This window comes from Microtus oregoni, unplaced genomic scaffold (genome assembly GCF_018167655.1).
Source record: "Microtus oregoni isolate MIOR12 unplaced genomic scaffold, Mior012 000002F_ref0000024, whole genome shotgun sequence".
Lineage (NCBI taxonomy): Eukaryota > Metazoa > Chordata > Mammalia > Rodentia > Cricetidae > Microtus > Microtus oregoni.
This window is the reverse complement of record NW_024543061.1, coordinates 62,286,639-62,352,517: the sequence shown is the minus strand read 5'-3', so window position 1 is coordinate 62,352,517 and position 65,879 is coordinate 62,286,639. Positions and strand designations below refer to the sequence as shown.

At 47.2% G+C, this 65,879-nt stretch overlaps 2 protein-coding genes across 5 annotated transcripts; both read right to left on the bottom strand.

Annotated features, from left to right (window-relative positions):
• Positions 1 to 13,112: 13,112 nt before the first annotated feature.
• Tuba8 (tubulin alpha 8) lies at positions 13,113 to 33,055 on the bottom strand. 2 transcript variants are annotated; one of them, XM_041638972.1, is made up of 5 exons: positions 32,893 to 33,055; positions 22,553 to 22,775; positions 21,537 to 21,685; positions 18,038 to 18,718; positions 13,113 to 15,971 (listed from the first exon to the last, which is right to left on the bottom strand). In XM_041638972.1, exons 1-5 carry the CDS (start codon positions 32,893 to 32,895, stop codon positions 15,678 to 15,680), a joined length of 1,350 nt encoding a protein of 449 aa, XP_041494906.1. In that variant the 5' UTR covers positions 32,896 to 33,055; the 3' UTR covers positions 13,113 to 15,677. The 2 variants fall into 2 exon arrangements, with proteins under 2 accessions (XP_041494906.1, XP_041494897.1); XM_041638963.1 differs by lacking the exon at positions 32,893 to 33,055 and adding an exon at positions 23,001 to 23,024.
• A 10,770-nt stretch (positions 33,056 to 43,825) lies between these two features.
• Pex26 (peroxisomal biogenesis factor 26) lies at positions 43,826 to 57,116 on the bottom strand. 3 transcript variants are annotated; one of them, XR_005973617.1, is made up of 6 exons: positions 56,439 to 57,116; positions 55,241 to 55,381; positions 52,961 to 53,256; positions 49,929 to 50,075; positions 46,270 to 46,504; positions 45,120 to 45,239 (listed from the first exon to the last, which is right to left on the bottom strand). XR_005973617.1 is itself a non-coding variant. In XM_041644546.1 (5 exons), the coding sequence occupies exons 1-5, from the start codon at positions 56,654 to 56,656 to the stop codon at positions 45,121 to 45,123; spliced, it is 921 nt and encodes a 306-aa protein (XP_041500480.1). In that variant the 5' UTR covers positions 56,657 to 57,116; the 3' UTR covers positions 43,826 to 45,120. The 3 variants fall into 3 exon arrangements, 2 of the variants coding, with proteins under 2 accessions (XP_041500480.1, XP_041500484.1); XM_041644546.1 differs by lacking the exon at positions 46,270 to 46,504 and having other exon boundaries at positions 43,826 to 45,239; XM_041644550.1 differs by having other exon boundaries at positions 45,104 to 46,504.
• Between the last annotated feature and the right edge of the window lie 8,763 nt (positions 57,117 to 65,879).

Here is a 65,879-nt window from a genome sequence, read left to right as displayed (position 1 = left end):
TTCCACGATGAGGAGCTGCCCTGCCTTTCTGGAACATCTTAGTTTTTCCTCTATAGCTTTCTGCTGTTGCTATGGCTGTCTCCTTCTGTGACTGGGGTTGCTGCTCTTTGACTTGCGACCATGCAGCCCAGGGTGGCCTCAAAAGTCACTAGGTAACCGAGGATGACTTTTGCCTTCTGATACTCCTGCCTCTGCCTCCTAAATCCTTAGTCCCAAGCCAGTTTGATAATTAATCCTTGAAATTAGCTAGGATAATTAATTAGCTAGGACTGGATCAACTTTAAAAAGCCAGTTTTCCCTCCTTCTTCCATCCTTCCTTGCCTCCCTCCTTCCCTCCCTCCCTCCTTCCTTCCTTCCTTCTTTCCTTCTGTCCTCTCTCTCTCTCTCTCTCTCTCTCTTTATTTATTTCTTTCTGTTTTTAACACAGGGTTTCTCTGGCTATGCAGCTCTGTAGCTGTCCTGGAACTCACTCTGTAGACTAGGATGACCTTTAACTCAGAGATCTGCGTGCTGATGCTGGGATTAAAGACACGCACCACCACACCCATCGACTAGCCAGTTTTTCTAGAGGCACAGGAGGGCGGGGAATCAAGTTATTAGGGTGAAAGAAAAGAAGAAAGAAAAAAACCTCCATATTGCAGCCTCACATACAAAACAAGAATGCCAACTCATAGGTGCAGGTTAACAGCTAAACCAACAGCCAAAATGGCACATAAACAGTCATGAGAAACCAACACTTGTTGTGAACACAGACCACAGAGTAACACAGAGCTAAAGGAACATAATACAATCACATTAACTCAGGGGGTTTGGGCCAACATGGCTATTTTTGTTGTTTTGCTTTGTTTTTTTTTAAGTTTTATATTGAGGCCCCTGTGTTCGGTTGTATATGTAGTAATATGGGCGGCGGGGCTGCGTCCCCAGCACCGCAGCTGCCTGGCTAGCTTATGCCCGAAATAACAACACACAAACTGTATTCATTTAATCACTGCTTGGCCCATTTCTATCTAGCCTCTTCTAGGCTAATTCTCACATATTAATTTAGCCCATTTCTAATCATCTGTGTAGCGCCCCTAGGTGCGCTTACCGGGAAGATTCTAGTGTATGTCCATCCTGGGTCGGAGCTTCATCGCATGTGTCTGCCTGGGAGCTGGGAGCATGGCGTCTCTCTGAGGCGTCTGCTCCCGAGAGGAGAGCTGTGGAGTCTGAGCTCACTTCCTCTTCCTCCCAGCATTCTGTTCTGTTTACTCCTCCCACCTATCTTCTAACCAATGAGGGCCAAGCAGTTTCTTTTTATTTAACCAATGACCTTCCTCCATCATGTATATCTAGAAGGAAAAAGGAAAAGAAGAACTAAGAAAAACCCTGAATTTTTCAGTGTCCCTAGAATACCCCTTTAGAGATTCGGGGAAGCTACAAGCACATTGTCTTTGGAGGGTGGTGTCCACATTTCTTGTGTATGCAATTGCAGACTTTACAAAAGGCAGTTGGTTCCTGCGGGAGAAGGAGGGGGTGAGGAATCAACTGGAAAGTCTCAGTTTCCATAGAGAGAAGATAAGAGCCTTATCAAGCAAAGAACTAGCCAGCTAAATGTGTTTTGGAACCAGAAATGTGCTGATTAAAGATATTATCTCCTTGGGTGCCATCCTAGGGCTAGTTCATCTCAGCTGTATCTTGTGTTTTTAAGACAGGGAGCAGCTAGTAAAATGGTATCTCCCCAGACAAGCCATGTTCTGTTTCGTCTGGCCCAGGACCAGGGTATGTATGAAAAAGCAATGATAGAACCCCACGGCTGCTGCTCAGGCCACTGCACCTGAAGCAGTTCTTCCCTCCCAAAGACAGACATCTGTGACTCTCTAGAGAACAAACTTCCGAGTGCTAGGACCTCTCACGTGGAAAAGTGGGTATGCATCAAAGACACATCCTGCTCCTTACCTTCTCCCTGCCCCCTGCCTGAGAACCAGGGAGCCTGGCTTGTAACTGTGAAGCCACCCTCGACCTCAGGAAAGTCTAAGAAGATGCGAGTACATTACAAGGGTGCATTTTCAAGGTGCTGTGAGCTTAAAATCCAGCCGACTTAGAGGTCAGCAAGATGCACCAAGTGCCTCTCTCTCTGAGTAGCCTAAGGTGGTCCTCTCTTAGGGACAGGTAAAGCCAGGTACTTCTGTGCCACAGAAAAGAGTTGAACAAGTCACAGGACAGCAAGGTTAATAATTTTGATTAATTAATAATTTTGGATTAAGTTGGGGGTTTTGGGTGAGGGAGGGTGGTGTTTCTCGAGACAGGGTTTCCTGTGTAACCCTGGCTCTCCTGAAACTCCCTCTGTAGACCAGGCTGGCTCCATACTCAGAAATCTGCCTGCCTCTGCCTCCTGATTAAAGGTGTGCCCCGCCACTGCAGCCACCACCACTCCCGAGCTGTTTTTGCTTGTTTTTGTTTTTGTTGGACCCTAGCGTCCAATCACCGAGGAGGAGGAGTCGCCCCAAGAGACCATCTCTCATATCACAGCTGATGTAAAAGCATGAGGATTTTATTAATTCTGTCATGACAGGGTCTTCCAGCAGTCGGGAGGCTAGAAGACCCTGAATGTCTGGTACAGGCTACTTTTAAAGGGAAAAACCACAGAAGGAAGGGGTGTCTGGGGGTTGTTCTTTAACTATTATGATTGGCTTATTCAGAAGGGCTATTACCAGTAATTGGTTGGAGAGTGGTTGCCAGATCAGGTGAGGTAAGAGGGAACATCTGAGGGTCACTTCGCCCCTTTCCCAGGGCCTGAGTCAAAACATCAGTCACTGATTCAATACCTAAGGGTTATCTCACCCCTATTCAATAACTGAGTTCTATTTGGAGAACATTCACAAGGGCTCAGGGAGATGATGGAACGTTCCCAACATTTCAGTACGTGTGTGGGCAATTGTTAGGTCCTTGGTTCCCGGGGGAAGGGGGAGCATTACTGCAGAGACTGAGAGTTGTCAGGAATGGCTTCAGAATTGTCTTAAAGCTCTACAGTTTTGTTTTGCTTTTGTTTTTTTTTTCCTGCCCCCTTCCTACCCAACTGCTTTCCACTACTCCACGGGTGAGTTTATTAAGCAGAAAAATCTCCAGTGGGAACAGATGACCCAGATGACCCAACGCTTCAGAGAACAGGTGTCACAGTTTCCTCTGTGTTCTACATCCAGAACAGCTTCAAGACTGCTGACTGAAATGATCCAGCCTCACAGAATACTCCAGGAAGGACTCGGCCATAATCTTAAATTTTCTTTGGGTCCCCATAAGATTATCAGTGCCCCCAATCAGCAGTAAGTAGCCTAAAAAAAACTATACCCACATTCCCCCCAAAAATGGATTATGGATGTTTGTTTTTGTTTAATGTGTTGGTTACAAGTTGTTATGGATAATGGTCAGGAAAAAAAGCTAAAAAAGAAAATTAGATTCAAGGTTCTTGTTTTGGGGGGGGAAAAAAGGCCAGGCGGTGGTGGTGTGTACCCTTAATCCTAGCACTCTGGAGGCAGAAGCAGATGGATCTCTAAGAGTTCAAGGTCAGCCTGGTCTACAGAAACTCTATCTTGAAAAACCAAAAAGAGAGAAAGAAATAAGGGGGAAAAGGAAGGAAAGAAAGAAGGAAGGAAGGAAGGAAGAGGAAAAAGAAAAAAAAAGAAAAAGGCAATATAAATAGGATAAGATAGAAAGGTAGATTATTGAACCTACTTTTAAAAGTACCTATTAGTTTTAAATGTTTTACATTGGATTGAACTTTTATATATTGTATAAAAACTTTGGCCAGGCGGTGGTGGCGCACGCCTTTAATCCCAGCACTCGGGAGGCAGAGGCAGGCGGATCTCTGTGAGTTCGAGACCAGCCTGGTCTACAAGAGCTAGTTCCAGGACAGGCTCCAAAACCACAGAGAAACCCTGTCTCAAAAAAAAACAAAAAAACAAAAAAAAAACTTTGTATATTGATACAAATTTGAGATTAATTTTTTTTTAGATTTTTATTTATTATATATACAGTGGGCTGCTTGCAGGTATGTCTGTAGGCCAGAAGAGAACACCAGATCTCATTACAGATGGTTGTGAGCCACCATATGGTTGCTGGGAATTGAACTCAGAACCTCTGGAAGAGCAACCAGTGCTCTTAACCTTCAAGCCATCGCTCCAGCCCTGAGATTAATTTTTTAAAACATATTGTACATACATTTCTAATCTTTTTCAAGGTACTGTACCTATAGAGCTCATTTAAGAATGCAATGTAAATTTTTAGCTCTTGAAAATTATTATTATCAACTGTTTAGGATAATAAATAAATATTGGTTAGTAGTTAATCACCTAATATAATTGAAGTTATAGTCACCTTAGGTATGTTTTCAAGGTCAAACAACGATATATTTTAGATAGACAGGTCATCTTCAAACACTTCAGAGATCTATAAAATATGACATTTAAGGTGTTTTAATAACCTAGGTTCTTCTTTTTCATGACAATGAAACATGTCTGCTCCTGGTAGCACCAATCTACTTCAGAGAAGATAATGAGCATCAAAGAAACTCCAAAAGTAAGCCACTGGGCAAGAAAATGCCCCTGCCTTGACTGCTGACATTATGCTATCCTAATTAGACAAGCAGGACACAAAATATCCTGCTTCATAGAAAAGTCTGTCAAAAACATTAGGCCTGTGTGCCGAAGATGGATGCTCTAACATTGCAGAGGACCTTTGGATGACTGTCCAGGCAGCCAGCTGTTTCTGTCATTACTCACATGTTCTGGAAGTCACTTTCTTGCACTTCCTGCTTACTCACAGTTAGTATGATTTCCCTCTTGGGTCTCTGAGGGAGTTTAAGATTAGATAGCTGTAGTTATAGCTTACCAGACACAGAAAGCAAGTTATGATAGAAAGTAAATTAAGTATAAGATTTTGATCTTACCAAGACAGGACAGATATGAAATATTTTCTATAAATTTGTCAAATGCAAATGGACTAGACATTGTTGATGTGTTTATTGCCTGTATATATTATATATAGTCATTGTACTTACTGTATATAGTTTTCTTGTATTAGTTATAGCTTTTTTATTTTTTTAGACAAAAAAGGGGAAATTCAATTGTATTTTGATAAATAAAGACTAGCTGAAGTAAAACAGTTCCCAACGATTTATCCCAGTAGCCACCCTAGTTGCCATAGAAATTAGGTGGTGCATGCCTTTAATCCCAGCCCTAGAGAGGATTATAAAACATGAGGAAACAGCTCTCAACACACTAACTCATTATGAGATTCTGGGAGGCAGGATTGCCATTTCAGGCTGAGGTCAAGGTAAGAACCAATGGCTGACTGTTTTGCTTTTCAGATCTTCAGGATGAACCCCAATTTCTCTCTCTGAGTTTTTATGAATCATGCTTCAGTACATAATCCAAGTAAGCATGAGTATTCAGAAAGATTGTTAAGAAAGGAACAGTACAGTGCAGAACCAGTCTGCCTCCATGTTAGGCCTAAAGGTCATCTTATAGTAAAGACAAACTAGGCTCATTCTTGTTTTTATGATTAAATCTGTTTCTTAAGGATTAAGCTATCTGTGACCTTAATACAAATGATTCTGTTCTGCCTGTTCCAAGAACGGCAACCGTGCCCTTGTTTCAAAAAGTTAATAGCCATCTGGCACTCCACCTTCATTTCCAGAGGCTAGAAGACCCCTAGAACTACCCTGTTATTACTACCTGCTGTTGTACCCACCTGGCGACCATGTCTTTGTTTCAGGAGGTTGTTATGCCTAACTCATTACGCCTCTGTTGTACTGATTTAGCCCCACCCACTGTGTCCATCAAATGCCCCATTTGGAAACCCGCTCCTGTGAGCTTTATAAAAACCTTTTCTTCCTCACATCCAGTGCTGCCCGTTAGGAATATTCCTTGCTTCCTGGCCAGTATTCCAAAGATGGGTGCCAGGGATTGGGGTGAGGCCTCCGACTATAATACTGACATGTAGAACCTTGCCTTAGGAGGAGGCAGTCCATGTACACAAATTTAAAAAAAAACAGCTTGCTTTAATTAATTTGGCCATGATAATTTAGGTCAGTGATTTCTCTCCTCCCATCTTTGAAATTAACATAGAGCTAGACATGGTGGTGCACTTCTTAATATTAACCCTGGAGAGATTAGGCATGAAGGCATAAAATGATCAGGAGTTCAAGATCAGCCTCAGCTGCAAAGCAAGTTCAAGGCCAGCCTGAGCTACATGAGACCCTGTCTCAAAACTGAAAGGACCCCCCCCCCAAGACCAAAGGAAATTTACTTGCCCCAACAGGGACAGAGGGCAAGGACAAGGGACAAAGGCAGGAGACAGAGGAAGAGGGGTAAGAGGGAAGAAAGGGGCAAGGGAAAGGGGGAAGGGGTATTTGTTCCAGGGGACAAAGGACTGCCTCTGAATAGAGAGGACACAGACGTGCACATAGGAAAATGGCAGTTTATAAAGGTACAAGGGGAAACCCGGTGTTAGGATGAGGTGTTTAATTTTATTTGGGCATGTTGATTAGATAAGTCAAAGGGGGATTTTGATTACTGGACTTTAATACTTTGGTAGCTGGAGGAGGAAGTTAACACATAAGGGAATAAATAGTTCTTGGTGGCTGGCTTTAGGAATGTAATCTAACGGTTTAGCAAGGAAGAGGGACTGGGGAGAAGGCCAAGGTCTGCCAGAGCCATGCCCACCATGCTCAAGCTGGTCAGAGTCCCTTCAAAAACCAAAGCAAGTTCAAGGCCACCTGGGCTATCTGAGATCCTGTCTCAAAACATGAGAAAGACGGGGCTGGAGAGATGGCTCAGAGGTTAAGAGCACTGCCTGCTCTTCCAAACGTCCTGAGTTCAATTCCCAGCAACCACATGGTGGCTCACAACCATCTGTAATGAGGTCTGGTGCCCTCCTCTGGCCTGCACCACAGATAGAATATTGTATACATAATAAATAAATAAATATTTTTAAAAAAACATGAGAAAGACAAAGGAAGGACAGAAGGGAGGGAGGAAGGGAGGGAGGGAGGGAAGGAGGGAGAGAGGGAGGGAGGGAGGAAGGAAGAGAGAAGAAATAAGAGAAATGGAAGAGAGAACACATATACCCAAGATAAGGATACAAGATTCCCAAATTCATACATGTACCCCTGCATAAACATGTGCACACACAATACATACATACCGATTTACAGTTAGGGCAAAGTGCTGGGGGAGAAATCATGCTCTCCCCTCCATGCCTATGATCTCCATCCAGTTTATAGGAAACTGCGAGACAATGGCTCCAATGGATGAACATTCAACTGTTCCGTAGGCAAACTGCTCCTTGCTTCTGAGGAAGGGGACCTTAGGTCTTAGGTTTTTCAGGCAGCTTTATACGTAAGTCCAGGAAGAAGAAAATGGAGTCCTTAAAATCCACCATTTTGAAAGCAAAGAGAATTGAGTTTTAGAGACAGACAATTCCCACCCATCCCAAGTCTGGCAGAGTTTGTAGGCCCTAGGTCCAATCCTCTAGATAATAGAAGTCTTTTGCATTTTTTTCTCTGGGGGTCAGCATCAAGGGCCAGACTTCTGCATTCCTACCAAACACTGAAACCGGCATACCTAAAGGAATGAGGAGCCTTTCTCTCTGGCTAGCTGACATCTTGAAATAAAGGACCCCAGGGAACTGAAATTTCCCCTGCCCCAGGACTCCCAGACTAGAGAAGGAAAAGGCTAGAGCCTGGTGCCAGCCAGAGAAGAGGAGGGGGATTTGCACAGTCCGACAACATGCCCGATCACCCACAGGAGAGACTGGAACTGAGCTGCAGGTCAGTGATGGAACCACATTTGACCAGGGCTACTTAAATGTGTGGTCCTCTTGGCTTCTATTTAAAATCTATCCCCCATATTAAGACGTAAAAGATGGACTTGGGATTCTTGGGGGAAATTCTGACTCTCTTTGTCCCTCTTCTCAACTGTCCCCCTTGAATAAATCTTTTTCTGTTTTTCATTATTAATTTGGCTCTGTTTTTGTTTGTTCTGTTTTGGTTTTGAGTCAGGGTCTCTCTGTGTAGCCCTGGCCTACTGGAACTCACTCTGTAGAATAGGCTGGCCTCGAACTCACAGAGATCCGCCTGCCTCTGTCTCCCAAGTGCTGGGGTTAAAGGTGTCGGCCACCACCACCCAGCTACCATCAGTCCTTTTTGTTATCCACCAAAACCAGAAGATAAGCCCCTATTGCACCAAACATCTCCTTTCCCTATGTAGAGAAAGCGGGCACAGCTGTTGTAGAGGCTACGCCACCCTCTGACTGGATCTGAGGTGCGCTCCACGAGCTGGTACTGTAGCCTGGCTAACCACCTCACCTGGGAGATCATAGGTCAAGTAGGGCGCTTACGACTGTTGTTTAACTAAAATGACACAGCAGCAATCGCCTTCTAAACCTCAGTTTATACCACAGATGAAAGCTATACTCAGTCTTAACAAGAGAAGCTTCTCTCTGCAGGGAACATTAGTGCATACAGAGATTCCTGGCTGCCCAGGGCACGAAGTGCAAGTGGAAAGGGAGGGCTCAGCTCTAAACAAGACTTTTACAACCCCCATTGAAGCCTGAGAAACACTGCAGAAGAAAGAACAGGAAGCCTAGAAGAGAACCCGAGGTGAAGGGCTATGAAAAGCACGCCTCTCGACTGCACACAACACTTACGAACCTGAACTCACAGCTCTCAGCACTGTCTGATTGGATTGGACCTGTCAACAGTCAATCATGAAATGATGGGAAGGCTCATCTGGCCCACCTCTTACAGCTAAACCACTAGCTATTAACAAATTCTGGGAGGGGAACAGTCATTAACTGTAGTTGGCTTCCCACTATTGAGCCCCCCAGGCTGTAGAGGATAGCTTCAAACCACGGGCACACAGACAACCGTGGTTAAGATCAGTGTGAGTCACTAGCAATACCACTTTTGGGTATATACCCAAAGGATGCTCAATCGTACCACAAGGACATGTGCTCAACTATGTTCATAGCAGCATTGTTGGTCATAGCCAGAACCTGGAAACAACCTAAATGCCCCTCGACTGAAAAATGGATAAGGAAAATGTGGTACATTTACACAATGGAGTACTACACAGCAGTAAAAAAAAAATAAACATCTTGAAATTTGCAGACAAATGGGTAGAGCTAGAAAACATCATATTGAGTGAGGTAACCCATACCCAGAAAGACAATTATCACATGTACTCATTCATAAGTGGCTTTTAGACATAAAGCAAAGAAAACCAGCCTACAAACCACAATCCCAGAGAACCTAGACAACAATGAGGACCCTAAGAAAGACATACACGGATCTAATCTACATGGTAAATAGAAAAAGACAAGATCTCCTGAATAAATTGGGAGCAATGGGGACCATGGGAGAGAATTGAAGGGGAGGGGAGGGGAAGGAAGAGGAAGGGAGAGGAGCAGAGAAAAATCAATCTAAAAAAAAATCAATGGGTCACAAACCAAGCATGAATGTGAGAGGGAGCAGGTTTTGTAGGTAGTAGGAAGATGGGAGAGGGCTGGGGGTGAGAGCAGCCATGCATGCATACATGAAATTGTCAAAGAGCAAATTTAATGAAATAAGTAATAATGAAATAGACCCAAGAGAGACTTCTGTACCCTTGTTTATTTCAGCATTGTTCACTGCAGCCAAGATGTAGGATAAGCCTGGGTACCCAGCAACATAGGAAGGAATAAGGAAAATGTAAAACATGTATACAGTGGCGTATTAGCCATAATGAAGAACAAATGTATCATTTACAGGAAAATGGACGGCACTGGAAAGCATCATGTTGAACAAAATAAGACATCCTCACAAAGAAAAATATCACACAGATTCTCTCATGAGTGCAATCTAGAGAAAATGATAAAGATGGCACAAAAGTCTGCTGGGAAATGGAAAGAAAACTGGGAGAAATAAGGGCAAAAATTAAGGCTGCTACATGCCTGTCTAAAATGGCCACAATTATGAAACCTAGTGGTTTTATGATTACTATACACCTGTTCGTAAGAGTTTAAAATAATGCATATACACACAGAATAGGTTGTGTTATGATTTGACTCTGAAATAGCTTCCACAAGCTCACGTTCTGAGTGCTGTGGAACCTTTAGGAAGAGGAGGCCAGCTAGTAGAAGCAGTGGGCATTTAAAACATGACCTCTGGCTGCAGATTGTTCTGTCCCCTGGTCCACTGTGACGTGTGACACACGGCCAACACACTCTACTGCTGCCATGAGCCGAAATCTTCTGGAACCAGGAACCAAAGCAGGTCTTTCTTTCTTCAAACTGTTTCTGCGGGTATTTTGGTCACAGGAACAAGACAGTAACTTAGGTGGGTGCCAAGACCTGCACAGTTTTGGATTTGACCTAGTTGAGGTAACGGAAAACGAAGACATAACAGACACACGTGCAGGGAACCGGGGTCCTGAGAGCGGTGCACTCCAATGGAGATGCGGCAGCCGGAAACTCAGGTGGTCTTCTACACAGCAGGAAGGGGGGGGGGATGAGCTAATCCTGGTAGAGGATCTCTGTAGGGGAGCAGTCTCCCATTGCAGGTACCCCAACCTGGGAGAGGAAGCCGTGGTCTGTACAGGAAGCTGTGGTCGTACTCCATGCACACACTGCCAACATCTGTACTCAAACCTGGGGAAGGCCTCGCTGTTCCCATGGGTCTGAGGTTTTGGCATCCTTGACAGGGCCATGCTCACCATCAACAGCACACATCTGCTCAGGATTTCATCTCTCCCCACAGGTGGGGGAATAATTTACCATGCAAACATCAAACACAAATAATGATCACGGGCTACATTTAATATCATAAAGGTTTCAGAGTGGCAAAAATTGAAGAAAGAAATAAAGAAAGAAAGAAAGAAAGAAAGAAAGAGAAAAGAAAAGGACATTACTCTTACCAATAGAACAGACATTTAGATTCCAAACACGTGAGGCAAAAATTTTCTACTAGAAGAAATCTCGGTGATCAACAGAACAGCTGGACAGAAAATCAGCAAGAACAACAGAATAACTCAGTGCCAATGGGATCTAACTGATTTTTTTAAAAGATTTATTTATTATGTATACAGTGTTCTACCTGCACACCAGAAGAGGGCACCAGATCTCATTACAGATGGTTGTGAGCCACCATGTGGTTGCTGGGAATTGAACTCAGGAAGCTGGGAATTGAACTCAGGACCTCAGGAGCAGTGACTGCTCTTCACCTCTGAGTCATCTACCTCCCAGCCCCAGTCTAACTGATTCTTACTGACCACCTTATTTAGCAATACATGTTCTGTCAAGTGCACGTAATATTTCCTAAGATGAAACTCATGATGAAACTTAGGGAGCACAGCTACTGCTGTGAATAACTGCATAGCACTAAGTGTTCATATTAGGGGAAAAACTAAGTCTTAGTCATTTAAGATTCCACTAACAGAAATTAAGCCAGGCATGGTGGTGCATGCCATTAAACCCAGCATGCAAGAGGCAAAGGCAGGAGGATCACCACAACTTCAAGGCCAGCCTGGTCTATACAGTGAGGTCTAAGCTAGCTAGAGATTTATAGCAATGAATGTAGGCCCATATTTCTATATGGTGTGGCAGCCAGGCTCTAAAGTCATAGGCCCCATCCGAGGTGGTCACATAGCTCTGCAGACAAGCTGTCTCTGCCTAACAAAAGGTCAGGATGTTGTTGCTCCTTTCTTTGTAATTTGGAGGATGCCTTATAGAGAAGCTGATTCAAGCCTACGTGACAGCTAGCTTACACAGCAGACAGGTAGATGCGGACGTGACAAAATGCCATTCACCTGGTTACCTAGGAGACAGGTATTTTCCCGCTCAGTTTATGTGTTGGTATAAAAGCTGTTTGGATAATAAACGCGGGGAGATCTTCAGGAGGGAATAAGCCTGAGATGCCCTTCCGTGATGACCATGTAAGCTGTGTCTGATTATTCCTTGCGGCTCCGTACCAGTCCAGTTAGGGAAAATAGTTATCTATGTTGGGGCTCACGGGCTCTAACAAACGAATGAATAAATATTAAAAAGTATGAGCACAGGTAAATAAAGTTGGAAAAACACACAACAGTGAAAAATTATAAAACAGGAAGTCTATTCTTTAAAAAGAAAATCTCCAACAGGCATGACTAACAAAGAAACAGAGAAGACATAAATTTCCAATATGGAGAATGAGAAGAAATTAATACTAAAGATATAGAGACACAAAGCATCAAACAGGAATCCATAAACAACAATATACACAAATTCCACAGCCGTTCTGATTCCCATTGATTACATAGTACTCTATCGGTTGTTCCATTATACCATCTATATAGATTATTCTCTGGTGTTTCCTTATCCAATTGTTCTAGTCAATACTTTCAGCGTGAGCCAAATCGCTGGATGTAGAAGGTCCAGGTGCCTACCATCCTGGACTTACGCTACTGTGCTGGGGCAGTTTGTTTTATGTTATTTCTTAGTGTGGAGAGTTAGGTCTTGCAACACAGAGAGAAGCAGGAAGGAGGCAGAGCGGGGGAAAGGAGGGAAGAGAGGAGAGGACAGGACAGGACAGGAGAGCGATGGCAACCCTGTTAGACTGCATGAGAGGCAAGCCAGACTATGAGAACCTAATGCCCATTCTTGTCGTCAGCTTGACTAGGTCTGTAAAACTAAAACCCACAAGGCTGGGTACAGTTGTGAGAGGTTTTATTTTTTTCTTAATTAAATCATTGAGGTGGGTAGACCCACATTTTTTAACTTGTCTGAAGTGATAGAGTAATTTTTGAATCGTTTTTATTGTTTTGATTGAGCTATATATTTTTTCTCCGCTCTCCTCCCTTCCTCCCCGCTCCCCTTCAACCCTCTCCCATAGTCCCCATGCTCCCAATTTATTCAGGAGATCTTGTCTTTTTCTACTTCCCATTTAGATTAGATCTATGTATGTTGCTCTTAGGGTTCTTTTTCTTGTCTAGGTTCTCTGGGACTGTGAATTGTAGGCTGGCTTTCTTTGCTATATGGAAAAACCCACTTTTTTTTTAAGATTTATTTATTTATTATGTATACAACATTCTGCCTCTATGTATGCCTGCAGGCCAGAGGAGGGCGCAAGATCTCAGTACAGATGGTTGTGAGCCACCATGTGGTTGCTGGGAATTGAACTCAGGACCTCTGGAGGAGCAGCCAGTGCTCTTAACCTCTGAGCCATCTCTCCAGCCCCGGAAAAACCCACTTTTAATCTGGGTCTTTTGAGGTAGGAAGATCCACCTTTAATCTAGGTCATCCCTTCTGTTGGCAGCCTATGTAAAGGACATGGAAGAAGGAAGCTTGTTCTCTTTGTCTGTTTGCTCTCTCTCTCTCTCTGGCAAAACCATTTCTTCCCTGGCCTACTTCTTCGGGATTCTGGTGTATACTGAAGACCAGCTGAGACATCTAGCCTTGTGACCAAACAGCTACTGCATTCTTGGACCTTCTACTGGTAGACAGTCATTGTTGGATTAGCTGGCCTGTAAGCCATTCTAATAAATTCCAAATACATATGTGCGTTTTGTGTTGGTGCGCATATCATGCATACAGGTGCCAAAAGAGCATGTCATCTATTCTGAGAATGAAGTTACAGACTGTGAGCTGTTGGATGTGGGTACTGGGAACCAAACTCAGGTTCTCTGGAAGAGCAGGAAGTGTTAACCACTGAGTCATCTCTCCAGCTCTCTACTTCACCTTCCTAAGAAGCCTCAAGCTGATGTGATAGGCTAGGAGCTACTGGCCCTGGGAATGGCAGGCACTTGCTTCCCTAGCCACCCTCACGTGGGGACACTAATCTCCAGTTCTAAAACAACACTCCTCCACCTCCTAAGCAAGTCCTGGACTTGCTTTCCTAGCACCATGATCTCCTGCACAGAAGGGCCAGAAAGCAGGTTGTTACACACCTTGCCTAGCCTTCCTTTTCTTGGACAAGGACATTCTACTTCTCTCAGGGCTCCCAAGCAATAGACTGGAAAGTTTCTGGGAACACTTGATACACAAGGACCCATAGCACAAGGGGCTTGACCCTGGAAGTCTTACAGGTAACTAAACAATAACAGCATTCCAATTGCCTGAAATCCTGAGTGCTGGCTGAGCGAGGCACTGCACCCCCATCCTCTCCTTGGCAAATGGCAGACTTGTTTCTGCTGTGGGCTACTTCATGAGGAACGCAGAAGCACAAGAGTCAGAAACAGTGGAGAGAGGCCTGGTGTTGGAACCTTGCGGTCTCCAGCAGTTGCTTCTGCATACCTCAGTGTCCCCTCCAGAATGACCCAAAACTTCATCCTGAGATTGTTGGGAGCACTGGAGCTCAGGACAGTGAAGCTTCTTCAAGCCTTCGAGTGCTTGTGTTTCACTTAGGAGACGTATAAGCATCCATGATGCTGAGGATGGACAGACCCGGCACCTGCCCATCTTCCCACCCTCCTAGCGAGCGTCTCTCTTGCCTTCAGACCCGCACTTGTTCCCTTCTAAGCCCAGGATCTGTGGAATCGTGCTCTCTGGGCTCCACAATGACACTCCAAATACTGTCATTGCTGTCTGAAATCTAAAGTGACCTCATTATCTAAACATGTATTCAGGAAGGCAGGAAGCTGTCACATGCATGATTCTCTAGCTCTGGGGACAGTGCCTAGGGCCGAGGACAGACTGTAGGCACCACGATTTCACTTTCTGTTCCTGTGGTTTTCTTTTCCCATAGAAGAGAATGTACAGCATCCTCAGATAAGAAAACAGGAACAAGCAGGCTCATCTGCTCTGTGTCTGTCTGTCTGAGTACAGTGGGAGAAAATGAACCCAGGGTTTCACACAGGCTAAGGACCTGCTCACCACAGAACTACACCCCAAGTCTTTGAATTATTTTTATTATGGAGTTCTGTTGTAGTTGTTGTATTTCATTGATGGCGACTGTTAATCTTTCACTGTGCTGATATGTAAATTGTATTTCATAATGTAAGTATTAAAATACACACACACACATACATATGTACAAACATACATACAGAGCCAGGACTCTTGGTGGCTGTCAACACCTAATGAGGGTCTTGGGATATCCCCCCTCCAGGGGGATCATGATGGATCCACATGAGCTCAGAGCTGTGCCACAGATCCGTTTCATGAGTTCCTGTTTGCTCTCTCCACGGCATCTTCCAAGAGTGGGAATTTTCTGGTGTTACCCCATTCCTCACCCAGCAGGCCCTGTCTTAGGGGTGAGCAGCCTACCCCACCTAGAATAAAGATTTCTCATGTACCTCCTTACCCCACCCACCCCGTGCGTGTGTGACTTGTCCACCTTAACTTCATTCTATAGGAATGAAGCTGTTCTCATTCCAGGGGAAGGAGGGGGCTCCCTGTGTGCTCGGTACCCATGTGCTGGAGTCAAGAGCCCTAATCTATGTAGGACAGGCACTGGGCTGGTACCGACAGGCCAGTCTCTCACTTTCTCTTTCTGTGGTTTCCTTTTCCCATGCAACCGTGAGTACAGCATACTAAGAAGAGAAAAGGGGGAGTGAGCAGGCACAACTGCTGCTGCCCTGTCTGTCTGTCTGTCTGTCTGTCCGTCCGTGAACAGTGCTAGGAGATGAACTCACCACAGTTAGAGTGGAGCAACACAAACAACGAGACGCAGTCATGGGGCAGGTGTATATTTAAAATTCCTCCCCCTCATTTTCTTCTTCAAATGAATCAGTCCCCACTTCTTCATAATCCTTCTCCAGCGCAGCCAGGTCCTCCCTGGCCTCGGAAAACTCTCCTTCCTCCATTCCCTCTCCAACATACCAATGTACGAAGGCCCGCTTGGCGTACATGAGATCAAACTTGTGGTCCAGGCGGGCCCAGGCCTCTGCGATGGCTGTCGTGTTGCTCAGCATGCACACGGCTCGCTGGACTTTAGCCAGGTCCCCTCCTGGCACCACAGTGGGGGGCTGGTAGTTGATGCCCACCTGGGAAACAGAGAAAGAAGACGGGCAACAGAAAGGCACGCAAGTTGGTCAAGGACAGCGTTGGGCAATCTGTCAGTAATAAGCTTTGTTGGCAAGATCTAGACATGGGTGTGGGGTGGAATGGCGTGATGGAGCAGGAGGAGGAACAAGGAAGTTGGGAACATGGGCAGAGCAAAAGGATGTGTGCTGGGGAGGAAATAAAAAAAAAAAGGGAGAGGCATGGTAGCACATGGTAACTTCAGTACCGTGGAGTCTGAGGCAGGAGGATCACAGGGGCTGGAAAAGAAACGGCCAGGCTGTTAAAAAGAGGAAATAAGTTGATGAATGTAGTTAAGTGAAATCGTGGCATGAAAAAGGGCTCTCAAGTGTTTATCTCAGGAGCAAGGGGCAGGAAATACCTTCCCTGTTAAAGGCAAATCAATTTCTAGAATTGACATTATTATCATAAAGTTTATTGTTTTCTAGATGTTTATCTGATGCTCCTTTTAATTTTTTTGCAATAAATTTAGGGAAGTTTCTCTGTCGAGGTGAAGGGCTTTTTAAGAGGTTCCAGGGAGAATCCAGAGAAATAAATTTAAAAGGTCCTTGGGGAGAGAGTTACTGCTCACAAGGCCAGATCTCTAGTAAACAGTTCTCTTAGAAGAAAGGCAGAAACAGCAAGCACAGAAGTCAAAAGTCACACACAGGCAAGCCAACCTCCCGAGATCTGCTAGTACACTGGGAAGTGGGAGTTTCGCAGTGGGGCTTCTACCCTAGAAATCTCCCCACAAAGGCCTCAAGCCAAGGCAGACGGAGAATTATAGGAAACTGGAAGGCATCGAGATGGCAAAGTGTGATATCACCAGTAGGACACTGAGAGCTATGGCAGTGCCCAGAACTAAGGCCGTTGTGTTTACGTTACCAACCTCTTAGATGCGTTGCTTAGGAATACACGTCTTCAGATAGTGCAAGTGCAAGGCACACGGCCACTAAACCAGCAGGTGGCACAGATGTGAAAGAGGTATATATTTTACCACATCTTGCATCTTGCTGCTGTGGCTCTGGCCAGCATAGGCCTCTCTTCCCTTCTCAAAAGTGACATTGTAGACCCTAGTCAAATTGGGGACTAATACCCCTGGGGAGAATGACAGCCGGTGAGGCTTAGCAATACGCATTCTGCCGGCATGTAGTTTTCTGAAAAGCAGCTACCAATGCTAACACCATCTTACTCATAATTCCATACAGCACCTCAGAAGAAGCTTAAACTAGAGGGGGTGGCATTCCCTCTGTGTTCGTCACCCCACTATCTCCACAATTCTTTCATTTTTCCTTCTTCCCACTAACTCCCTTATTAGCTTATGTTGTTGTTTCAACTAAAAAACGGAAACACAGTTTTTTTGATAACCTTGGCTACTTTGGCCAGAATAACACACAAAAATAGGTTGTGTCCAGGAAGGAAAGATGATGTGTGTCACAAGGAGTAGAGCGGTGAGCAGGAAGACTGTGTACCCTTGGCCTGCAGGAACAACACTAATAGGAGGGGAGAAGTGAGACTTCATGACAAACAGGAGTCAATCCCAAAGACGAGGCACTGCCTCGGTGTTACTCTAAGCTGAGTAAGGCTTACAGGGTGCATAGTTAACTCTTAATATATGTTGGGGAAACGCATCTTCTGTTAGAAGAAAGAACTGTGCCTCTCTAGCAATTTGAATCATTTAGTTAACTCTAAAATTGGATCATTTAGTGAACTCTAAAATTAAAGAAGGGTAAAACACTCATTGAGCTTTCTTTTCGGCAAATTGAAAGTCCTCAAGGCATTGTGATTCGGGTCCCTCAGTTTAAAAAAGGAAAAAGTCAAAGATGGTTAACCTTAAATAGCAGCAGAGATAAGCACTTGCTAAGATGGCTTAAGCAGGCCAGCCTTCAAGGGCTGAATGTCTCAGTCAAAGTTGAATGAGGTTAATGTTGCATCGGGTTACGTCATCTCCCAGAATTATCATAAAGACCACAAGTTCCCAAGGTTCATTCTCTCGAGTAATCCCCTCTGCATCCCCAGTTGTCCCCCACCCCAAGTCCTCAATTCTCACCTTGAAACCTGTGGGACACCAGTCAACAAACTGGATGGTTCTCTTGGTCTTGATGGCAGCAATGGCGACATTCACGTCCTTGGGTACCACATCCCCACGGTAGAGCATACAGCAGGCCATGTATTTGCCGTGACGCGGGTCACACTTCACCATCTGGCTGTTGGGCTCAAAGCAGGAACTAGTTATCTCTGCCACAGACAGCTGCTCATGGTAGGCTTTCTCCGCAGAAATGATGGGTGCATACGTGACCAGCGGGAAATGGATTCTGGGATAGGGTACTAGGTTGGTTTGGAACTCTGTGAGGTCCACATTGAGGGCTCCATCGAAGCGGAGAGAGGCAGTGATTGAGGACACAATCTGGCTGATGAGGCGGTTGAGGTTGGTATAGGTGGGGCGCTCGATGTCCAGGTTCCTGCGGCAGATGTCATAGATGGCTTCGTTGTCCACCATGAAAGCACAGTCTGAGTGCTCCAGGGTGGTGTGGGTCGTCAGGATGGAGTTATAGGGCTCTACCACTGCAGTGGAGACCTGTGGTGCCGGGTAGATGGCAAATTCTAGCTTGGATTTCTTGCCATAGTCAAGGGAAAGGCGTTCCATCAAGAGAGAGGTGAAGCCAGAGCCTGTGCCGCCTCCGAAGCTGTGGAAGATGAGGAAGCCCTGCAAGCCAGAGCAGGCATCTGTCTGGGGAGAGCCAGAAACACAGAGAAATCAGAAGAGTCCTGAGACCCCACGTGGAGACAAATCCAGACAAACCCCTTTTGTCTGCATGTCCTATCCTCATAAAAAATCATAATAACCTATAAGGAATAAGACACAAAAGAGGTTGTTTTGGTCTTGGGAGGAGTGGTTAATGTCTAGACTGACAAACTACACATGCGTGCATACGGCTCTGACTTGGAGCTGGACAAAGCAGGAGTAGAAAGTCTCAGAGTTGCCTTTGTGGTGGGCCTTGCCTTCTGAGAGCTCAAATCTTGCTGACTACCCTTGTCCTTGACATATGCTTCTATGAGCATGGTTGACAAGCACATTCAAATATGGAAAGGGCTCGGGGTGCCTGCCGGTCTGAGAAATGTAAAAAGAGCTATGGATTTTTTTTTCTTTTAAGATTTTGAAATTTCAAGATTAAAGTAGAACATGTTTTTAGGTTGACAAACTGTGTGTACTTATAGGATCCACTATGCTGCTGTGGATTTTGTGTGCACTGTGGAATGGCCACACCAAAATGAGCAACACATCCATGAATTCCCAACTTGTAAACACTTCAGCCAGTCATTAACCTTTCCAAAGGCCTCCTCCCCCACGGCTACATCATCATCTTGTAAGATTCAGTGATGGTTAGTGAGATGGCAGAACTACAGTAAGCACTCCATATTGACTCCTGGCAGAACTACAGTAAGCACTCCATGTTGACTCCTGGCAGAACTATAGTAAGCACTCCATGTTGACTCCTGGCAAAACTACAGTAAGCACTCCATGTTGACTCCTGGCAGAACTACAGTAAGCACTCCATGTTGACTCCTGGCAGAACTACAGTAAGCACTCCATGTTGACTCCTGGCAAAACTACAGTAAGCACTCCATGTTGACTCCTGGCAGAACTACAGTAAGCACTCCATGTTGACTCCTGGCAGAACTACAGTAAGCACTCCATGTTGACTCCTGACAGAACTACAGTAAGCACTCCATGTTGACTCCTGGCAGAACTAAGAGAATTTATAGACTCACAGAGGATGTGAGCTATTATCATCTGATCCAGTGGTTCTGAACTTTTGGGCACCACTAGTCTTGTCAATTTTTTTCCATCACATGGAAATGAGAGCTTATAAAGACAAAGTGATGTAACCTACAACGCAACTTAGTAGTCAAGCCAGCCTGATTCAAATCCTAATTCCGCAGCCTCTAGCACTCTTTTTTTTTTAATCTTTACCAAAAATTTATTGCAAACTTTTTGCCAGTGTTCATTTTATTCCATAAGGAGGAAACTTTAGCATTAGTAAAAGGTATGACAATTTTTGTTGGGTCTATTCCTGTTGGTTGACGAAGTCTCAATTTTCCTTTTAGAATCAATTCAGAAATCGTTTTTATATAGGTCTTTGATTTTTTTTGTTCTGTTTGTGTGACAGAAATATCTATTGCGGAATATTATCTTCTCTCTGCATAAGAATTCCAGTGGGGGTGAAGCTGGAGAGATGGCTCAGAGGTTAAGACCACTGCCTGCTCTTCCGGTGATCCTGAGTTCAATTCCCAGCAACCACATGGTGGCTCACAACCATCTGTACTGAGATCTGGTGCCCTCTTCTGGCATGCAGGCATACATGCAGGCAGAACACCGCATACATAATAAACAAACAAATAAGTAAATCTTATTTAAAAACCTAGCAGGCATGCCAGGCATTGGTGGCACACTCCCTTTAATACCAGCACTTGGAAGGCAGAGACAATTGGTTCTCTGTGAGTTCCAGGCCAGCATGGTTTACAGAGTGAGTTCCAGGACAGGTTCCAAAGGTCTAGAGAAACCTTGTCTCGAAAAACCAGAGAGAGAGAGAGAGAGAGAGAGAGAGAGAGAAAGGGAGGGAAGGAGGAAGGGAGGAAGGGAGGGAGGGAGAGGGAGGGGAGGGGGAGGGGGGAGAATTCCTGTAGGAGAACAGGTAGAAGGCAGAATAACTAGGACACAATCAAGCTCTGGATTCAAGTAGCCCACATGTGCATCCTGTAATTTTTTTTTCTCTTCCACAGCCAATTCTCTTTCAACTTGAGCTGATAATTTTCTTGGACTAGTTAAGTCCTTGTCACCTTGTAAGGTTTGAAATAAATGACTTAGTCCATGAGTTGTTTATCCAGTTGTGTGCCATAGCCAGTTAATGTCTCCCAGGAAAATCTGAAAGTCATTAAGGCTCCACAGTTGATCTCTCTGGATTTGTTCTTTTTGTGGTTGATTTTTTTGTAAACCTATTTTATAGTCTAAGTACTCAATAGAATCTGCCTCTAGCACTCTTGAGTAGTGTGACCCAACTTAAGACACCAACTGCCCCAGCCCAAAACTCCTGCATTTAATACAAGGGCAATGCCTCCCTTGTTTATTAGAAAGCAAATGGAGGTGTGAAATTCGCACTTATAGTGTAAACATAACTACTCAAATGTGTAATAAAATCTCTCCCTCGGTTCTTCCAAGCCAATGCTTTACTAACCTATGTTTCTAACTCTAACTCCGTCTACAGGGTAGGCCAGTATACCCAGGCAGGGGGAGGTGTACATCCCTGTGACTGTTCCTTCTGAAACATGACCAGAGGCCTAGTGGTACAGCCAGCAGTACTGCATGTGCCTGACATGATGAGGCCCTGGATCTGAACCCCAGCACCAACCAACCAACCAACCAACCAACCAATGAACCTCCCCCCAAGAACTCTAGTAGCTATTCTTGCAGCCAGCTGATGCATGCCTCTAACCCACCTGAGTCCAAGCCTGACCAGATGGTCTCTGCCCTGCCCAATTGTGCTTACCAGCTTACGGATGCGGTCCAGCACCAGGTCAATACTCTCCTTGCCCACCGTATAGTGCCCACGGGCATAATTGTTAGCCGCATCCTCCTTCCCCGTGATCAGCTGCTCGGGATGGAAGAGCTGGCGGTAGGTTCCTGCCCGCACCTCATCTGTCAAGAGACAGGACCCTCAGATCCCCATTTCCAGGAGACACGCTCTGTCCCACTCATCTGAGTATGAGACTCAGCTGGAGTGACCCGGTCTACCCTAGAACAATGACTCAGAGATCCAAAGGGACAAGGGCACACTAACCAAGCCCAGGCCCCTGAGCAGAACTAGAAAGGAGGAAGAGACTTGAAGGAGCAGACCACCAAACACCAAAACCATTTCCTCCCCTTCTCTTTTTCCCTCCACCTGGATCTGGATCTTCAGGAGCCCTGTCCTGAGAAAGCCAGACTCCACCTGTGTGTGGTTCTAACTCAGAAGGAGCAGGGTTGCAGCACCTCTACCTGTGAATGTGGCTACCCTCACCCCACCTTGACTGTCAGTGCTGCAAGGCTAGACCATACCCGAGGCCAGACTACAGCGATGGTCAGAAACCTATGCTTTAGGAAATGGACCGTTGGAGAGATTATTTAAGACAGGTTTATTTTATGTAGCCCTGATTGTCCTGAAACTCACTCTCTAGACCAGCCTGGCCTTGAACTCACAAAGATCCGCCTGTCTCTGCCACCCAAGTGCTGGAATTAAAGGTGTGCACCACCACCACCTGACTGAGAAGTTTCTAACAATTTCTAGAGCTTTTTGTGCCTTTTATCTCTGTACCATCAGTAACAATCATGGCCATTTCTTGTCTCAGCAGGTTTAAGAAGCATTTTGTTCTGCACAGCTTAGCAGGATCTGTTGACCCCTATTACAAATCCCCCAAGGACCCGAGGGAAGTCACATGGCTCACTCACACCTTTCAACTCGTTTCCCTCTCATTAGCCCAATCCCTGCACTTTGCTGTTGCAGCAGAGCCCTTGGCCGGTACTCACCTACTACCGTAGGTTCCAGGTCGACCATGACAGCCCGGGGCACATGCTTGCCATTGCCAGTCTCACTGAAGAAGGTGGTGAAGGAGTCATCATCGTTGACCTTGCTGGCCTGAGTGCCAAAGGTCCCATCTGCCTGGATGCCATGTTCCAAGCAGAAGAGCTCCCAGCAGGCATTGCCAATCTGAACTCCAGCTTGACCCACGTGGACTGATATGCATTCCCGCTGTGGAAACAGGGCACATCAAAGTCAGAGGACCCAAGTCCCCGGCCATGGGCCGAAGCCCCACATCTAAAGGCTGTCTCTTCCGCACATCCAACCATCAGGATGCTCGAGCCTACAGCTGCACCACCCCATAACCAGGGTGTGTCTGGGGTTCCAGGTGCCTGGCACCACAACATCTGGCACAGGACATCGTTCCAAACAAGTCAAAGATAGCAACAGACTAACCTTGACCTTACAACACATGGCGCCAGCATTCACATTAATTCCTAAGTACTGACCTTCTGAGATATCACACACAGGGTGTGCATACAGAGCCCAGGACTGTCACAGGGGAGCCACCATAGACACAGTCAGTATGATGGCTATAAATGTGGAAACAATAAATGAGTTATTTACCATCAAGGCCAAGTTAGGCTCTTCTTGAATGTTGAGAAATGAACATTTTTGGAGACACCACTATCTACCTTGCTGTTTAGGTCAGCCCAAGTATTAAGTAAATCTCAGCTTTTGGGTGCTCTTCTAACTTAGTTGCTCTGATTTAAAACCTCAATTGTCTAACTGATTCTAGCATTATCACCTAAGAATAAGGGCTGTGTGTGTGTGTCTGTGTGTGTGTGTGTGCACGTGCATGTGTGTGTGTCTGTGTGTATGTGTGTGTGTATGAAGAACCCTTCCAAGCAAATTTCCTGGAAAAATGGACTCATCCTCCACCTCTTGCCCATCTGTGGGGAAGCAGTGGCCCACATGGGGTAACTCTGTCCTGTGATACCTGGCAGAGCCCAGCAGGGAAGCATGTGCCTGGTCTGTAGGTTTCTATTCTTATCCATGACCTGATGTGGCACTCTCCAGCTCTGAGTGACCCAAGCCAGGAGCAGAAGCTCTGGAGAGCAGAGCTGGTTGAGGAAACAAGCAGTGTATGCATCGAAATTCAGAACCCAGAAGCCTCTCTGGGCACAGGAATGGAGCAGACGCCTTGACCGTCTCCAAGGGCCAGAGACTTCAGGACCAGTTGCTCCCTGGTTTGGTTTTGCAACTGAGTCCCTACTCTCCCCCATCACTCTGCTAGCCCTTGCCACTGGGAGGAAAAGTGTGCAGGCATTCGAAGCCACCAATACGGAGCACAGAGCTACAGACTACAGCCCAGTAGTACTTCCCAACGCCCAGTGAAAGGCTTCGCTCCCGGCTTGCCCACACCCAGGCTTCACAGCTAGCCATCTCAATTCATTTGTTGTATTGTGTGACTTTGGCTGAGACACTTAAACTCTCCTCGTCTGAAAAAAAAGCATTTAGCCGTGATTGACATTGGCTTTACCATTATCATCATATGGCATGATCTAGCTCCTCCTCCACCTGCTGGGAGCGCAGGCAGGGAGTCAGAGCTCACAGGCAGGCTCACTTTGCTCTGGGGCTGTCTTCTACTTCCATTTTAGGACTAAGAAAAGCACACCCTACACAAAGCAACAGTCCCACACATATGTTATTATTGACCCAAAGCTACAGCACACATTCAACAGGAAGCCATGGTTTCTCAGGAAGGAATTGTGGGAACACAGCGCAGGCCCATGAGGAACCTGATTCTGGATCACCTCCTTTAAATTCTGGTCTCATCTGTAGCCCCAAACTTCAGCTTTCTGAGTTTGTCCCTTCGTGTCACCATCATATGCCAACCACCCCCACTTATTGAGGGTGCTGTATGGTTTCCAGTCTCTGACTTCCTTCCAGAACACTCTAGGTCTTCCCAGGGAAGATGAAGGGTTATTGCAGGAAGAAAAAAAAACAAAAACAAAAGCAAAACATGGGAGAAAGAGCAGAGTGTCCTGCAGCCACCAACACATGACCCAGGGGTTTTGGTCTCTTTGATGCCCTCCTCAATCTTACTTGAATATCTCTCCTCCTGATACAGTCTCTCTCTCCTCCTCCTCCCTACTACAACAGCCTCTCTCTCTCCCTCCTCTCTCTCCTTTCTCTCTCTCTTCTCCCCCCACCACCCCCCGGAAAACCAGGCAAGCGATCCACTGCTGAGCCACACACTCTCTCCCAATTAACAAGAAAGAAGAGCAGCAGCAGAAACTGTGCCGTACCAAAACCACATTAGAAGCAGAATGGCTACATGGACCACGCAGAATCTGAATTATAACTTTAACAAATCAATATAGAAAAGCTCATTAATTTTAATGATAAAAATGAGGTTAAGTATGAAAATGCTTTCAGTGTCTAGAATTACGTCTGAAGCACCTAGCAATAAACTTTAATAGTATTTAAAGTACTATTTTTTGATTTTTAACAGTATCAGAGATCAAACCCAGAGCCTTCAAATGTTAGGCAAGTGAGCTACACTCCCAGCTTCTAAAACACATTAATAAACACAGGAGATAAGTAGATACAGCCAAAAATGGTAACTTTTACACCTAAGCAATAAATATATGGGTGGCTTTATACCCATCTACTCTTCTGGAAGTTTAAATTTTTCCATAGTAAAAATCAAGATGTTAATAACAAAGTAAAAGAAATAGATGAAGGGCTGGAGAGATGGCTCAGAGGTTAAGGGCAGTGACTGATCTTCCAGAGGTCCTGAGTTCAATTCCCAGCAACCACATGGTGGCTCACAAACATCTGTAATGAGATCTGGCACCCTCTTCTGGTGTGTGGGCATACATGGAAGCAGAATGCTGTACACATAATAAATAAATAAATTTAAAAAAAAAGAAATAGATGAAAAGTAGGAGTCAGAATAGAGACTCCATCCACGTTAGCCTGGTTCTTCTCATCTCACAGAGCCACCTGCCCAGCTGACTCTAAGGGCGTACCCTCAGAGAGCAAGCAGAACTTTCAAAGCTACATAAGGAGAACTTGCCTACCACAAGCCAGGTCCTGGGCTTGGTCTCTGTTTCCTGTTTGGAATTTTGCATGGCTAGCATGGCCTGGATGCCCACGACCAGGCTGGTACTGAGGTAGGTGCAGCCACCATCTACTCAAGGCACAGGAAGTTCAGAGTAAGAGGGAGCTAAGAGGTTTGGGGTGCAGAGGGTAGTGTTCAGATGCAAGTAAAATTACAACTTCTGTGAAGTTTCTGGGAACTCTGTGGTCTATGAAAATCCTCAGAATTCCACTGGACACTTTGCTCATGGTAGGAGTACTATAGTTTGCGTCCGGAATGCAAAAGGGGAGAAGGCTAAGAGGTGGAGCCCAGCAGTATGTGTCTCAGTTCTCAGGGGCACACCCTCATGGGACTGTGGAAGCCCAGTTTCTCCCTCTGTCTCTTTTGCTCTTTAGCCATCAGGTGTGTGGTTTGTCACTTGCTTCGACCTGTGCCACTTTGCCTCAAACCCAGAACCGACAGGGACAACCAAGCGCACACTGAAACCTCCAAAACTGAGCCAAAATAAACCCTACACTTCACAAGTCCACAACTTCAGGGTCTGTTGCCCTGGCAGAAGCTGGCACAGGGGCAGCCTTCTCTACACCGTCACTCAGTCACCCCTTTTTCCCCCTGAAGTTCCACACAGATGAGCACGGGAGATGAGTGGGTCACCCTTGGGAAGTCAATCCTCACACCCAGTAAAGGTCATCAATCTGCCACGCTGAGGACATAAGAGCCAAACACGCAGCACGTAGGTGGGCCGGGTCCCATGGGTCACCTAATGATTTCTTCTCCATTGCTGGCAGGTCAAACTGAGGCACAGGGAGGCAAAGGTTAGACTGATGGTGCCTGACCTAGAACCCAGCCCGAGCTGGTCCTTTGTACCCTGTCACCCCCTGGCTCACCCTCACTCCGAATTTCTAGGGCCTTGCGGTGTAGCTGCATCTACCTCAGTACCAGCCTGGTAGTGGACACCAGTACCAAGCTAGCCATGCCAAATGCCCAGCAGAAAATGCTCTCACACAGAAATGCTGCGAGCCAATCAGAAATCGGTCTCTTTTAATCTTCCTTTCCTGCTATCTGGAGACTGTTCCTCGGGATAAAGTGTGTGGCCAAAGATGGAGGCAGGCAAAGGTAAGCTGAGTTAGCAAGGACATTTCAGTCATCTGTTGCTCCAAACTCCTAGCTCAGGTTCCCCTTGGTAGTCAGAGTTCCTGTCCCCTCCCCCTCTTGATTCTATTTTGAATCTGGGCCTGTGGCACTCTGTTCTCTTGGGTACCTTGTAAGGGAAGGAAGGCGCTGTATGCTGCCAGAGCCCCTGAACTCAACAATGGGAGGAAGGAGTTAAGGGAGATAAAGAGACGCATACACCCCTCTCAAGAAAAGCAGCATCCCTCAATAGGCCTGATATGTCAACTGTCACTACAAAAGTTCATCCCAACATGATGAGGGCTGTCATACACAAGAAGGTTCTAAATGGCAGTGTGCTGACGTCACTTTTCAGGACTCCAGTTAAATGTCACTGCCTACAGGCAGGAAGTCAGGATAACCACAGAGCATCGCAGGGTCCCTGCTGTGTTTGTTCATGATTGTCTTTGTATTTGTCGTACAACACTCATGATGGTTGCTTCTTCAAGCATCTGTCTTTTCCTGATACAGAGACTAAACTCCATGGGCAAGCGACTGAATCTCCAGCACCAAGCACAGTGCTCGGACATAGCAGAGATGAGCAGAATTAGAGCCCTCCATGGCTTTACAGGACCAGTTAACACCAAGAGCAGGCAGAGCCGAAGAACACAGACACGGCTCAGGGGAGTTCAGCCAAGGGACCCCCACTGCTGACTTGGTCTGCTGAAGAAGGAAAATGGACAGGTCTCTGATGCATTTAGACAGGCCTGGGGACATGTTAGGAATAGTGAACACAAGAGACGGGAGAATTCAGGACATGTCCCACAACTGCCAGATTCTATGGAGCAAAGAACTCATGAAGGGCAGAGCTGGTGGGACAGCTGTGTCCCCTCCGTCCATCCTCCACAGAGAGCATATGTCACAGGAAATCATATTCTAGAACTCTGCAGCCTTTCAGGGCCTACTCTGAGAAACCCTTCCTTGTGCTGATCATACTTAATATATTCCCTCTGCTTCAGCATTGTCAGATCCTCTTGCTTTGCTCTCAGAAACAAACGCTCTCCTCAGTGGAAGAATGGTTTGAATCTTTCAACATCATTTTGAGGCCAGAGGCACAGCTCAGTATGGTAGAGCGATTTCAAGTGTGTTTAAGACCCTGGACTTGGTGGGGAAAAAAATATCAGTTCAAGGTTTCATAAAAAAAAAAAAAGAAAAAAAAAAAAACCCAGTGGCGTATTTCTCTAGGAAAGCCAGTGACTCAGACCAGCATCAGGAGCCCTGTGAAGGACTCAGACAGGGCCATTGTCCCTGGGCCACCTGTGTGCACAGTTGCCATGCAGTTACTCTCAGGGAACCTATTATCACCACATTCTTTCTAGTTGTTAGTCTAGAATAAAAAAAAAATCGCATGTATTTTAGGAGCTAGGTCACAAAGCTGGCAAGTGAAAAGTAGATCCGTAGTGTTCCACAGGGATAATTAAAGCAGGAACAAACGTGACTCATCAAAGCGTGTGTTATCTCTGCTCAGACCCTTCAATTACAGTGGATTTGGGATCACTGACAAGAGAGAAAAGACAGCAAATGAGCAACAGCCAGAACAGAGCTGACCTCAATGAGCATCCGCGAGGGAGACGGCAGCTCAGGAGAGGGGCTCAGATGATGTGGGCAGCAATAGTGTAGATGAGAAGCAAGTGATGGGGTGCTCGGTAAGAAGATTCTGGCACAAGAGACCCTGGGATGGCAAAGCCCACGGGCTCCCAGCTGGCATTGAGACAGGACTCAGGGTTCAGTGTGACGCACACACTGCCTACTGTGCTTTTTCACGATCTTCCAGGAGACAGGAAATGCGTACCACAAAGGCCACAGTATTGTCAACTCCCCAAGTAGTCGGAGAAAAAGTGAACAGTTGGTCCCCTTCCTTCCTCAAAAAATACCACATCCTCCCACTCTTCCCAATCACTGACGTAGTCACCAGCCACTTTCTCAAAGTTAACCTTTTATCCTAGAAGCCTGGGTGTCATCAAGGTCATCAAGGTCACCTAGGAGCCGCCTCAGCAAGGACACACGGCAAACACTTGGTGACAGCATTCAAGTCCCCACCCCTCCCTCAGCTGAGCCTAAAAGATTTCTAGCAAGACTCACTCAACAGCTTCACCCCATCACTTTAACCAAGGACCATGACTCGGAAGCAGATACCCAAGTACCTAGGAGGAAAGACCTCCCACAGTGGAGGAAAGGAGAGGTGGCTGTAACCCCACAGTGCTCTGGGTCACAATGCTCCTCGGCTTTGCACAGCACAGCCAATAGTACCGCTGAGTGATGACAGGGATACCAGACGACTCAGTGACTCCACCCACCCAGACACACTGCTCTCCCCCCAACTGCCAATTTTTTTACAAGTGTATAGGATCTTTGACACCATTTGATGTCAATTTCCATACAATGCAGGCAGAGTTCCTCAAAGCTAAAGAAATGGCGTGAAGGTATTTCGAAGGTCACATAGGTGTGCCCATCTCCCTGTGACCTTTATAAAAACTCTTTCTGGTTATAAAACCTCTCCTGCTACCATGGACATGGGTTCAGCTTTAGGTACCTGGCCAGGAGTCTCCATACTACTTTCCAAAAATAAATGTCATTGTCACATTCCCAGGGGCTGCTTGCTGGATAATACAGACAGCAGATGGGATGCTGGGGTATGTATGCCGTCGGCCTGAGCTGATGGTTAAGAAGGAAGGCTTTAGAGAGTGGATTTGATCAGCTGTGTGACTTGAGTATCTGGTGTGGGACCAGTAAAAGACACTGGTGGATGGAGCACTAGGCACCAGGGAAGAAAGCCAGCAAGTCTCAAGAAGAATGCTCACCTGCCCAGCACCTGAAGAATGACCACACTGAAAATATTGTGAGAACCAGTTACATATTTCTTACCCAACCAAAAAAAATTAGAAATGGCAAAGCTAATTCTGCTTACCTCCCAAGAAGGCTTCCATGACAGCATAGGAAATGGGGACACGAAGGACAGCTGCCTGAAACCTGACCCACTAGAGGAAGTGAGGACATTCTTGAAGAGTGGGATTCTTAGGGCTGGAGAGATGACTCAGTGGTTAAGAGCACTGGCTGCTCTTCCAAACGTCCTGAGTTCAATTCCCAGCAACCACATGGTGGCTCACAACCATCTGTAATGAGATCTGGCGCCCTCCACTGGCGTGCGAGCATACATGGAGGCAGGATGTTGTATACATAATAAATAAATAAATAAATAAATCTTAAAAAAGAAAAGAGTGGGATTCTTGAGATGAAGGCTTACAAATTGATCGTTCTAGTCTTCCAGGAAGGAATCAGGGTCTGGGGATGTGGCTCATGGGTAGTGCAGTTGCCAAGCATACAAGGCTTGGCCTCAGGATTCCATCACTCCCACCACCCCACCGCCACCACTGCTCCTTCCACAACATAACAAGAAAGGAGAAGAAGAAAAGGATCCGGGTCTCCCTACTGCTCAGGAGGCCGAGGGAACAGAAACAGCACAAGTTTAAGAGAAGCCTGGGCATCATAATGGCATCCCTCTCAAAATGAAAAATACAGAGGGAGGAAGGAGGTAAACAGGAAAAAATTCACTGTGAGATTCTGGAATGGGAAGTGTTGCCCATCAAGACAGGGCTGAGCATATAAGGAATGTTCTCAGTACACGAAGCTCAGGGTTTCACAATAAAATGATGGGCTCTTTTCCAGACAGTTGACCATGCAGGTTTCCAAACCTCTTAAACTTCACTGCTTTTCGCTTGTCTTGCTGTTTCCCAGGTATATTCTGAACACATTGGTATCTGTTCAAGGGTTGGATTGCTGTCTTTGCCCTCTTCTCCTAACATCTTTTAGGCTCTACTCAGAGTCTGCAGACATTCAGATCAGAATTAAAGTATAGATGGGAATGCACTTGGAAAAATCTTAAAGCAATTGCTATGCACTGGAAACTGCAAATGTTAAATATCACTTCTACAAGCCAGACGGTGGTGGCACACACCTTTAATCCCAGCACTCGGGAGGCAGAGGCGGGCAGATCTCTGTGAGTTCGAAACCAGCCTGGTCTACAAGAGCTTGTTCCAGGGCAGACTCCAAAGCTACAGTGAAACTTTGTCTCAAAAAAAAAAAAAAACAAAAAAAAAATCAGTTCTACAGCATGTGACCAAATAAATAAACAAAGCAAGTCTGATAATTGAGGCCACAGAGACTGGTCAGCAGGTAAAAGCACTTGCTAAGTAAGCCTGATGACTGGAGTTTGATCACCAAATTCCATGGTGAAAGGAAAACATTAATACATAGAGACACACGCTGTGTGTGTGTGTGTGTGTGTGTGTGTGTGTAGCACACTCACACACATGCACATGAAAACACACTAATAAATATTTTGATCTTCTCTGGGTGTGATAGTATGCCCTCAGGAGGCAGAGGTAAATGGATCCCTGAATTTGAGGTCAGCCTGGTCTACTGAACAAGTTCCAGGACAGCCAGGGCTACACAGAGAAAGCCTGTCTTGAATGAAAAATTAATGACCAATCATAGCAAACATACAAAGCTGGGCGATACATAGAATAAGCTCATTTACTCTTCATATATGTACATATAACATGCACATTTAAATCACTTTATAACTAAAAGCTTAAAATAATAAAATGTATGCAAGAGCTTTGAATATTTGTACTAAACCCTCTTCATTTTGTAAATGAGAAAAACCAGTCCAGAGAAGTTTGACGACCTTCTTGAAGGCACACAGCTAGCTGCAGAGCCAAGCGCCAAAATCTAAACTTCAACTCTGCACTCCTAAGATCCCACACCAGTGACCTGAACAGAATGGTTTCCTCTGGCCACTCTCTTCTGTGTTCCCAAATTCTTCGAGCTCCCAGGTGTGTCAAGGAGCATGCTGGGGAGTGAGAAATGATGGACAGGCTTGGAGGTAGAACTAGCAGAAGGGCCAGCGCCAGCAAGTCTTGGACACTCTCCCAAATGAACAGCCAGAGTGGAGGAGGGGTGGCGGGAGGCGGCGCGTGGAACAGGAGAAGGGGGAAGGAGAGAGAGGAGGTGGAAAGGGGAGGGGAGAGGGGGGTGAGGAGGAGAGAAGAGAGGTTCTGGCGCCGCAGCCTGTCACTGACACCCGAGCAAGTGTGCTCCTCAGAGAACCTGACCTTGGTCTCTGAGATACTCTTATACTGCCTCCCCCACTCCTCCCCTCCCACCCCCACCCCCACCACCCTAACCGTCCTGTCCCACTTCACTGCAGAAACATTAGACCTTCCAGGCGTCGGGGGAAGGTGATTGAGGCCAACATTAGGACCGGGTAGCTGGGCGTCCCAGGAGCTTTTGGCGCAGCTGATGAAGCGCTCAGGAGTGGGTCTCTCTAGCTATAACGGTAGCAGCCGCTAGTGAAAACAGCGGCCAGTGAAGAGTCCCTGCCTCAAAGCCAGGAAAGGAAAGAAAATTAAACGGCTGAAGTCCTCTGGTCTCCAGGGAGGAAAACTTCTTTTCTGACTTTGACCGCTGGGAAGGGTGAGAAGCCAGTGCCAGGCGCCTGCGAAGCTGGTTGGGTTCAAAGGACCCAGCTCTAATCGAGAGTGCCCCAAACCCAAGACGGTGGCCAGATGATAAGAGTGGAGAATGACCCCAACCTGGAGTCTGTCGCTTTTGATTGCGTTTGGAGACTTGACTCTATCTACATCCCAGACACCCAGGTCCAGACCACCTGCCCAGAATCCATCAGCATCCCACTTCTTCTCTGGTCCACGAGTGGCAGTTCACCAGATTCTCAATCGCCTCTCCGCCCGCCTCTCCAGGTCCGCCCCCCTCTCATTCGCGAGCGCAAATCTCCCTTAGGTCCCTTTAAAGGGCAAAAGGCCCCGCTTTCTACTTTCTTTGCAAAATTAAAGGTACCTGACAACTAGATGTTTCCCATCCCTGGGTATATGACCCTTGATCCTGAACTGACCCACACCACCACCACCACGACCACCACCACCACCACCCCATAAGAGACTTGGAGCCCAGTGGATCCAAAGGCATCCGGCAGCTACTCTGTAGCCCCGGAGCTCTGTACCCGGGCACCTGCGCGCGTCCCTGGCAAGCCGGGGGCCCGGGAAGTCTCACCATCGTGGCAGCTCTCCTCGCCCGCTCGCCTCCCAGCTGGGCCTGCCCACCTCAACTGCTCCAGATACGGCAGCCTCCGCGGTTGTGACACACTGCGAGGGAGGGGGCCGGAGACAGACATGCTGGGCCAGCAGTTGCCCTGCAGCATCACAGTGCCAGCGGAGGGGAGGGATCTGGGTAGGTCACAATGGCACTTCCCCTCCTACCGGTGGCTCGCTGTTCCAGCCCCGCTGCTTCCCACGCCCGGAGCGGTGGCGGCCGAGCTCCTGCGCCTAGTGAGTCGGAAAAGCAGTCCTGTGAGCGCGACACAAGTGTGCACATATACCCCACACCCACCAGGAGATCTGCATTGGAAAGCAGTGGAAAAATACTTCAAAACAAAATGCTCATTTCTCTCCAAATGTTCATAGACTCCCTGCTGCCAGCACTGGCTGGCGTCCTGGGAAGGCAGCTAACTGGTCTATTAGAGTCATCTCAGCCCAGGAGAGCAGGCAGGATCTGACCTCCCCGGGTCAGAGCCCAAGCTTCTGCTTCTACCACCGCCTGCCCGGTTACTGGAGAATTCCGTATACACAGGGCCCTTGTCTACAGCAAGCACTCCATAAGAGGGTTCAGGAATTGGGTGATGTTTTAAATACAGACAGAGTAGCTCCTGCTCCACCATTCTCAAGTATCTCCTCCTGACCCTTCCTACTTAATCCCCAAATGTGGAGTGTCATCTCAAGTACTACAGAACATCAGGGTTCTCATTGCCTCTGTCCTGTACTAAGACCTCTTCTTTGGGGCCACGGGCAACATTGAAGAGCAAGCGATATCCTCTCATCCATGGGGGGGGGGGGGGGGGAGCTGGCCCTGTTAGGAGCCTCTACTCCTTAGTTGCCCACATCACTAACTGGCTCCACCCTTTGTCTCCAGGCCAGGGGGCTGGAGGATTCCCATGCCTTGAGCTCAACACAGACTTCCCTATCCAGTTCATACTTAAAGATGTAACCTGAAGTCTTTCTTCTCTCCCTCTTTTCTTTGGAAACTGCCCACCACACAAGTCCGGGGGCGGGGGGGGGGGGGGGGGGGGCGGGAATCAGGAGTTCTTCAGGATGTATTTGGACTGCTGTGGCCAGATGTTGTGTCTCTGTTTCCAAACACAGATGAAGACATGCCTCCCCTCTGCTCTAAGGAACAGGCAGAGAACCCTGTGTGATGGCTTACTCTGTCGACCACCATTCCTGTATTGCCTATTGTGTGTGAGAAAGCATTGAACACACTTCCCACTGATACCCAGACTCCAAGCTGGGACTGCCCGCTCTAACTGCTCTGGATAAGTCACTTCCATGGCTGTGACACACTGTGGAGAGAGACATGCTGGGCCAGCCGCTTCCCTGCAGCTGTGCCCACAGAGAGGAAGGACCCAGGCCGGTCGCAGTCTTATAATGTAATAGCTTAAAAATGGAGACAGCGAGGGGAGGGTGGTGCACGCCTTTAATTCCAGTATTGAAGAAGCAGAGGCAGGTCAGATCTCTGTAAGTTCAAGGCTAGCCTGGTCTACACAGGGAGAAACCCTGTCTTGAAAAACCAAAAAATTAAAATATTAATAAAAACGGAGACCTATAATTAAATTGTGTCAAACTCATGGCAAATGCTCAATAAAGAATGGTTATTATTAATTCCACAATTTATTTCTCTTCCAAATTCCTCTGGCGTATTCTATTACTTCTTCCACTTACTTATTACTTAATATTTTATATGCTTTGGATTGCAGGTTATGTGTACATGTGTTTTGACACTCCCATTAAATTGCAACACCTGTGTTGTGTTCAGCTTCATGCCTGCCCCATCAGGACTCAGAGAATGTACCTGAATAAGTTAAATTTTCAAGTCTTTTTTCATAAGCCATTAAGTATGTTATGAGCAGCTCTTACTGTCTCAGGATAAAGTTGATGATACTCGTAGCAGTGATGGCATCCAATTGTATTCTATAATGGTGATACCCTGAGACATCTCGTCTCTATGGGATTTGATGGAGCCATGACTATACTACAAATGCTAAGTCTTTTGGTTCCAGAGTAATAAAAAGAATGTTGACTGTCATTCATGGAACTGTTGGCATTTAACCCCAGTTTCTGAAGCCCTAATTCCCAGGGGAATGTGTTTGGAGGTAGGACCTTTAGAATTAAAGAGAAGACCCTAGGGCTGAAGAGATGGTTCGGCTCTCAAGACCACTTGTTGCTTTTGCAGAGGACCAGGGTCCCACTCCCCGCACCCAAATGGCAGCTCACAATTGTCTGTAACTCCAGTCCAAGAGGATTGAGTGCTCTCTTTGAGCCTCCACGGGCACTTTATGCTTGTGGTACCCAAACACAAGCAGGCCACACACACACACACATCTCATCACATCGGACCTCATAAATATGAAATTTTTTAAAAGAGGTGTGTGCTTCTTTTTCATTTTTAATTCCTCATTCTTAAAATTATTTGAGCAATAATAGCTCAATCCCAGAATGCTTACTGGTACTCTCCCAGTCCACCCCTGCCTACCCCATGTGTCCCCTCCTGAGTGGATTTGGAAGACAAAAGGATGTTTTTACCATCCTATGTGTATATGTGCATCTATCTGAGTGTGCGTGTGTGTGTGTGTGTGTGTGTGTGTGTGTGTGTGTGTGTGGTGTAGCTTTAACCAGGCCACAGAGTGTCGAACATCTGGCTGTATCTGTGAGAGCATTTCTGAATGAAATCAACATCAAGTTAATCAGATGCCTTCCTACACGTGGATGGACTCAGCCAAATGAAGAACGGGACAGAGTGCAAGGCTTCATTCCGGGGATCTTCTGTGCTTTGTTGCATTTGAGACAGACTAGACACCAGTCATCTTCACACATTTCAGTCACCATAATAGCATGAACAACCTTCATGACCAATCTTGTTGGAGCTGAACGGGTGGCTCAGTGGTAGAGCATCATCCTAGCAGGTGCAAGGTTCTGGGTTTGATCCCCAGCACTGCACATGCAAATAAAATGAATCTTTTTCATCTATATCTAGGTAGATCAGTAAATAAAAAGACATTTCCAATCCTTAGAGGAACCTAATACAATCCCCTTTCTGCCAGCAGAGAAACTATGTCAAATCCAGGCTGTTGATGAGAAAGCAACCACCCACATTGCGTTTGAAAAGCCTTCTGAAGGAATTATCTCTACCTCCTCCACATTCTGCTTAGCAGGTGTGAGTCTACTTCTGGGATGCATTTTAGTGCAGTGAGTTCACGTTACTAGAATAATTATGATGACCTCAAAGCTGAGCCATACTCATTTGAAGAGGAGATAATGTCTACAGATGATACAGGAAAAGCTGGTCTTCATAGGAATGAATATGTATATGTATATTTGTGTTTGCCGTAGTGAGGATTGAACCTAGAGCTTTGTGTGTGCTACACAAGTCCTATAACTGACGTATCCTCAGGTTTTTGTTTATTTGTTTTTAGCCATTTGTTTGTTTGTTTGTTTCATACAGGTCTCTCTGTGTAGCTCTGTCTGTCCTGGAACTAGCACACTCTATAGACCAGGCTGACCTCCAACTCAGAGATCCACCTGCCTCTACTTCCCCGAGATTAAAAGCATGGGCCACCACTGCCCAGCTTCTTTTTTTAGCTTTTATTTCTTGAGACAGTCTCACTATGTTACCTGGGTTAACCTTGAACTTACTGGGTAGAATTTCGATCCATCAGTCTCAGCCTCCTGAGGAGCGAGGATCCAGGTCTACTGGTGATATTCCTATTTATTTGTGCAGTATTTCCTGACATTGAGTAAACACTGTGTTAAGGGCTTTCTGTACATTATTTCATTTACTTCTCTAATAGACTACAGAAAATAAACTTATCATTTTCATTGTACAGATAAAGACTCTGAAACCTACAGAAGTTGACTCTTAGCCCTCGTTAAGCAACTGGTAAAAGACAGAGCTTCACATCCAGGAGTCTGATGCCAGAGGCCTGAGCTCCAGTGTGATCGTTGGCTGTGAACCCAAACTGGGAAGCCAAACCTTACATGAAGAGGCTTGTCCACGCTCTATCAGCTTAGACCTTGAGGGTCCAGATACCCAGGACGGTGCTGCCAGATGACGAGTGCCAAAGATGGAGTTTACCTTGTGGAAAGAACTAGAAAGAAGTGTCCATGTCCAGGTGCCCAAGCCTGTGACAGACAGCAAGCAGTATCTTACCATGAGATAACCCGGATTCAAATGCTTGGCATTGGTAGTGAGCGCTGTGCATCCCTACCACCTTGCTTAAGTGTGAATATTCCAGTGTTGTTATCTCAGAGTCTGAAGGCATTTGGAACAGGGAGCATGAGCATTTTGGCCATAGTGTCACAGACACAGTGGCCTCCCTTTTCAAGTCTCCATGGTTACAGCATCTGTCATCAGGTTACCACCGGGAAAAAGCAAGTCTCAGGACAGCCGTAAGAGCACCCAGTCCCACCAGCTCTTCTCCTAGGTAATTCTTCCAAAATCAACATTAGGGTGACTGGGTCGCCTTTGTTTTAAGTTGGAGAAGACATCACCAACTGGCCCTGCTTCTTCCCCACGCCCACACCTGCTGGCGGGCTGACTTCACAAATGCTAACTCTCAGGGCATCGTCTCTTTAGCTTTAGCCTCAACTCCTATTCAACTCACCTGCCTAGGAGTGGGAGGGCTTTGTCATGACACCAGTAGACACATTGTGTCACACACAGGGAACTCAGAGGCAGTGGGTGCCTGGACCTGAAAGGCAAGGACAGCAAACAGATGCAGAGGCCGCTAAGGTCAAGGGATAAAGAAAACCTTACCCGTCTCCACCAATTGCTTCAGGCACCCTAGAGGTCAATGCCTAAAGCTTAGACCCCTCAGGACAACTAAAGTAATGTCAACCCAGGTAACCACCTGCTTATTTTAAAGAAACTGAGGCACAGGAAAGATATTTGTCAAAGAAAGGGAAGCCAAGATATCAGTTCACAAATTATGGTCTCAGGAAGCACACCCCTAAATTCCATCTCACAATGCCCACTCCTTATATAGCAAAAGTACTCCATGGAGTGCATGCCTTAAAAACAGAAAAGGAGGCTGTAAAGGGATCACTTATCCCTGCAGCTTGGCAGCAGTTTGTGCTTAGCATGCTCCAGACTCAGCATCCTAACTCGCATATGCACGCGCGCGCGCGCGCACACACACACACACACACACACACACACACACACACACACAAGCATGTCTTTTGACCATTGCTTTCGGCACCCATGAAGACAAGCCATTACCACTCCCCTAGGAGACCATAAAACCTATGAATGGGACAGAGCCCCACCACTGAGAGGAGAGGGGCTAAGTGCCTCAGAATTTTCTAGAGGTCTGAGTGTTTGCTGAAAAGTAACTACCATCTGACGCCAAAGAGAAACTGGGAATGGATATAGTGATTTTGCCAGCTCCCAGCTTTGTAGGAGCTAGGAAGAGGAAGACAGGTCTCAGATGACCTTCGGAGAGGAGCAAAGACGCAAAGTGGCTCTTTTCCAAAGAGGCCGTTGGTCCACCTGAGTCACCTTGGTGGAGCCACCAATCTGTCATTGTCGTTTCCAGAACAGTGCGGTGAGCTGACTACCAAACAGGACCTGAAGCTGGCCCTTCCTCCTTCCGCCCTCACTCCTTAAGATTAATGTCGGCCTTCATGGCTCCCCAACTTCTGCTGCTTCCTTCCTTCCTCTGACTCTCAAGACCAAACTCCAACTTCATTCAGCTCCTCTTTATTACATGGCCTCTTATGAATAAAGCCTCATTCTGGGTGCAGCAATGGAAGGTGAGAATTTGGCCTCTGGTGCCAGTTAGACTAGGTTCGAATTCCAGTACACTGAACAGCCAAGCAGAGCTGAACAAGCCGCTGGCTCTATGGTATGTGCTTTGTCCTCTCTGTGCCCGTCCACTGCAGGATACAATCTAAGAGTATATGGAAAGCACTTAGGTCCATCTCGGAGGGACCCTGTCAGCCTCCTCAAAGCATGCTTCTCGACTGAAAGAGAGTGATGCTTTATTATTAAGTGCAAGAACATGTCTGAAAACAGAAAAATATTTCCATAGTGGCCACAGCATTGACCTCCCAGAAAGAGGAACACGCCTGAGGAGTGAGTGGCTAGCAGGTTGGATAAACAATGAAAAATGAAGATCAGAGAACGTCGGACATGAATGGTTGGGACTAAGGCAGTGAGTAGCAAGAGCAAAGGCTAACAGTTGGGATGGGGAACATGTGAGCGCTGCATGGGACCAGGGTCTCTCTGTAGCTAGGAACCGAGTCAAGCAAACCCTGAGAGGTCAGGAACGGACCTAGGAACTTCCAGTGAAAGGGAGTGGTGGTTGAAATCAGAGATAAAACTAGTCTCTAAGAGAGAGCAAAGGTTGAGAAAAACGACCCACCTCACCCCTGCAGCGTTCAGCCCATCTCACCCCTGTAGCACCTACCCACCCCACCCCTGCAGCACTCAGCCCACCTCAGCCCTGTAGCACCCACCCCACCTCACCCCTGTAGCACCCACTCCACCTCAGCCCTGTAGCACTCGGCCCACCTCACCCCTGTGACACCCACCCCACCTCACCTCTGTAGCACCCACCCCACCTCACCCCTGTAGCACTCAGCCCACCTCACCCCTGTAGCACTCAGCCCACCTCACCCCTGTAGCACTCAGCCCACCTCACCCCTGTAGCACCCAGCCCACCTCACCCCTGTAGCACTCCCTCACCTCACCCCTGTAGCACTCAGCCCACCTCACCCCTGTAGCACTCCCTCACCTCACCCCTGTAGCACTCAGCCCACCTCACCCCTGTAGCACTCCCTCACCTCACCCCTGTAGCACTCAGCCCACCTCACCCCTGTAGCACTCCCTCACCTCACCCCTGTAGCACCCACCTCACCTCCCTACACATAAGCCACACCCCACAGGCCCACAGAGGAGGGGCGGGATGGCATGGAGCTGAGCAAGGCATGGTGTACGGCCACCCTGGCAGAAAAAGGAGAGGCTCAGGCAGAGAGCACTGCGAGCATGCTCCGGGTCCTGGATCCTATCCCCAAGGTGGGGGTGGGGTGGGGAGTATGACTTCTTTACTCCAGAACCTAACACCCACGAGGGCGAGAACTGTTGGTCATAGCTTATCCATACAAGCTAGTTTTCTGCCCAAGAAACAGCTCCATATAAATAACACTGATGCTATTGATAAAGTGGCTTTTCTTTTTTCAAACTGAAATTTGTTAACAAAAAGTGTTTGGGTTTCCAACCAAGTCTTCCACTATCATCTTATGCTTGTCAGTCTCCATCTGATCGAACACCCCCTCAGGTAGGACGAAAGGGACAAGGGGTGCCAAAGAGTTTGAAGAGACTACTAGAAAACAGGACAAAGACATGAGCTTGGTCAGAAGCTTTAAAACTAGAAGTGGGGCTGGCCATGGCAGCACATGCCTTTAGTCCCAGCACACACAGAGGCAGGAGGATCTCTGTGAGTGAGTTCGAGGCCAGCCTGGTCTACACAGCAAGTTTCAGACGGGCTCCGCAGCTACTGGGAAACCCTGTCTCGAAAACCCAAAAACAAACCAAAAACAAAAACAAAAAAACAAAAACTAGAAGTGGGCCACAAAACCCCTAGTATTCAGATCCGGCCCCGGTGCTGAGAGTGGGCACGTGTGGCCATGCCATCATATAGCCCTGTCCCAAGTTCATTTCCCTTCTCTTGGAACAGAGGATCAGTCCCTCTCAAGTGCAAACTGCTATTTCCTCCACGGGTTCTCAAGCTGCCAAGGTTAGATGGTTTATACTGAAAGCAAAAAAAAAAAAAAAAAAAAAAAAAAACCTTTAAAAAGCTGACAGTCGTGGCGACACAGGCCTGTAATCCCAGCAGCTGGGAGCAGAGACAGGAACTGAGGACTTCAAAGTCATCCTCTGTCACACAGGGAGTTCAGTTTGAGGCAAGCTTGGTTAAGTAGCTCATCATGCTACACACACACACACACATGCACGCACGCACGCACCCCAACCTTACCTAAGAAGACGAGAGGGACTCCCCCTAGTGGATGCCTGAGACTGGGGATAATAGCAAATTCTAATATATATAATATACGTATATCATATATATGATAAAGACAATAAACTGGGGTAAACATATTTAATCAGGGGCTATGCCAAGCAGTGGGCAGTGGTGGCACATACCTTTAATCCCAGCACTTGGGAGGCAGAGGCAGGTGGATCTCTGTGAGTTTGAGGCCAGCCTGGTCTATAGAGCGAGTTCCAGGACAGCCAGGGCTGAAACACAGAAAAACTCTGTCTCAAAAGAAAAATTTAAATAAATAAATAAGTCAGGGGGCTAGCAAGATGGCTCAAGATTCCAGTCAACCTGAAGACTTTTGATTCCTTGCACCCACATAGTGAAGGGAAAGAACCAACTCCCACAGGATGCCCTCTGACCTCCACCCAGGTGCTGTGGCATGCATGCACACACACAATGATTAAAGAAAATTTTAAGTTTATAAATTGGATACAGTATGAAATTAATCACTTGACAATAATGAGAATGGTCACAGCAACGCTGTAATAAGTGATAAGCATGTTTCACCCTCTCAGAATCTCACTGTACCGTACCCAATCTGTTTGGGACCCTGAAAATGTGAAAATTGTGACCTTAAGTAAGTGGACAGGTTGAAGCAATGCTTATAAGTCAGGGAAAGCAGGGCCGGGCACAGCTGGGTGGCAGAGGTGTTGCTGAGCATGTGTGCGATCCTGAATGGCATCCAGCCCCATGCCCATCAAAGACGGGAGCATGTGCTTTGTCAAAAGGCTGGAGGCTAACACCTGATCTACTTAATCCAGAGTAGGGCATGGCGCCCACAGCATCTAACTTCTAGCTCAACATACTAAGGGAGGGAAATAAAATGCAGAGGGAGAGCACTGGGGGCCTGTACTTAAGCATTTCTCACCGAACTGCCAACGAGCAGAGTGAGGTCAGCCAGGGCCGGGACATAGTGTCTTGCCCAACTAAGGCAGAGGGAAACTCGCCACACCCCCAAACGGGGGCAGAGGTCGAAGTTCACTAATCCTGTAGCATATCCAGGCAGAGAGGAGTCAGGCCAAAATCCCTGACAGTTCCTCCCAGGCAGTGCACACCAAACCTTCTCTTTCAGTCATTTCTTCTGGCAGCTTTGGAGGCAGACTACCAGCTTAGGGAAAACCCGAAAGTCTAGACAGAAAGTACACAGGCCACCCTCCACCCCGACACAGACACTGTTCTGCTGGGGCCGTGACCACGGGGGCTACTCTGGCAGCGACTCTGCGGGAAGCGACACTGAAGAGCTCTGACCATCTTCTGTGGATCTTAAACCAGGCAGAGGGAGGCAGATTCCGGCAATGTGATAAGAAAAGGGGGCCTGGGTGCCAGCACTCAGGAGAGGCTGAAGCAGGACTGTCACTTGAGCAGAAAGTTCAAGACCAATCCAGAAATGCGGCCAGACACATCTCAAAAGTTGGTTGGTTCTGGGTTTTTTTTTTAATAATTTATTTTATCTCACGTGTATTGATATTTTGCTGGTATGTATGTCTGTGTGAGGGTGTCAGAATCCCTGGAACTGGAGTTACAGTTGTGAGCCACCATGCGGGTGCTGGGAATTGAACCCAGGTCCTCTAGAAGAGCAGTGCTCTTAACGATTGAGCCATCTCTCCAGCCACTTGCTCTTTGTTTTTACCTCTTAGATTTAGGTATGTATGTGTGCCCTTCTGTGCCTGGTACCCGAGGAGGTCAGAGGAGGATGTCAGATTCCCTGCAATTGGAGTTGCTGATGGCTGAGCCACCGTGTGGATGCTGAGAAGTAAACCAAGGCCCTCTGCAATAATAATGGGTGATCTTAACCACTAAGCCATCTTCCCAGCCCATTTTTGTTTTTAAATGAAAAAGTGATCTTGTTATATACAACTATGAAAACTGAGACAGATCTCCCTGTACCGACAGGGAGCAAAGTTCCCTTGATTAATGAAGTTGTTAGGTTTTTTTTTTAAGTGGTAAGGGTGTGTAAAGGCAGTAGTGTGCAGTTATTGTGTAAGAGGAAGGAAAACTTGAAGGGTGGGTGAACATATCTGATGATGACAACAGCAGTTGCCCTGGGGCAGAAAACGAGGCACAGAAATGGATGCGTTGAAGGGACAGGCTTTCTTTCCCATAATGACCCTTTTATAACTTATGCATTGCTTTGTAAATGCAAACCCTAATATATTTATGTCTTCATATACAGATGTGCATATGCACATGAAAATGTACACGTAAGTACATATACATGCCAAGAGCAGGCGACATTACGGGCATCTTGTCTTCTCAGAGCTTCATGCCCCTCTGCAGGGGTTAGCTCTCCTGCTGCCTGCCCACCGCTGCCTGATCCCAGCCCCCCATGCCAGCCCAGCCTCCTGTATAAGCTCAGGATACCTGCTCCGGCTGTTCCAAGCACCCCTTCGGTCACAATGTCTGTTCTACATCACACACTGCACACCTGGGAGCTGAGTCTACCTAGTCTTCCCTCTCTGATACAGCTGCCTATTAACAATGAACTCCAGCTGGAGTGACAGAGGAGCCTGGGTGGGAGGAGCAGGGTAAGAACTCTAGGAGGCTCAGGAGGCCCGGGTCTTATTCAGCCTGTGACTTAGGACAAACGGTTTCACCTTTCTGCGTCTCAGTTTCGTTAACTGAAAAAGAAGGTGGTTGCAAGATACCATCTGCAACTGAGACACATCTCCCAATCCCAGCATGCACTGCTCTTCTCAGACATCAATCCCCCTCTGAAACTGGCCAGTATGCGTGGCGTCTTGAATAGCACTATTCAAATGCAAGCAGCATAATTTTAAACATTCTAGAAGCCCTACTACAAAACATAGAAACAGCCAAAATTAGTTTCAACAGATTTTATTTGAACCAATATATCAAAAATATTATCATTTCAACATTCAGTCAATATAAAAATCTTTGTATTTCCATTTTTTATTTTAGCTTTTTTGTTTCAGTAGTTGGTCTTTGAAATCTAGTGTGTACGTTTTACAGTTACAGAATGTGTCCACACACATTTCATTTCATGCTCAAACTCCACCTTTGGCTGATGGCCACTGTAATGGTCTACCAAGAAAGCTCGCCCTTCACTTTGACCTCGTTAAGCCCAGAGCTGAGGCCCAGCCCACATCCTTGGAAAGGCCAAAGTAACAGCAGTGGTTTGGGTTGCAAGTTCCTCACCTGACAGGCAGCTGGTTAGGGCTGGATACAGACAGCCCTGTAGCAATCAGGACAATAGCCAGAGCCCCACAGGTCCCCAGTAGAACGGCGAGGAACACCAGGGAGAGCAGACGGACAAGCGGGGCACAATCAAGCCTGTGTGCCCAGGCTTTCACAGCACAGGACAGCACACGTGCCAGGTGCACATGCCCTCTTGAGACGCCCGCTCGTCCACCCCTCTGAGCACTGTGCATGCCACCTGGGCCTCAGCTCAGCCACCACTCGCAAGAAATCTTCCTCGGGGCAGAAGAAGTGCCAAAAGCTTCTGACATGCCCATTGAGTCATGTGTGAGTCCCTGTGAGATGAGACGGCTGACCTCTGCCTAGCAGTCACCCACACAGCGGAGCAGGAATGCGAGCCTTGCTCTGCAGCTTCCAGAGCTCACAGCACTGGTAGAGGCAAACAACCCCACCACTATCAAAGTCACCACGGCAGGAGGGGCACAAGACAGGGCTGGGAACTGAGCAGGCCTGAAAAGCCAAGGGTCTCCTGCGGCAGAGCTGCTATAAGACCCTCCAGCAGTACCAGCAAAGCCACACTGACGAGGCCTGAGGAGGACCTGGCAGCTAGGATGCAGCATACCCAGAAATCAGAGTAACACAGCAAAGGAGGTGCCGCCAAATCCGCTAACATGGGGCCTAAGTTTCCATTAAGAAGAATATGGATTTGTATCCTGTGGGCCATGGAAGCCATTAAGGAGGTTTTTCTAGGGCAGTGAATGTCCAGATTCTCATTTCAAAATCATTCTCATAAGGCTCATGAGTCACAGATATTCAAGACGGTGGGTGGAGTCCACCGCTCAAGCCCTGGGGTTCTAGGCCAAGTTGGGCAATAATAGTGAAACTCACATCTCAAAAGCAGTAAGAGAGGAGTCATTGTCAAGGGCTTTCACCTCTTCTGAATCCTTTTCTCTCCCCATCAATCTAGGGTCTACTTAAGAATCATCCACAAAATGATAGGGAAAGGCTATCACGGTTCCCAAGACTTCAGGATGCAGATGAATTCTAACTGTGAAGTTTCTTCTTCTAAGGAAAAGCTGTTGACTCATGGTTCCTAAAAAAAAAAAAATCAACCAGCAATGAGCTAGCAACCCTCCCTGCATTCTCATCATCCACTCGACAGAGATCCGGTGTGGATGACTGCATGTACTCACACAGAAACACACGAGACCTCTGTGGTCATCAAAGAAATGCCTCCTCCCCGAGGTTTGTCCCTTCGGCCCCCACCAGCCCCCTGGCCCGGCCCCCATAGCTCTTCCAGCTCACCTGATTACCCAGTTCCATTTTCGGCGCTCAGCTCTGAGCCTGGCCTACTTTTCATGCCACACGAGCAAAGAAACGTGGGCATGACGCAAACAACAGACCACAGCTAGGACAACAGGGCACAGAGAGGGGACCTGCCACCGTGTGCCCCAAGGGGAAACAGTGATGAGATGAAGTGAGCTGGACAGGCCGAACGTGATGGGGTACAGTGGGAAGCCAGTGGGTCCAAGAGAGCTAGGCTTGGGCCCTGGCACACTGGAAAACTGAGCTAAGACTATGAGGCACCAAGAAAGATCACATTCCCCGGAGATAAGGTCGGGCAGGCTCACTTTGCTCCCAGTGGTCACCCAGGTGGGTCAAAAGCCACATTCTGCCTGACGGGCAAAAAGCCTCAAGCAGAAGCCTCTTACCCAACTGCAGGACCAGTGGGGGAGGTGGGGGTGGGAGGTGGGGGCGGTATCTGTGAGAGGAGCATGGGAGAGAAGATACATCTCTGGTTTCACTGCCCTGGTGAGCAATTCTCAGAGCTAAGTTTTTCAGAAGCAGGAGGCTTCTCCACCAGATGCCTGTGAACTCCGAACTCCCTTAGCACCCTAACCTGGAAAGTCATCCTCTGCCTCTGTCAATAAGACAGAATGATCCCTGCTCCGGGACCCCTCCTTTCTGAGGAGCTGTTGCAGGAAGAAGTAAGAGAACTGTTCCGGGCAACCAGACCTCTGTTCTGTAGCTGGGCCTCAGGTGCCACTATTTCCACACTCCCTTTGAGACCAGCGTGGTGGGATGCCAAAGGGAGGGCTCAGAGGCAGCAAGCCACAGCTCACCTGCCTCCTCACTCTTTCTAGAAAGAGGTGGGCCCAATCCCACAGTGCCATCTGGGGCTCAGTCACTGGACTCGACTCTTCTGCTTCTGTAGATGTGGACAGTAAGAGACAAGGCAGCCAGGGAGGACCACTCAGTCACGGAGGGCAAGTGGGTAGAGCCGAGAGAGGGTGGCCTTCTGGATCCAGCGGAAGAGCTGGGCCAGCTGGTAGATGAAGGGCAGTGAAGACGGACTTGCTGTGGGGAAGGGAAACACTATCGTGAGTGCTTGTCCCTCAGCCCCACCATGGTGGCTAGGAGACACATCTGGGCTTCCTGCAATTCGAAGCCTCCCCAACAACAAGGACTTTCTCTTTCTCTGAGATAGGTTTTCTCCACTAGAATTACAATAACCTTGCATATTCTAGGAAAATAATCCAGATTTATTGCGTCTTTCTGATATACGCACAGAGAAGCCCCCACCCGTGCTTCCAAGTGTGTCTCACTTCCTTCTGAATGTCTCTCTTTACTCCCAGGCTTAAGCCTATATTAAAATATTTTTATTGGGGTTGGAGAGATGGCTCAGTGGTTAAGAGCACTTGCTGTTCTCGTGAAGGCCTGGGCTCACCCACCTGGAGGCTCACAACCATCTGTAACACAGGTCCAGGGGATCCAGCACTTCCTTTGCCTCCAAGAGCACCAGGCATGCATGTGATGCACATACATACATGCAGACTCATACATATTTTTAAAGTCTTAAAAAAATGGTTATTAAGCCCCAACCCTGCTTCATGAAAAAAATAAATACCCTGATAGCAATGACTGCCACTTGGGAGGGTCATTTGGGGAGGCTTTCACTGCATTTTGTACCTTTATATGCCTTTTCAGTTTGGAGCCTTATGACAGTATTGCCTATTACACCACAAACTGACCACACTGAAAATAAATTTAAAAAATCCACCACTTGTTTATTTTCCTTGTTTGGATCACAGATTTAAAAAGCAAACAATAACTATTTCTACCTTTGTTTTGGTTTGATTTGGGAAGGTTGTTTTATTTGAGACAGGTCTTATGTAGCCCAAGATGGCCTGGTACTTATACAGGCAAGGATAACTGGCCCTCTGATCTTTCTGCCTTTATCTTCTAAATGCCACCACACCAGGTCTCACATGGTGCTGGGGACAGAGCCTAGGCCTCAGGACATACCAGGCAAGCATGGTATCTCAGCCCATCCCTGGCCTCCAAATAAGGAATACATACTTCTTTCTTAAACAGAAAAACCATCCCAGGTCCTTAGATGGCTGAGGCAGGAGCCTCAGCTAGGACTAGAGGTTGAGACCAGGCTGGGCAACACAATGAGACACTCACAGCCCTGCCCCTCAAATGGGGAACAGCAGTGTTTAGGGCTAATTAAGGAGAGGGCTCGGTGGGTAAAGCACTTGTAGAACAAGTGTGAAGACCTGGGTTTGAATCCTGAACACCCATGTGAAAGTCAGGCATGGTGGCAGCACAAGCCTGTAATCCCACAGCAGGCTGCAGGTTCAGCAAAGACACGCTCTCAAAACCTAAAGCAGAAGGGCTGGGGCTGTAGCTCAGTGATGGAACACCTGCCCCCAAGTATAAGGCCCTAGACTTAACCCCAGCCGTCATCATCATCATCATAGCAATAATAATAATAACGTGGAGGGTAAGAGAAGAAAGCACCAACGTCAACCTCAAGTGTCCATGCTTGTGTGCACATATGCACACACACATGATGGGGGGGGGCATTTATTCCTCTAAGGCTAGGGATGCTATATCTGCCATCTACCACCAAAAGCTACCCCTAAACCAGGCAGCAGTGGCGTTTGCCTTTAATCCCAGCATTTGGAAGGAAGAGGCAAGCAGATCTCTGTGAGTTCAAGGCCAGCTTTGTCTACAGAGCGAGTTCCAGGACAGGATCCAAAGCTACACAGAGAAACCCCATCTCGAAAAACCAAAACAGGGGAGAACCACCCCTAACCCTCCATACATGCTATTTTTCTTTAAAGCAACTGACCTATTTCCTCCAAATTCTATTTGTATCCCACCCCAGGTCCTCCTCTCCTAAGGGCCAGGACACAGCTGAGGAAGCTGGGCAGCTCAGGACACACCCAAGTTCAAATGGCTTCTGCGCCACCATTTAGGAGATCAGCGTTGATGACACAGAAGAGTTTAGGGAAGTCATAAGGCATTTTAAATTCTTATCACATCTACAAAGTAGGCAGTCAGGGACAGATGGAAATCACAGACTACACCTCCCTGTTTTACACGTATTTTTCCAGCATGAGAATGTGCTTCCCACGTCAGGTGTGGCTGCTCGCCTGTCTTTTTCAGAGTTTCTGGAAGCTGCAGGTGAGTTTCCACCTGTCCAGAGGGGACATTCCTGCTCAGAGTCCAGCTAAGGGGGTCAAAGAAAATCTGACTGACTAAGGAAAAGGGGAAGTAAGGAAGACAGGGACCTAAAGTCAAAAGACAGCAGCTTTAGAAACAGGTGGACCGCGGGACTCTAGCCTAGTCACTGTGCCTCTCTGGCTATTAGATTTCTCAACCAAAAATGAAAGAAAGTGAACGGATCAAAACAAAGGATTTTCATTTCCCCTTGGTTTTGAAAGCTGCATAATCCTACCCTACATCTAAATTCTTGAGAAAAGCAGAGATTAGGTTGCAATTCACAAAGCAAGGAGAAGGCAGAAAACCTGGCTTGGGATGCACACCCACAGTCCCAGGGCTTGGGAGGCACACCCACAATCCCAGGGCTTGGGAGGCACACCCACAATCTCAGGGTTTGGGATGCACACCCACAATCCCAGGGCTTGGGATGCACACCCACAATCCCAGGGTTTCTGAATGCACACCCGCAATCCCAGGGTTTCTGAATGCACACCCGCAATCCCAGGGTTTGGGGTGCACACCCACAATCCCAGGGTTTCGGAATGCACACCCGCAATCTCAGGGCTTGGGATGCACACCCACAATCCCAGGGCTTGGGAGGCACACCCGCAATCCCAGGGTTTTGGTGGCTGAAACAAAGAAGTTGAGGACATTCTGTACTATGTAGCAAGACCTTGTCTTTTTTTTGTTGTTTTTTCAAAGGTGAAGGACAGTGTTTCTCAAAAAGTGGTCCCCTAACTGTGGCCCAGTATCTGCACACCTGGGTGAGTACTCCTCAGGAAACCCCCAGGTGCGTTCCCAAATCTCACTTGGAAAGCTCATCTCTGTCATAGTGAAGCCGAAGAGACAAACCACCTGAGGATCAGCACACATCAGCAGGGAACGTTCTGTAACCAGAAGAAGCTGTTTCCAGCTATTTTCCCACCTCGCCTAGAGTGCATCAGAATTTCATCTACGTTTTCAAGGTCACACTAGCCAGGAGACACTTGGATCAACAGACTCTGTTTCAGGTGCTAGGATGGGGAAGGCTCCCTTAGCTTGCATTCTGACTAGCGGTTGTCCCTGGATGGAGCAGAGGCCTAGGTGACTCCATCAGCAGGGTGGGAAATGTTCTCCAGCTGCTCTCCTAGGTTCTAGGCCCGGTCTCTCCTAGAGGTGAGGTTGACTCTCACTTATTACAGAAAAGGCTCAGAGAACAATGCCGCAGGGGGTGGCTCCCTCCCAGCAGCACCTGCTCTCACAGGCCCTGCTGTAGGCACCCTTGACTCACCTGGGTCAAACCGCAGAACCAGGAGACAGAGGATCAAGGCGGCCAGGAGGCTCTTTCTGAAGGGCTGAGAGAGGAGGTGGCTCGCCACAGAGCCCCAGAGCCGGTGAAGCAACCTCAGCAGCGACATCAACTTACAGGAGAAGGAACCTGACCAGGGGACAGAGCATTGCAGGGTGAGTCAGGCGAATCAGTTTCCCTGGCTGAGCCTCGAGCTAGATCTGAAGAGTCAATCAAAATAGAATGAGAATGATTTCCTTGCACAGCCCAAGAAACAGTTCAAAAGAAAACGCTGAGAGCTCTAAAAATAACATTGTTTGTTCGGAGGTTCCGTTTGGTTTTTGCAGTGCTGGGGACGGATCCATGACCTTGCGGACACTTGGCAAGTATTCTACTGCTGAGTTACACCCACAGCTGTGCAGGCTGAGCTACACCCAGAGCTGTGCTGTGCAGGCTGAGCTACACCCACAGATGTGCAGGTTGCACTCTACACCCACAGATGTGCAGGCTGAGCTACACCCACAGCTGTGCAGGCTGAGCTACACCCACAGCTGTGCAGGCTCAGCTACACCCACAGCTGTGCAGGCTCAGCTACACCCACAGCTGTGCAGGCTGAGCTACACCCACAGCTGTGCAGGCTGAGCTACACCCACAGCTGTGCAGGCTCAGCTACACCCACAGCTGTGCAGGCTGAGCTACACCCACAGCTGTGCAGGCTGAGCTACACCCACAGCTGTGCAGAGAGCATTTCAGGACAGGCTGTCTGAAGACACAGTCAGTGCACACAGGACCTACTCAGCTGTCTAGGTGTGTGTCTGAAAACACCAAGCCCCCTTATTTCACATCATTTTTCGTATTATGAATTGACACGTGTAAGATAACTCAGAGCCGTACCAGTGACACATCAACACAGAGAAGAGAAGGCTTGAACTTATGCAGTAGAGAATCCAGATGGGGATTGAGGATAAAATCAGGACTACTGGTAGCCAGAGACAAGAGGTACAGTTCTGACAGAGGCCCCGGACTGGCCGTGAAGGTTGCGGCTGTGCTGTCAATTTTCACGTCACCTTGACACAGACAAGAATCACTAGGGAAGAGAGAACCTCTGCTGAGACAATGCCCCCACCAGACTGGCCTTGATGTGGCTGAGCCTTTTCCACAGGGTACAGGACCATCCCTGGGCTAGTGGTCCTGGGTCCTGTAAGAAAACAGGCTGAAGACGTCATGAGGAGCAAGCCAGTCAGCAGCGGTCCCTCTATGACTTCCATGTCAGTCTCCAGGTTCCTGTCCTCAGCTCCTGCCCTGGCTTCCTTTAATGACCGACTGGGGACGGGGAAGGGCGAGATGAAATAAACCCTTTCCACCTCAGATTGCTCGGTCCGTAGTGTTGAACCACGGCAACAGAAACCTACCTAAGGCAAAGATGGGAGACCTGGCAGCCACAGGCCACTCCTGAAGCCAGCAATCTGCTAGCAGAAAAGGGCTATGATCCCAGCAGGTCCATGGGGAAAAGTACTTTGGAGAAAGGATTATAATTTCCTGACAGGCTTTCGCATACATTTTAAAAAGGAGAAAATTTAACAATCTCTAAGCTGTAAAAAACAGAAGATGCTGAAAGAAGGTATAAAGCTAATTGTTTTTCTAGTTCTACTCTGAAATGGATATTTTGTTTCTGATGGTGGCAAAGTACATAAAAATACATTCAGTGTGGACGTATAAGATCGAATATGAAACTCCACAGCTTCTGTTCTGAACAGCTATTTAAATTGTATACAAGTTCACTGAACTGTATATATAGTCTTTTGGTTTGGTTAATTTTGGTGTTTTGGTTTTTGTTTTGTTTTGTTAATTTATAATCATTCTTTGTCACATCTAAATTTTTATTTAGTTTATTTATTCCACCACACAATACAGTGATATCATACCAAATAAAAGGGATAGACCTTTCCTATAATAAAGTTCACACACACACACACACACACACACACACACACACGTGCTCAGTTCCTGGCACCCACACTGTGGAGCTCACAACTGCCTGTAACTCCAGCTCCAGGGGGCTCTGATGTCTCCAGTCTCCATGGGCAGCTGCATTCACATCACATATCCACACACAGATGCTTACATGAACATAATTTTAAACAATAAAAATAAGTCTTTAAAAATTAAAGAAGGCAGGCACTGGTCCAGGAGACAGGCAATGTTCTAACCTTGGACGTGTTCACACACAGAATGAAGGAAAGGGAACTGGAAGACTTAGGAGCAAAGATAATTTGGGGCCAAGCGCCTCTAAGTTCCTGTAACAGAAAACCTGACTTCTGGCTCCTCTCCACTGCCTTGGAAGGATGCTACCAGAAGCCACGGGGTAGCACAACCACATGCTAAAGAACAAGGCAGACCTTAGCTGAAAAATCAAAACACCCAAAAGCTCTAGTTAAGTGTCGGCAGACAGGAGGCTGCGCACAAAGACCCGAAGCTGAGGGAGGTCATTTTTATTTCATAAGTTACCAAGTTAAGCTGTGTGTATTCATGCTAGCATCTGAAGGAGTAACAGCTCCCAGGTCAGCATGACGGAAGGAATAAAACCTAGTGAGAGGAACCCAAGGAAATGACTAATCACACACCAAAGAAAAGCGACTTTTCTTTCTTTCTTTTCTGTTTTTGATTTGTTTTGTTTTTCCAAGATAGGGTTTCTCTGTGTAGCCCTGGCTGTCCTAGAACTCACGCCATAGACCAGGCTGGCCTTGAACTCACAGAGATCTGCCTATCTGTCTCTACCTCCCACGTGCTGGGATTAAAGGTGAACACTATCACAACTGGTCTTTAATCCTGTACTTGGAAGACAAATCAGGGTCAGGGGACCCAGCACAAACTCCCCAGATGCAGACTCTTCTTGTGTTCCAACTTCAGAGAGTGTAGCCTGGTCTGTAATGCAATGCAGCGGTATTCCATCCTGTGACTTAAACTCTTAAGTTCCTAAGCTTAGGGGTGCCACGGAACCCCTCTGCAGGGACCAGGGAGCCCTGATGTCCTACCTTCCTGGCTTGGCTTCGGTTGCTCCTGAGAACTCAAGGGCTCCTGTGTGGACTGTTGCCTTGCTGTGCGGATGGCCTGGAGCACTTCTTCCCGCTGCTCCTCGCCGAAAGCTGCAGAGCCCAGTGCCAGTTCCTCGGCCTCTGACCAACGACCCAAGGGTAGAAGCACCCGGAGCACGTGGAGTTCTGCCAGGGATCCGTACTCAGGAAGGCCCTGGTTGTCTGGGTCTTGGAGCCAGGCATCAACCACAGTCAACACAGTTCCAGGCTCTTGCATTTTGCTATACAGAAGGATGCTGCATCCCCAGAGGAGAAGAATCAGTGCTCTACAGGAGACTCACCCCCAGAACCACATACTTCTGCAACCCTACCCGCCCAGGTCCTCCAGCCCTTCCCTGTGGGACAGAAATACTGCAAGAATTAAAAATTGGAAAATTAGAGGGATAGTGATTAAGTATGCACCGCTCTTGCAGAGGACTGGAGTCCTGATTCATGGCACCCATACTGGAGAACTCACAACCACCCGTAACTCTAGTTCTGGAATATCTGATACCATCTCCTGGCCTCCAAGGGTACTGGCACTCACATGCATTCGCACACGCATACACACACACACATACACACACACAATTTTTAAAAATAATAATAAATTTTTAAGAATTAGAGATTGCAGCCAGGCGGTGGTGGCACATGCCTTTAATCCCAGCACTCAGGAGGCAGAGGCCAGCAGATCTCTATGAGTTCAAGACCATCCTGGTCTACAGAGCTAGTTCCAGGACAGGCTCCAAAGCTACAGAGAAACCCTGTCTCCAAAAAAAAAAAAATATATATGGTGGCTTGCACCTTGAATCTCAGCATTTGTGAGGCAGAGGCCAGCAGATCTCTGTGAGTTCAAGGCCAGCCTAGCCCACAAGTTAGTTCCAGGACAGCCAAGGCTGTTTACTACACAGAGATGGGGAACCTCCTTCAGCCAATGGCCTTTGAGAGGCTGGACCAGGTTGAGGCATGGCTTTGGGGTACCAAAAAGTCGCGTTCCGGCCCACTCATCCCACTTTCTCCCCCACGCCACACCTGGATGTTGGACCCATTCCTATTTCCTCGCTGTGATTTGTGAGTTCCTTTTTAATAAGGAAAAACTTTAATATACCCTATTCAGAGCTAGTGTGAGATTTCTTTACTCACATCAACACAGAGAAACTCTGTCTTGAGGGAAAAAAATTGAGATTGAGGGCTTGAGAGATGGCTCAGAAGTTAAGAGCACTGGCTGTTCCTCCAGAGGACCCAGGTTCAAGTTTCAGGATCTACACGGAGGCTCATAACTGTCTGTAACTGCAGTTCCAGGGGATCCAGCACCCTCTTCTGGCATCTATGGGCATCGGGCACTCATGTAGTGCAGCTATACAATACATGTAGTACAATGCATGTAATACACTCAAGTACAACACACATACATGTAATAAAATAAAACAAAAACTAATTTTTTTTAGTTTTTCAAGACAGGGTTTTGCTGTAGCTATCAAGCCTGTCCTGGAACTAGCTCTTGTCGACCATGCTGGCCTCGAACTCACAGAGATCCACCTGCCTCTGCTTCCCGAGTGCTGGAACTAAAGGTATATGCCACCACTGCCCAGCTGTAAAATATTTTTTAAAAAGAGTATTAGCTGTGTAATCCTGAGGATCAGAGTTGGGGGCCTAGCACCCACATAATAAGCAGGATGTGGCTCCACCCACATCTATAATCCTAGCATGGAGAGGGAAGAGATAAGAGGACCTACTGGGGCTTGCTAGCTAAGAGCCTAGCCATGAAAGAATGTGAGCTTCAGGTTCGGGGAGAGCCCCTGCCTCAGAGGAATACAGCAGAGAATGAGAGATGACTACAGGTACCCTTCTCTCATCTCCATGCACACATGCATGTGCGCCCACATACACACATGCACATACACCACACGCACACACGCACACCACTTATACACATACCCACACACAGAAAACACATGCCAAAAACTTTTGTTAAGAATTAGAAACCCCCAGGAAGGAGCAGGAAGCTTGATTGGCCCTGTCCACTACTGTCCTACATGCGCTCTTTTTTCTTCTCTTTTACTCCCAAATGCCGCCTTCCCCATCCTTAGCTGCTATGGTCTGAGGTCTGAACCAAGTGGGGAGACCTGAATTTGAAGGGAACTGATACAGAAGGAGGACAAATGAAATGAGCCATGAGACCCTAGCTCAAGACAGGACTTGGGTTCTTACACTAACCCGGTGTCAGCAACCAGAACCTACCACAGCTCCAGGACTTTGGGAGGAAGCTTTTGAGGATCCTGGTAATACTGGAGGACCCAGGACAGGACTTCTCTCCACCGATCCATTTCTGCCAGAGCCTGAATCCCCACAACACACAGGGAGCATTTCACCTCCACAACACTGTCAACAGAAAGACAGGAGTCAGGCTGAGCACGGCACCCCCTCTCTCCATTCCCTCTTCCACTCTGACTGGACTGGTCTCCGGCTTCCAACTCGGAGGTTACACCCTTACCTCTTCTGTTATTGATTGGACCAGGCCTCACCATGGTCTCTTGGGCTGCCCATCCCCCCTGGAGTTAAGTTCTGGAAACTTCTCCGAGGCAAATGAGCTATTGCCCAACATACATCTTGGCACTCAGGTGGAATCAGAACAGAATGAGCCAGGTAAATCCTCTGGGAATGGCACCCGGCAAGCATGCAGCCAAGAGGTGTGCCTTGAAGGGGAGAGGGCATCAACAGTTTGCTTAGTGCCAAGTGGGCTTGGAGGGAGGGGTCTGGCTGGGTGTTCATATAGGAACTCAACTGGCCATTAGAATCATCTGTATCAACTGTGCAACATCCACCCCCCTAAAATCCACAGCCGATCTCCCCAGTTTTTGCTTCTCTGACATCAACTTTGACTATTCATTCTGCCTACTCCCTCCCTGGTATGCTCACACAGCTCTAAGGAAGGTTTACACTCCACAGAGAAATGGTGCCCCTAGCTGCCAGAGGAGGCCTATGCATCAGGAAGAGCAACCCGGGGCAAGGGTTTTCTAAAAGTAATTCATCCAATTTTTCAACAGGACCCAACTACACTTCTGCCTTGACCCCCATTTTCCACGATCCGACAAGGCCAGGAGTGAATGGGGGACGGGTTCCCAAAGGAGGCCTCCTGCTACCTGCTTACTGATCCCCTTAGGACTGTACACTTAATAGACAATCACCCTGTCCTGCACTGAAAGAGTGAGCAACGAACTGGCTGCGGCTTTCCCCAAACCGTTGCATGATTTGACTTCTTCATCGTACAGTAACCCTTTCTTCCTCAGTAGCACGGGAGCAGAATAAGCAACCAGCCTCTCTCAGAGAGGATCTCTTAGTGAAAGCAAGGTATAAGGTTGGTACAATCTGGCAATGCCAGAAAAGCGGACCGAGTTCCTCCCCAAAAGGATCAGAAAGGAACCAGCCCAGCACGTACGTGTCACTTGCGGGCTCCTCGGCCAGGCTCTCCCAAGCCCGTTCGCAAGTCTCTAGTGCGGCAGGGAAGTCCAGATGCACCACCAGCAGGTCGGACGCCTCCTCCAGCAGGTGCACCGCGGGTAACACAGCCGGAAGGGCACGCGCAGGCTCGCTGCTCCGCAAAGGGCCCCCAAGCCCTTTCAAGGGGGCTGCAGAAGTCGAGGCGTCGCTCTTCATAGCCAGCCTTGGGCTCGTTACCCGTCAGGAAGACAGCTTCTCCGGAGCCTCCTGGAAATCCGGAGTGGGCCCGGTAGATGACCGGCAGGCCTCGCGCTCTCCTCCTCCACACCTCTCCAGGTCAGTTCCTAGGAAAGGACCGTGAAGACGGGGACCCGAGGCACAGCCTGCGCTCACCGACAGCCTAACTCTTGGAGGAGTGGCCTGCACAGAAGTCGAGGTGCTGCCGAACGCTAAGTACTTGCTCCTCCCTCCCCTCGACAAGTGTTGGAAGGACCAGAGCTCACTAAGTCGCAAGCGCGCCGCCAACAGAGCCCTACTCTGAGAACCCACAGAGGTGGGCACCTCCGCCTCCGCCACTACGGTGCACGCGCGCGCCCTGGAGCGCGGAACTCTGGGAGTTGTAGTCCTGGCCTCTGCGCTGCGAAACTTGAGGGAGCGTTCCGACTACAACCTCAAACCTTTGGCACCCAGAGGCGGTCATTCTCCAGAGAGAACGCACCAGTTCACCAGCTTTGGGTTGGAAAAGTTGGGGCAGCTGAGCTGAACCATTAGTGAATCTCCTATGTCCTGTGAAATGTGATCCTTCCCAAACTAACCGGAAGAGGCCGGACGGAAGAAATTCCTGTAAGGAGGTGGAGCTACCTGCACCTTTATGGTGGACCTCCGAGGGGGTGCTAGGAGATCAGGGCGGAGATAGAACTGAGGCCTGCATTGTTTGTGTAAAACAAACATCATAAAAACAAAGCCATGCGTATGTAATGCAGTTTTTCAGTAATACACTACTGGGACCAAAGTAAGAAATGCTAAGTTGCAGCTATTATATATGTTTTGTTTGTTTGTTTGTTTTTTGAAACAGGGTTTCTCTGTGTAGCCCTGGGTTTCCTGGAACTCGCCTTGTAGACCACTCTGGTCTTGAACTTAGGGTTTAGACTGCTACCACTTACTATTACGTGCCAGCCTGCTATTATAGAATTTTACACAGACACATAAATCACTCATTGTCTGTGTGCTTCAGGCAGGGTTTCCTAACTCTTCTGCATTTATACTCAGCCTTTTGGTTTTCCTTTCGTCCAGTTCTCTAGCTTCTGAACTCTTCTCTCCCACGCTTTCCTAGAATCATTTGCTCCCTTAGTGACTGGGTAAGACAGCTAGGACCAAGCCAGGACCTGCTCACCCAATACATGCCTTTCTCTTATTGCTAACACGTACACAGCAGCCTTTAAGTCTCTGCAGAAAGTCCTCAGACAACTGAGACAGAAATGTCAAGTTCGTCAGACCCTGGTACTATGACCGTGTAAGGTAAAAAGACCACGATGTCACTCTTTAAAAGAACTGTTTAATTTGTTTTTCCCGTAGGGACTGGAGAGATAACTCAGCAGTTAAGAAGACCTGGGTTCAATTCCCAGCAACCACATACGTAGGCGCTCACCACCATCTGTAACTCTGATTTCCAGGGGATCCAATGCCCTCTTCTGACTTCCTAGGGCAGCAGGCTTGCACATGGCACACATGCATACATGTAAGCAGAACACTCACATAAAATAAGATAAATGGATCTAAAATGTACATATTTTACTTTTCTACATTTGCTTGTAGAAATAGATGCCACAGCACACATGTGGAGGTCAGAGAGGCCACCCTGCAGGAGTCACTTCTCTCCTACCCCCATTTGTTTTTTCGAGATCAACCTCAGATCACCAGGCTTGGTGGTAAGCTCTCTATCCCCTGAGCCTTCTCACTCACTGACCCCACACATACTTTTTGATACTAGCTGATGGCAGGCATTGTTCTAGTCACTGAGGGTCCCATAGAAATCAGGACAGGCTCCAAAACCACAGAGAAACCCTGTCTCGAAAAACCAAAAAAAAAAGAAAAGAAAAGAAATCAAGGACAGAGCCTTGGGGAGCTTATATCATAATGGAAGGAAACAAACAACAAAAATAGGCAAATCTTTCTAATAAACGAGCGTACATGCCTGTGGGCCCAGCTACTCCTCCTAAGGCTGATGCAGAGATTATTTTGTGACCAGGAATTGGAGACCAGCCTGGGCAACACAGCAAGACCCCTGTTTCTAAATATATACATACACACGTACATGTATTTAAGCAAACAAAATACAGTCGATAGTTCTATCAGATGGTAAAAGACTAAAGAGAAAGAGATGGGGAGATGGGGGCGACCGTGGGGAGACCAGCACCGTAGATGCCTTTGTCTTTGTTTTCTAACAGCAAGTCCAGAGACAGGGACAGACCACACAGAAACTGTGGCCTTGCTCTGCACTGGCCCTTGTTATTGGGGGTCAGTACTTGGAGCATCACATCTGGGACCAACATAGGCTTTGTATCATTGTGAGGAGAACTTCTTCCTCAACAGACAGTGTTTGCTCCCCTGCAGCCAACACTAAAACGAAGCAGAGATGCTTGCCGTGTGAGTTGCATAAACCGAGGCTGTCAAAATGTCCCGTCAGCTCTGCTTCAATTGAGCATTAAAGGATAAAGATCATTAGTAATAACATAATTACGGGGTTGCAAAACATAACAGCTCATCTGTTTCTCAAACTGAGTTGTTATTTTTAAAAGAATTTTTTTTTTAATGTGGATGGGAGTTTTGTTCCATGCATGTCTGTGTATCACGTGCATGCCTGGTGCCAGCAGAGGCCAGAAGAGGAGGCTATTCTGGATCCCCAATATATGAAACTTCAGATGTTTGTGAACTATCTGCCATGTGAGTAATGAAACTCAAACCTGGGTCCTCTATAACAAGTACATCCTGTACAGCCAAGGCAACAGGAAAATCAGCCACCTAGGATTCTCTCGGCACACCTCTAGGAGGCACCATCATGTCAAGGCAACTGGAGTTGTGCGGTTTGACCATGGGGGTGGGCGGAGCACAGCCACAAGGGCTTTTGGTGCTAAAGTGCTAATGTACTGGGCTCTTTCTGAAGTTAAGCAGCAAGTGCCCTTAACCTCTGAGCCATCTCTCTAGCCCCTCAAACCCTCAAACAGAGTTTAAAAGTGTATCCTGAAAACTCGGAAGAGCAGGAACTGGGAGATGGTTCAGTTGGTGACTCAACTGATCATCAGTTGCAAGTATGAGGACCTGATCCTGGGTTCTCAACATCCACATTAAATAATAATAATAATAATAATGATAATAATAATAATAATTAATAAATAAATAAAACAAAAACCAAACAGGTGCAGTGGCACACGCCTATAATCCAAGCATTGCTAGTGGAAACAGGAAAATCTCTGGGACTTACTGGCTACCCAAGATAGCCAAACCAATGAGCACCAGTTTCAGCAAGAGACCCAATCTCAAAAGATACATGGAAGATAGAGGAAAACACCCAATGTCAACCCCTGGCCTGTGTGCACGCACTCACAGACCAAAAACAATCAAACTGAAAGAACAACAAAAGTTAGAACACACACACACACACACACACACACAAATCTTAATTAAAAAGAGAGAGAGAGAGAGAGAGAGAGAGAGAGAGAGAGAGAATACGTAGGCCAGGAAAAGTCTTTCTTAATTCCTTAACAAATTTCTCACTATTCAAGGTTTGTCCAGCAGATGGCAGAAGAGCCTTTAAAAAATCTTCCTTATCAGAAATTTCTCTAGTTAGTGGTACAGTAACCAGAATGAGGTCACCTTACTAGACCTGGATGGAGGTGGGGGTTCCTTGGACTTCCCACAGGGCAGGGAACCCTGATTGCTCTTTGGGCTGACGAGAGAGGGGGACCTGATTGGGGGAGGGGGAGGGATATGGGAGGCAGTGGCGGGGAAGAGACAGAAATCTTTAATAAATAAATAAATTTAAAAAAAAAAAGACATTTAAAGCCGGAGTGGGATGTGCTAAAACTCACATAAAAATAAAATTGTGTCAATGTGTGCTAAATGCGTGTGTTAAAACATTACGATGAAACCCATTATTTTGTACATTTAATACACACAATAAATGTTAATAAAAGAAGCTTGTACTTCATTTATTTGTTTCACTTCATCTTAGTGACCTCTATGTTAACAGCTAACCTTTGGCAAGTATGTCCACCAGTAGGGCCCTCAACACACCACTGTCATCACTGTCCCCTCTTTCTGAGTATACCCAGTTTCTCAAGTGCAATCCTAAACAGAAGGCAGTTCTGACATGTCTGACAGGCTACACCTGGCCAGCCAGATTTCTTCCTAACTCAGAGCCCTTGACACAGGATGTTTGGAAAGTGCCTGTCTTCCTTTCATTGGGTCATCCTTGAAATAAAGCTAGGAGTAGAAGGAAGTACAGTTCTCCCAGTCCGCAAGGCCTGGTCTAGGTTAGTGTCTGTATTGGTGGGATTATCTCACTGTGGAAAAACCAGCAGAGTGAATGGGACACGGGTCTCCCCATCACATCCAGCTCCCAGTGCCTGCCTGGGATGTGATGTTCTTCCTTCTATGTGACACCTTCAGGGCTCAACTTGGGGCACCTCTTCAAGTGCAGGTGTCCTCAGAATGGTCCCCTGCTGGGACAGAAGAAAAGTTAGGCATTGGTTACGTTCTTGCTTCTGTCTGTGACAAAACTGACTGATCTCCACGTAACCATCCAACTTCCCTGTGCCTCGGACTTCTCTGAGGATGTGGACGCCAGCACATGCCACATACAGCAACTATGAGCGTCGGGAGATTGGGATAGCCCACTGAACCCGCAACTACAAGCATCGGGAGATTGAGATAGCCCACTGAATCTGCAACTACAAGCATCAGAAGATTGGGATAGCCCACTGAACCCGCAACTATGAGCATCAGGAGATTGGGATAGCCCACTGAACCTCCAAATCCGTGCCATCCTTCAGGCTAATGACCGGTGTCATATATTCAGGCTCAAGTATGGAACCGACTGTTCCTCACCTCCAGGCTCTGGGATCTTTGTGACCACACTTTTAGGAACAAACTGTCTTTGAATTCACTATGTAGCAAAGGATGACGTTGAACTTCTCCTGAGTGCTAGGATTACTACATCCCCACACCCAGTTTATATGGTAGTAGAGATTGCACTCGGGGCTCCATGCACACTAAGAGAGCCGTCTATGAGCCGAGACACATCCACAGCCTGGAGTCCAGCTCTAGCTAGAGGCTTCCGTGGGGTCAGAAACGTTCACCTCTCTGGTCAGCCTGACCCATCATTCCAAGCCAGTCAACCCTCCACAGCTGCTCTCTCAAGCCAGTGCCAGTCAACCATGGGGCCTTAGGTTATCGGTGCCAGTGCTCCACAGGCAACAGATCCCACTAAGCATGAACTTTTGGCCTGGTGAGAGCCGAAGAGGTAGAGCAGGGTGGAGAGAAGGCTTTCCCAAGACTTCAAGGGCGTGCCTCCTGGCTCTAGACCTTCCAGGTATTTTTATGGCTTTTTGATAAAACTGAGACTCAAGGTTCAGAGAACTCAATGCTCCTGTTTTCTCCTCCCCTTTTAGAGGCAGTGGGAATTCAACTCTGTGCTCAGAAAGTGATCACCATAGTTGTATAATCCTCCTGCCGAGGACAGCAATATAATGGTGTCTCAGTTTATGTGGCATGTCGCTGACTCTATGCTGGGTGCTGTTTAGAGTACTGAAGGCATCACTGATAATTAAAATTACTTATCTTAATCAGCATTATGACGTGGGTTCTGTGTCATCCTTATTCTGTAGATAAAGACAGTGAGATACAGAATGCTGAGTAACTTGCTAAGGTCCTAGAATAGACACATAGCAGAGAAGGCAGAAGCCAGGCATTCGGGCCCCAGAGTCTCCTTCTTACCAAGGATGTAACACTGGCCCTTTAAAACCCAGATACTTGTATTATTTGTGCTTGGTAGCAACCATGTAAGGCAAATCTCATTGTTACTGAATGGAGGGAAAGGATGCCATTATATTTTGGTTTTAAAATGCTGCTATTTTTGTTGTTCCTGTTTATTGTTTCTGCTAAAGCTTAGACTCTGCCTCAGTTTCAAATCATGGTCTTTGATGGCAAAACTCCAACTTAACAGGTTTCCCAGCATTTCCTTGGCTATTCTATATCCAACACCAATAAAAACAAACAAACATACAAAGAAACATTAATAAGCCAGGTACAGTGGCACACACCTTTAATCCAAGGACTCAGGGGGCAGAGACAGGTAGATCTCTGAATTTGAGGCCAGTTGGGTCTACATAGTAAATTCTGGGTCAGCCAGGGTTATATATTAGAATCTGTCACACACACACACATGCATGTGCGCTATTTATAATTCTCTTTATCTACCTTGAAGATACTGAGGTGCTCACCAGGGAGCCCTTCTCAGGAGGCCTTTCTTCACTGACCCATAAGTCAAGAAAATCTATTCAGAAAAGGTGACCTGATCTCATGACAGACAGACAGAAAGATAGCTGTTTGGAATACGGAATAGATGCTCTTGGGACAGGTGTTCAGCCTGACCCTGCAGCCAAAAGGGTAAAATCCTCTCCTCTCCACCGAGTTCAAGTTCATCCTTACTTCCCACAAACTCCCACTGCGCTCAGATTTTTCACGCCTCTCCTGTACATCTTGCTCAATTTCCATGTTGCCTTTTAATTCTATCATTCCCATGTTTGTGTCCTCCCTAACAACAGAGGTCGGATCTCACTTTCGTCTGGATCCCCGTGCTCCTCGACATGGTACAAAACAGTAGGCGTGCACTGCCCTGGAGGGACCTCTCCAAACGGTTCTCACCATTGCATCCTCATGTTGGAGCACCCTGGCTGGAGAGCAATGGAAAAGCATTGGGCCCCACCCAGCCCAGCTACCCCAACCCTCAGGAGGCTGAGGCAGGAGCATCAGGCGACCAAGTCAACTTGGCTGTAGCAAGACAGGCAGGGAGTTTTTTAAAAAGTTTATATACATTGGTGTTTGGCCTGCATGTATGTCTGGGTGAGGGTGTTGGGTCCCCTGGAACTGGAGTTACAAACAGCTGTGAGCTGCCATGCGGGTGCTAGGAATTGAACCCAGGTCCTCTGCTAGAGAGATCAGTGCTCTTAACCACTGAGCTATCGCCTGTCCCCAAGGAAGGGACTTTTTAATATTTCCCAAATGTTGCTACCCCAGCCTGCCTTCTTGCCTACAAGTGATTTTTCAGTGTCCTTTCTGGAGTAATTTTTTTCTTGTTTTCTAGGAAATACCTAATAAAGCCTGTAGCTCTGACCTGGAGAGCTTTGGGGTTGGGTGTACTACAGCAAGGGAAACTGAGGTTGGGGCAGCTGCTTATGAAGCTCAGTAAGGTGATACAAGATGGAATACTGGAGATTAACAGGATGAAGACCACAGGTGTCTGAAGACTGTATATATTAGACAGATAGACAGACAGACAGATCTCCAATAATAGTTCTGCTCAATTCAAAGTTACAGGTTACTCAGCTAAACTCTAGTCTTGTTGGTTTTATTTCTGTACAGCCAAGGCAACAGGAAAATCAGCCACCTAGGATCCTCTCTGCACACCTCTAGGAGGTGCCATCATGTCAAGGCAACTGGAGTTGTGAGCTTGACCATGGGGGTGGGCGGAGCACAGCCACAGGGCTTTTGGTGCTAAAGTGCTAATGTACTGAGCTCTTCCTGAAGGTGTGTGTGTGTGTGTGTGTGTGTGTGTGTGTGTACAACAAAGAGCCTTCCCAGCCCCTGTCTCTTGTTCTCAGTGGGGGATGGGATCCCCACAGGCAAGCTGTCTCTAGGCACACACGGACTTGTCTATGGAAAGTTCTCTGGGGAGTATGGTGTCATTGCTGTCATCCCTTCCATTTTGTATCCTGCTGAGGAGCGTGTTTGCTCCTGGGCTTCTGGCTCCAACACTGCAGGCACTGGTGGCCTATTACAGGTAGGCTCGCCACACCCTTCCCCTAATCCCTCGGTACAAAGGTTGATTATGGGGGCCATGTGAGCATGTGGGCGAGTTCAGCGTCCTCTTCTCTGACAGCCAGGATCCAAGGGACCACAAAGAATAGAGGTAGAAAAACAGGACTCCCATGTTACCATAGCAAACAAGGAAATGCGTGTGTACACAGGCTCTGACTGAAACCACCGTGTTATCACAGCCCATGAAGCAAACAGGAGGGGGAAGGGCGCACACACCACCCCACCCCTGCTCCAGGGATGTCTAGAAGGGCCCCATCTCTCTCTGACTTTCCATCATTATAATCTCCTACAGCTCCTCCTTGATCCCAGAGACACCATTTTCCTTTCCTAGAGAAGCGTTCAGTAGACCTAAAGGAGCCCACGGGACTCTTCCCTCCATCCTTTCCACCTGAGACTCAGCTGGCCAGAAATCACAGTCCTTTATTCTTTCGTCATTTTTGTTGAAATGTACCCAAAGTAAAAGTAACTCAGGATCTCTCAGGTGCAAAGAGAATAATAACACAAGATCCCGCCATTCAAAGTGACCTTTAGCCTTTAATGGACTCACGTCTATCTGTGAAATTCTGTATAATTATCCTATGCCCCCACCCCTATCTACCCACCCGCAGTGTGTCATGGGAGTCTTTGTTAGCACTCCGTTGGATGTTAGTAGGACCCACGATCTAAAACAAGGAATCCAGACTGTTGCTGCTAACACTGTGGTGTGTGTGTTTGTAGTTCTCTGTAGCTAAGTAATAGCCAGAGACTCTTGGGTCTTGTGGCCATGAAGCTAGAAGGAAAATTCCAGAACTCTACTTCTCCTCTTCTATTGCATGCTGATGGCCCCACTCATTTGTGCAGTGCTTTCCAAATTAAGAAACACTTTCACATTTTTTAACAAGAATATTTTTTAATTTTTAAAATTTATTTAAAGTTTATGTATATCTACATGTATACCTGTAGGCTAGAAGAGGGCATCAGATCCTATTATAGATGGTTGTGGTTGCTGGGAATTGAACTCAGGACCTTTGGAAGAGCTGGCAATGCTCTTAACCACTGAGCCATCTCTCCAGCCCTTTACCTTATTTCACTTGACCAAGCAAGTTGACCAAAGGTGAAGCTTATAATCAACATTGCAATGACAGTCAGGATCATAGCTGTGTTAGCATAGCATGAGTGTGCAGTAAGGTCTGTCCTGGGCTCATTACACACTTGGTCTCAGTTATAATTACAGACTAAATTTCTGTGGATAAACCAAAGGGAATTTCAATCCAGTGTATAAAGCACCTGCTATTGGAGGGGGAGATGTTGCTTAGTTTGTATTGTTTCCCTAGCATGCATGAAGCCCTGGGCTTGATCTCCA

Bases quoted from the DNA above. Each gene is read 5' to 3' on its own strand.
- Pex26 (XM_041644546.1), bottom strand. From the start codon at position 56,656: ATGAAGAGCGACGCCTCGACTTCTGCAGCCCCCTTGAAAGGGCTTGGG. The intron at 55,382-56,438 runs GTACGTGCTGGG...TTCTGTTGACAG, and splicing joins GAGGAGCCCGCAAGTGACAC to TGTTGTGGAGGTGAAATGCT. The intron at 53,257-55,240 runs GTAGGTTCTGGT...CTGGGGATGCAG, and splicing joins CCCAAAGTCCTGGAGCTGTG to CATCCTTCTGTATAGCAAAA.
- Tuba8 (XM_041638963.1), bottom strand. The intron at 21,686-22,552 runs GTGAGTACCGGC...GTCTCTTGACAG, and splicing joins CCTGGAACCTACGGTAGTAG to ATGAGGTGCGGGCAGGAACC. The intron at 18,719-21,536 runs GTAAGCACAATT...GGCTCTCCCCAG, and splicing joins TGGACCGCATCCGTAAGCTG to ACAGATGCCTGCTCTGGCTT.